Source organism: Trichosurus vulpecula, chromosome 7 (assembly GCF_011100635.1).
Source record: "Trichosurus vulpecula isolate mTriVul1 chromosome 7, mTriVul1.pri, whole genome shotgun sequence".
Taxonomy (NCBI): Eukaryota; Metazoa; Chordata; class Mammalia; order Diprotodontia; family Phalangeridae; genus Trichosurus; species Trichosurus vulpecula.
In genome coordinates this window covers 217782093-217854181 of record NC_050579.1, presented here as the reverse complement: position 1 = coordinate 217854181, position 72089 = coordinate 217782093, and the positions used below count along the sequence as shown (strand labels likewise).

The 72089-nt window shown below is 36.8% G+C and overlaps 1 protein-coding gene across 1 annotated transcript; it reads right to left on the bottom strand.

Moving 5' to 3' along the window:
- Positions 1 to 25148: 25148 nt before the first annotated feature.
- Positions 25149 to 45923, bottom strand: LGSN (lengsin, lens protein with glutamine synthetase domain). The gene is given in 4 exon segments (XM_036768327.1): positions 25149 to 26348; positions 29128 to 29306; positions 35513 to 36413; positions 45918 to 45923. Coding segments are annotated over 4 exon segments (2286 nt in total).
- Between the last annotated feature and the right edge of the window lie 26166 nt (positions 45924 to 72089).

Here is a 72089-nt window from a genome sequence, read left to right as displayed (position 1 = left end):
TATTCACACCGATAACTTAAGGCATTAGCAAATGTTCCTTTCATTCCAACTGCCCCATCACTTTCTCTCTGATTCCCCCAATCCTGACCCAGACCTACCACTCTGCTCTCTAGTCACCTTGGGATCCTGATGGGTGAGAGTTCTTTTGTGTCTAATGGAAGCCTTCTCTATGACAGGGGAAGAGGGGAGGGGAGGGGAGGGAAGAAAAAAAAAGACATTTACATGAAAGCTTGGTTGTATATTTGGAGGGAATAGCAAGTTGTACATGGTGGATTTACAGTTTCATGTGCAACCATCTTTTTATTGGACTATGCTATGGAAATTTTTATTTTGTTCCATGAATTGAAGATAAAATGATTTTGTTTAAAAAAATAAAGTTTGACCCAGACTAAATTCATTACTCCCTGCCCAAAGCATGTCATGCTCCCACATTTTACCTCTCCTCTTTCCACCTCTAGCTCTGGCCACAGAATCAAATCAGCACTATCTTTCTAGGAAAGACAAGGCAATCAATTGCCCTATAGCTCTATTCACTAGTACTACAACATCCTAGCTCAAAACACTCCTCCCTGCCTATCACTATTCAACATTTGTTGTATTCACTTATTAGAATGTAAGCTTCTTTAGTAGGACAGGAAAAGCCTTGCTTTTTATTTTTAATCTGTATCTCCAACGTTTGGCATTGTGTCTGGCACTTAATAAGTGGTGTTAGTTAATTCAATCCTATCCTCACCCCATGGCTAACAGATTCCTCCTTTTAGCTATCCATCCTCTTAATAATGAACTACCCAACTTTGCCTTTTCTTCATACTCCATCATGAATCAATAATCTCATTTTAAAAAATAAAACCCAGTGGCAAATTCTACTCTCTCCATAGTTAGTGGAGGGGGAAAAAGCACACTTTTTCATCAGCACCGTACTGGTATATGATACCAAATGATAACACATTGTCTAGGGACGATTCAGGGAAGGGAAGTTTGGCTCTTTCTATTCACATGACTCCAGTTTCCCCCCCTGTTTAAGAACCTACAATGCTTATTCATGAACTACTCGGTTGAATTTAGCCAAAACTGAAGGTGACAAGAAGGAACGGATTTGTTTAAGCAACATGGCATATGTCACTAGTTTTTGTGGCTGTTGAAAGTCTCCCTAATATTGTGGTAGTGGCAATACTGTAGCGCAAATAAAGGAAGACATTTGATGGACCACAATGAAAAGTCTACGATTTACCATGCAATTCATAAGTGCTAAAGGGGGAATCTTACTGTAGATCTCCATCGATTTAGGATATAGAACAGTAAAGCTTACCATGTAATTCTTTTGTAAAGCTCTATTGATTTACTGTACAATGTACAGAAGCTTATGGGGGTAGCCTGATTGTGAGACTCTTATTCACTGTGCAATGCCATGGAGCCAATTGTATAACTTTATGGTGAAACAGTCTGATTTAGTGGAGAGTCCAGAGGATTTCATTGCGTCATTCCATGGAGAAGTGCTTTAATTTACTATGAAATACTCAACAGAGAGCCCACTGTAGTCTAAGATGAAGCTTTAACAAACCATGCATGATAGCAAGCATATTTCTTGCTACCTGGAAGCCATGACAAAGAAACCTCAGGAGGACACACCTGTTGGCTTAAGCCACATCAGTTACTAATCCTCATAATAAGGAGTTAAGAAAAAAGGTCATTTCTTCAGAAAGGATTAATACTTGAATCCACTTCTAGAAAATTCCAAAATCTTGGTGGTAGAACCAGAACTTTGCTTAATATTTAATTTTCCTAATGTTGCAAGGAATTTCATGTAACTTGGAGTGGTGGTATGTAGACTTGTGATTTAATCTAACTAGCAGATTCCCAGTGTGAAAACTCCCTCCACTGATCTGTATCAGCAACTCAATTACGTTCAGCACACAATTTATCTAGAACTCATATTCTGAGGGCCCCATCTCTTGGAATACTTAGGTCTATTCAAGCCTAAGCTCAAGTGCCAACTCAAACTTAAGGATTTTACTGACCCCCAAGTTATTGGCATTTTCTTCCAGAATTACTTTGTATATCTACCAGTGGAATGAAAGCCACTTGAGGACTGTTTGCATTTTTAGTATCCTCTGGGTTTAGCAATGTTCCAAGCTTATAGTTTAATAAATGCTTGTTAAACTGAATTAAAGACAGTTTCCTGGAACACTAAAAGGCTAATTCATGTGTCCTTGGTCACTCTCTGATGTGGGTCAGACACAGGACTCCCAGATCTTCCTAACTACAATGCCAGCCCTATAAATACAATGTAATATTGCCTCTCATACCACATATGGTCTTAGGTGTCGATCCAATTTGTTGCCAAGGCCTGTCAATTTTACCTTCATACAATCTCATATAGTTCCCCTTCTCTCCTCTGACACTGAACACACTGGTCTAGGCCCTCATGACTTCATACAAACATACCTATCCTATATGCTTTTTAATACTATAATAAGTTTTAATTTTTTTCATTTTAAAAAGTCCATTGCTCATCATTCATTTAGTGTTGCAATTTGAGACCTACTCATGTTAAAAAAATAAAAGGTTATTTACTCAGGTATTATTAAAAAGAAAAGAAGGAAAGTTATAAGAAAAAGTTGTATCTGAGCAGAATATGAGCTCAAGTAGCTCTGCTACTGACTACATTTTGGGCAAGCCCTTAATCTCTCTGGGATTGAATGTCCTTATTAATAAAATAAGGGATGGGTTGACCTAAGTAATCTATAAGGTTTCTTTCATCTCTAAATGACCAACTTCCATTGGGATCTTAGAATCTGAAGAATGTATGGAAGAAATCAGCAAATATTAGAAGTGGTTAGGTTTCCTTGGCTCACATATATATATTAAATACCTTTTATTAACTTAAAATATTTCCTTTAAAAATTAATTATCACTTTCCCTCAGTGGAAAATGAATTATTATAGAAAGGATTAAATAATTAAGTGAAAGTTGCTCTTGAGAATAAACATACTTTTTGTTGAAATCTGAAAATGAACCATTTTCAGGAAATCTATGTCAAGCATCCTCATCTCTTTTTGCACATACTAGATAGGTATCCTTTAAACCAACTATTTGAATTTGCTTCTACTTTACCATTATATCTTCTTCTATCTCATACTAGCAAAGATGCTATTTAATTTTTTTTAAATAATAAATAGAATTAGACATCTGTCATTTCAATCACTATGATGTCTTAAGTTGTCCTCCCCAAAAAGATCATTTCAACCATATGATTTAGTATGAAAAATGAAGTAAAAAGCATTATTAAGCACTTACTATGTGCCAAGCATTGTGCTAAGTGACAGGGTGGCAAATCGAAGAGCAATAAAGTCCCTCCTTTCATATAGCAGAGTAGGTCTACAGGATGGATAGAAGGGATGGGTCTCAGAATGTTGCACCAAAGTGGATGGCAAAGCCTGGAAATCCTTAGTCTCTAGAGTGGAAATCTGTATTACATGAAAGTTTCATCCAGTATTATAGCTTTTAAACTCGTGTATTTGGGACTTGGTAAAAATAAAAAATAATAACTGACATTTTTATAGTACCACAAGATTTGCAAAGTACTTTACATATATTACGTCATTTGATTTGATCATATACACCTATGCAGATGCGAGTTAAGAAACTTAGTTCAAACTGTTGGGCCTCTATCTTTTTCCTCAAGTCAGTAGAGGAAAAACAAGTAATCCATTTTGTTTCTGAATTCTAGTATAAGAAAAAAGTAGCTCTTGAAAAGTCATTCATGCTCATAAAAGTGTAAGATAGCACGGTAGAAATAACACCAGACTTAGCTCCAAAAAGCTATCATTCAAATCCTGTCTCTGATACTTTATAGCTACCTGATCATGAACAAGCTGCATGAGCACTCTCAGACTCATTTTCTTCATCGCTAAAGGAAATTATTATTTGCATTAACTACTTTATGGGATTATCATGGGTATTTCCAGTAGCTAGTGTAACTGATTTGTCAATATTTTGAATTTATCTATATATGTATTATTTCTTCCCAATTAGAATGCAAACTCCTGAAAAAAGGGACAGGTTTTGTTTTTGTTTTCCTGGCACTTGGCACATATGAGTTATTTAATAAATGTTGGTTGAATAAATGGATGGTTCACATGAGGATTAGGCATAGCTCATCTAATTGTAAAGCACTCTAAAAGTGTAAGTTTTTAGGATAATCACTCAATCATTTGAATCTCTTCTACAGTACCATCTTTTCATCAGAAGATTGGGAATAGGAGGAACCCTATGAGCCAAGGAACCAGAAGTTGAGAAGTAGCATAAGAGACACATGTCTCTTGGTCTTTACCTAAATTTCAAAGCTAAGGATATCTTGATTGAGCAGCAATAGAAAAATCTAGAAGAGCCTGGGAAGGCTTTATCTTTAAAAGGCTTTTTGTCCAGATGGCACATGGTTGGAACTTTTTTATTTTTAAAAAATGGAAAATTAACCTTGAAACTTCTTAAAGCTACCTCCTCCATGCAAGGTACCTGAAGTACCTCTAACAATCCCAGAACATGTAGCTTCAGTAACATGGGGAAATCCCCAGAAGTGTGGAGTTGGAATAGAAAGTCTTCTTGAAATGGGAAAGTCAAGTCACTTTGCTCTATCTCAAATTTTCAGGGAGTTCAAACTGGTAAATGATCATGAAGACAGAATTACTAGTCTAATACTTCCCAATCTACTCCACTCTGCCTTCTCTACTTATACTATCATGAAGCCAACTCCTCCCCAGAGTAGTTTCCTCCTTAGAATGTAAGCTCCTTTTGATTTCATGTATTTGTATTGTCAGCATACCTACTATGTAGTAAGCACCCAAGAAATGTTTCCATCTATTGTTCATCTATCTATTATCTATTATCTGGCTATTGATCAGCTTCTAACTGATAGAATTTAGTAGTGTTTTCTAGTGGTGGTGGGTACTCAATAAATATTGCTTAGGGTCATTTATCTCTCCTCTCAGTGACGTAGCAAATTAATAGAGGTTAAAATGGGCTTTATTTATGAGAAATCCAATTTGGGTTGATGTGTATATATCCAACGTATACTATTTATCATTTTGAAAAACATTAGCAGGTTGTTTATTTTACATATACATACTAAAATCATAGCATCATAGATTGATTTAGAGCCATAAGATCATCTAGTCCAGCTCCTTTATTTTAGGGAAAAGAAAGCAAGTCCAAGGGAGATTAAATGACTTGCTCAGGGTCATTCAGGCAAAATACAAAAGAGTTAGGATTTGAATCCACATCCTCTATCTGAACATATTCATTCCACAATACCCTGCCTTCTTTTTTAATCATTTAGCTCTTAGAGCTTGCATTATATTCCTCTGTTTACATAGAAATAATAATAGTATGGATAGCAGTTATAAGATCCTAACACATACTCTAGGTCAGACATAGTATAAAGCGCCTACTTGTAATGTGGATATAAATACTAGCACAAAATGTCTTTAAATGTGTTTTGGAACAAAATTCCTTAACTTAAAAGGAAGTTACTATACAGTTTTATATTTTAAAAGTAAATTGAATCAATTAGTGATCACTAAATATTGTCTCATAACAAACAAGTAATGATATATAACACCTCCCTCCAAAAAAATCACACATGAAATTAGGCAGAAATTAAATGAAAGCACCAGCCATGCTTCAAGTATATGTGTTTAGGTCTTTATTGAATTTCTGAATAGTAATTGATTCATTCTACCTCTAAAAATTTTACAACTACTTACTTTAATCCTTCAGTGGTCCCATTCAACTCATCAGAATAAGTATTTTGATGTATATCAGAGCTTGTTCTGTACCTTCATATTCTTTGTGATTCTTGCTCATAACTTTCCACAAATTCTCCATAAAGGATATATCCAAATCATTGATATGTTCTCTCCAGCCCTTGGGACAGCACCTTGCACTTTGTAGGGAATTAATAAATAGTTGCTGAAGATGGCGGCTGGTAAGCAGGGAATAGTGTGAGCTCCGTACCGAGACCCTCCAAAAACTTATAAAAAATGGCTCTGAACCAATTCTAGAATGGCAGAACCCACAAAACAGCAGAGGGAAGAGGGCTCCAGCCCAGGATAGCCTGGATGGTCTCTGGGGGAGGTCTATCCCATACAGAGCTGGGAGCTGGGAGCTGAGAGCTGGGAGCTGGGAACGGAGTGGAGCAGAGCCCAGCCTGAGCGGCGTGGACCAACAAGACCAGCAACCAGGCAGAGCACGCCCTAGCACCCTGAATCAGTGAGCTGCGGCAGTTACGAGACTTCTCAACCCACAAACACCAAAGACTGCGGAGAAGGTTAGTGGGAAAAGCTGCGGGAGTGGAAGGAGTTCGCAGTTCGGCTTCCAGCCCCGGGGGCAGCAGAGGTGGGGCAGTTACGGCTGTTGCTGCTTCCGGCTCCAGGCCCACCTGGTGGGAGGAATTAAGTGGCGGATCAGAGCAGGGGTGCACAGCCTGCCGAAGATCTAAGCCCAGTTCGGGTTGGGGGTTCTTGGGGAAGGAGCAGTGCTGGTGTGGCAGAGCTGGCACCTCCCCCCCAAACGTGGAACATAGAACTCTGTAGTCTACAAGCAGTCATACCCCACTGAAAAACTCAAGGGTCAAGTTAGTTGGCTAGGAATATGGCCAGGCAGCGAAAACGCACCAAGATTCAGTCTCAGACTTTGCATTCTTTCTTTGCTGACAAAGAAGACCAAAACATACAGACAGAAGAAATTAATAAAGTCAAAGAGCCTACAACAGAAACCTCCAAGAAAAACATGAACTGGTCCCAGGCCATGGAAGAGCTCAAAAAGGATTTGGAAAAGCAAGTTAGGGAAGTAGAGGAAAAATTGGGAAGAGAAATGAGAAGGATGCGAGAAAACCATGAAAAACAAGTCAACGACTTGCTAAAGGAGACCCAAAAAAATACTGAAAAATACACTGAAGAAAACAACATCTTAAAAAACAGACTAACTCAAATGGCAAAAGAGCTCCAAAAAGCCAATGAGGAGAAGAATGCCTTGAAAGGCAGAATTAGCTAAATGGAAAAGGAGGTCCAAAAGACCACTGAAGAAAATACTACTTTAAAAATTAGATTGGAGCAAGTGGAAGCTAGTGACTTTATGAGAAATCAAGATATTATAAAACAGAACCAAAGGAATGAAAAAATGGAAGAGAATGTCAAATATCTCATTGGAAAAACCACTGACCTGGAAAATAGATCCAGGAGAGATAATTTAAAAATTATTGGACTACATGAAAGCCATGATCAAAAAAAGAGCCTAGATATCATCTTTCAAGAAATTATCAAGGAGACCTGCCCTGATATTCTAGAGCCACAGGACAAAATAGAAACTGAAATAATCCATTGATCGCCTCCTCAAATAGATCCCAAAAAGAAATCTCCCAGGAATATTGTCGCCAAATTCCAGAGCTCTCAGATCAAGGAGAAAATACTGCAAGCATCCAGAAAGAAACAATTTGAGTATTGTGGAAACCCAATCAGAATAATCCAAGATCTGGCAGCCTCTACATTAAGAGATCGAAGGGCTTGGAATACGATATTCCAGAGGTCAATGGAGCTAGAATTAAAACCAAGAATCACCTACCCAGCAAAACTGAGTATCATGCTCCAAGGCAAAATATGGATTTTCAATAAAATAGAGGACTTTCAGGCTTTCTCAGTGAAAAGACCAGAACTGAATAGAAAATTTGACTTTCAAACATAAGAATCAAGAGAAGCATGAAAAGGTAATCAAGAAAAAGAACAAGAAAAAGAAATTGCAAGGAACTTACTAAAGTTGAACTGTTTTGTTGACATTCCTACATGGAAAGATGACAAGTATGATTCATGAGACCTCAGTATTAGGGTAGCTGAAGGGAATATGCATATATATATATATATATATATATATATATGTTTATGTATATATATATATGGGTGAATGTGTATGTATGTATATATCTGTGTGTATATACATATATATATATATATATATATATAGAGAGAGAGAGAGAGAGAGAGAGAGAGAGAGCAGACACAGGGTAAGTTGAAGATGAAGGGAAGATATCTAAAAGAAATAAAATCAAATTAAGGGATGAGAGAGGAACATACTGAGAGAGGGAGATGAGGAGAGATAGAATGGGGTGGATTATCTCGCATAAAGGAGGCAAGAGCAAGCAGTTCTGTGAGAGGAGGGGAGAGGGCGGATGAGGGGGGAATGAGTGAACATTGCTCTCATCAGATTTGGCCTAAGGAGGGAATACCATATATACCCAATGGGGAATCTTACCCCACAGGAAAGAAGAGGGAAGAAGATAAAAATAAATGGGGGGGGATGATGGAAGGGAGGGCTGATGGGGGTGGAGGTAGTCAAAAACAAACACTTTCGAAAGGGGACAGGGTCAAGGGAGAAAATTCAATAAAGGGTGATGGGTTGGGAAGGAGCAAAATATAGTTAGTCTTTCACAACATGAGTATTGTGGAAGGGTTATACATAATGATACACATGTGGCCTATGTTGAATTGCTTGACTTCTTAGGGAGTGTGGGTGGGAAGGGAAGAGGGGAGAGAATTTGGAACTCAAAGTTTTAAAAACAGATGTTCAAAAACAAACAAAAATGTTTTTGCATGCAACTAGAAAATAAGATACACAGACAATGGGGTGTAGAAATTTATCTTGCCCTACAAGAAAGGAAGGGAAACGGGGATGGGAGGGGAGTGGGGTGACAGAGGGGAGTGCTGACTGGGGAACAGGGCAACCAGAATATACGCCATCTTGGAGTGGCTGGGAGGGTAGAAATGGGGAGAAAATTTGTAATTCAAACTCGTGTGAAAATCAATGCTGAAAACGAAATATGTTAAATAAAATTAAAAAAAAGAAAAAAAGAAAAAAAATAACCTGCATCAATAACCAATAATAAAAAAAATAAATAGTTGCTAATTGAATTGATTTGTATTACTGTATTCCGGAACAGCACTCAGGTTGTAATAGTAAACAAAGTGGGATTTTTCTCTGTTTTTTTCTTTTGGAGTGCTTCTTAGCACTAAGACAACCAAGTGCCTTTGATTGAGCCTTGCCTTTGTTTGTAGGAAGGTCTAAACCTTTTGCTAATTAGGTCATGAGAGGTGTGAAGCCCTGGATAGGTGTGAAGTCCTGGAGAGGTGTGAAGCCCTTGGACCCTGAAAAAGGGTATATATACCCAGAGATAGCCATTGAACTCAGAATCGAGAATTGAGAATCAAGAACTCCCAGAACTACAGGAGGAGAGGTTTTGCTTGGGAGCTGACTTATTGAAAGAGTGTCATATTGAGACTCTAGGTAGCCATCAAGGAGCCCCCTGACTTTGAAAACCCAGATGTTTGTGCCTCTCTCTCCTGGTAACTATGTATTGTGATTTTGTCAGACAGAAATCTGTCTGTTGATCTGTTTATAATGTATGCTTTTAAGTTCTGTTTGTATTTTCTCTGAAGTCCAGGGTGCTGGTTTTTTCCCCTGAACTAAGTGAATAATATGTGTATGTTTAATTAAGGTGAGATTATAAACCCCTTAAAATTGCTTTTCTTAGAAAAGCAGATCAAAGAACCTATGCTAGTAGCCCTCCTGTGTGCTGATGTTGTTGGTCTTATACCCCCACAGCAGCTGCTAGCAATATTTTTGTTATAGTTGTCCAACTGATAATCCTCATCCTTGCCAAAAAAAAAAATAAAGTCTCACCTTCTTTCATACTCATATGTTCATTCCCTCCACTTTTTCACCTCTTTTCTTGTGCAAGGGACTTGCAATATGCTCCACTCTACTTATACCTACTATGTGTCTTTCCAGTATGCTTTGGATTCTTTGATAATATTTTTGGTCTCCTGAGATGATAGGATTCTATAATTTATCCATACACTATCATGGGGAGGATATAAAAATATGGGCTTTGGTGGCAGGGAGTTGATTGGTATCATCGAAAGTGCTATTGAAGATTCTAAATGCCATTTGGTCTGTTCCTCTTCCCATTCAGTTATGGAACCATTTTACTAACCTTCTATAGTAGCTATTCAAGGCATATGTATTGATTTATTACCTCAAAGGGCTTCTCATCCACCAGCCTGCCATAATCAGAGCAAAGCATATCCATTTAAAAGCTTTTAAGTTTGAGTTGTTAAGCAAATTTCTTTTAAATGACCATGGATTTATTAGTGATGACCTGTAGAATTCCAGGTCTTAATGAAACTAACACATTTTCATTTACATGAAATAACATCTGGGAAAATCTCCCTACCTGTAGGAAATCTTTCTTTCATTCGAATTCTGTGCAGAACATTAACCAATGACACTTACAAACACCTTTGGTAACTACATGTCAGTCAGTCAGTCAGTTAATAAACATGTATTAAGTCCCTACTGTCATTGGCAGTATCATAGTGACAGGCACTATCTGAACCACTGCAGATACAAATACAAAAAGAAAGATAGTCCCTGTTTTCAAGGAGCTTACAATCTAGTCGGGGAATACAACACAAAAAAGCGGCAACTGAAAAGGATAGGAGGAAGGTACCCAGAAAGGGAGCGTAGTGAAGAGTCCAAAGAACCAATGAAGTCCAAAGAAGGAGTGCAGCTGGGCAAGAAATGAAAAGATGGCTGGCCAAGGCCCCTCTCCTTAAATGGAAGTTTTAGAGCTCATAGCTCAACCCTCCAATCAAAAGGCAGGAAAGGGTATTAATCAGATGTGAGTACAAAGTCTGATTTGAGCTTTCAGGATGATACTTCCCAACGATGAGGTTCCTGATGACATGGTGGAAAGACCAAGAGAAGTCCAAGAGAATGGAATTTTTGGAAAAGGAGAATATATCCTCCTATTTTATACTTTTATACTAATAATCAGATTTTTATTAAATGAAGTTATATCTATCCCTGGTTACATTCATCAAGGAATCTCATACGCATGAGCAACATATTGTTGAAACTTCTAAGCCAGTGTTTTTCTCTGAGTCAATTATTCAACTAGCATTTATTAAGCACCTACTATGTGCTGGGCACTGTAGTAGGTACTGGGAACACCAAGAAAAGCAAGAAAAAATCCCTCCTCTCAAGGAGCTCACTACCTAGGGAAAGAAAAGGCAAATAATCATGCACAAACAAGATATATACAGGATAAATTGGAAGTAATCTCAGAGGGAAGGCACAAAATTTTAAAGCTTCCTGTGGAAGGCGGGATTTTATCTGAGAACTAAAGGAAACCAGGAAAGGGAGAAAGTAAAGATAAAGAGGGAAAGTGTTCCAGTATCAGGGACACCCAGTAAAAACATTCAGAATGGAAATGTGGATTATCATGCATGAAGAACAGCCTCACTAGATCACTGAGTACTTGAAGGGGAGTAAGGTATCAGAAGTCTAGAAAGGTAGAAAAAGCATAGGTTACAAAGGGTGTCAAAGGTCAAACAGAGGATTTTGTATCTGATCCTAGATATAATAGGGAGTCACTGGGGTTTACTAAAAGGGGGTGGAGTGACATGATTAGACAATTTAGGAAGATCAATTTGACAGCTGAATGGAGGGTGTGTTGGAGTGAGGAAACTGAAACAGGGTTACCTACTAGAAAACTATTAGAATAGCTTAGTAATCCAGGCAAGCAGTGATGGGGCCCTGCACCAGGGAGGTGGCAGTGTGTCAGATCAGAATAGGGGGCTTATGTGAGAGATGTTACAAAGGTTAAAAACAAAAGAACTAGACAATTAATGTGAGCTTGTAAGCCTTTTTTTTTTGCTGGAGTCAAATCCATTTTTTTCTTTGTAATCAACAAACAATGAATGCGGCAGAACATTGTTTTTCCAACAGCTTGGTACTTCTCAGTTAATTGTGCAATAGTGAAAATGTGGTCTGCTGTAAAAATCATGTAGAAAAACCTGCCTATTCCTTTCTCCTGCTTTTGTTTGTTTGTTTTAAATTTTTATGAAGGATACACTCAATGAATGCACAGACCTTTCTCACAAATTTTATAAAAATGAAAGAGAAAGTGTATGGGTTTTCAATTATTAATGTATGCTAGATATCTTTGTTTTGCACTCATATTCTCCATTATCTTTTCATTCTTTTATAATTTTCCCCTTGGAGAAATCCTGAAAGTCAATCCCTGGGTACCTTTAAAGTTTACACATCTCCAGTACGGATTTCCTACAAATACATTTATTTTGTGAGGTCCTAAAATTTTTCTCCAGAATTTATTTTCTTGAGGGCTATTTCTACTTCTTCATAATATTTAGGTAGTAGAATTCAAACTCAGCTTTTCATGGCTGTTCTATGTTGTTTAATCATTCAAAGAATAGATCCATCTCCCCATAATAGAGGTGTATTTCATGTAGTTGGATTAAAAATGAACACTAGTACACAGGAAGTCCCTGTTTTTGCAGCATAATGCATTTCTGGAAACCATGTCATAAAGCAGTTGGTTATGATAAAGTTGACTGAACAAGAACTATTGTACTCTTGGATCAACCTACTCCCAAAAAGAAGGATGGAGGAGCACCCTTCTCCACTTACCTTCTCCAGGCCTGACTGTGCAGACTCTATCTGGTCTGTTTTGCTACTCACATGACTTGGATTAGATGGAAGTCACAAATTCTATTTCCTCCACTGAGATGGTGGATCACAAGGCCTTACCACATGCCTTGTCTTTGTGCTCTTCAGACTCAAAGCACTGTCATCTGACTTACTCAGGTAACCTAAGGACCCTTTATCCTAACAGTCCACTGCTAATGCACTTAGGATTTGTGGACCTCGCTACCTAAGCTGAACCTGAAGTTCCTTTCATGTGTTGTTAACCGCCATTAGAGTGTGAGCTCCTTGAGAGTGTGGTCTCTCTCACTTTTCTATTTGTATCCCTACCACTTAGCACAGTGCTTGCATAGGAAGCACTTAAGATATGGCCTTCCAGGATCGAATGACCCAAAAAAAACCAATGTAAATTGCTGTAGGGCAGGGTGTGTGCGTGTGTGTGTGTGTGTGTGTGTGTGTGTGTGTGTGTGTGTGTTCCTTATGATTTGGGGGGGGGAGGGATGGAAGGGGGATTCAGGGTGGTGTCCAGAACTCTGACTTCGTAGATATAGGAAACTCTTAAGTAAGGGAATTCTCTCTATCAACATAGATCTGCAATTGTTCTAAAAAACAGAGTATTTGAGAATTGCCTGAGGCACTCAGATTAAGTGACTTGCCCTGGGTCACTTAACTAGCATGTGTCAGAGATCTGACTTGTAGCCAGACCTTCCTAACTCTGAGGCTAGTTCTCCATCTCCTATACCATACTGCCTCATACAGACCAGGTACTTAATAAATGGTGGGTGAAATGTGGAATATCCAAAACAATACAAATCAAAACAAACCTGAAATCTCACCGCGCACACAGCAAATTGGCAAAGATGACAAAACATGGGAAGAGTCAATGTTTGAGAACTGATAGAAAGATGGGCACACTAATGCATTATTTCTAGAGTTATGAATCGTTCCAACTATCCCAGAAAGAAATTTGAAATTATATGAAGAATGTGACTAAAACATCCATATGCCTTGATCCGGAAATTCCCCCAAGAAGGTCAATTTAAAAAAAGGCCCCATATACATAAAAATATTTATAGCATCACTTTTGTGCTAGCAAAGAACTGGAAACAAAGACATGCTCATCGAAAGGAGAAGGGCTAAACAAATTGTGGTGCACAAACATAGTAGAATATTACTGGGCAGTGAGAAATAATGAATAAATGAAACATAGGAAGGCATATGAGCCAACACAAAGTAAAGTAAATAGAACAAGGAAAAGAATATATACAATAACTACAAAAATGTAAATAAAAAGAAAAACAAAACAATCAAAACTGAATGTTGCAAAATTATAATGCTCAATCTTGGATCCAAAGAAGATATCTCCTCCTTCTTCTTTGCAAAGGTAGGAGATAATAGGTATAGAACATTACATGCATACTAAGGTCAGACTTTGTTAATATATTAATTTTGCTGAACTTTTTTTCTCTTTAAAATATTTTCAATTGGAAAATACAATTCTCTAAGAGTGTAGGAGGATGCAATGAGAAATGGTCATATAAAAAAAGAGATATCATTAAAAATTTATTTAAAACAAGAAATGCAAAAGTAGAAATCAAGGATTAACCATTTTTATATCCATATGTCAAAAGTGCCTACAATTCACTTATTGCTTTTTTTTTTAGAGTGGATATATGATTTCCTTGGCTTAAGGAATTCTCAGTAAGGAAACTCCCTCTATCAGAGTAGAAGTTTAATGAGAGTTGTCTGGGGACTGTGAGAGGTTAAGTAACTTGTCCCAGGATCACACAGACAATATGGGTGTGGTAGGCAGGATTTGAACACCAGGTCTTCTCATTGAGCCACTTCTCTATCCACTGTATTGTGCAACCTCTCATTTCTTCGTGCACAGTGGAAATAAGTTATTATTTTAATAGACTATAAAAACATAAAATATTTGAAAAAATTATAAGTGCATAAATATCTCATCATCACTACTCAAATAAAGTTTCACGGCTTACATTGGTCAGCATGACCTCTTCCATGAACGTAATTATCATATTGATATATGTAAGCTTTTTAAAATTGGTCATCTTATGTCTTGTTGCTATTTAAATATATAATCATATGAAATAAAAGCAATTTTTAAAATGTGTGGACTTACTGATTCATTAATATTTATTCATTTATCTTACTAGAACTTAATGGGTTTTTTTTCCCTTCCTTTAAGAGAAATGATTCTGATATGAAGGGTGAGGAAAAGGCTTCTTAAAAAAGTCTCCAAAGATTGATAACATCTCCACTATTCTTGTCACTGAAAGAGAATATTAAATGTCACATACAGGGCACTGAGACAGATTCTGTATTAAGCAAGTTAAACAAACAGTCCCTGTTGCTCTGCCGCATAGTATCAGGATATAGAAAGCGTATGAGAGATCTAATCTACCTTCTCCACACCCCTTGTTTTTCAGGAAGGAAATGAGACTTAGGTGAATTGCCCTGGGTCACAGAGGCAATAAGCAGCAAAGCAAGCCAGGACCTAAACCTAGGGCCTCTGACTCCATCCAGATCCAGAACCCTTTCTACTACACAACATTGCTGGTCCCCAAATCATTTTGTGAACAAGGACCGTTAAATTCCCCCAGAAACTTTCCATTGCAGCGGGTGGTTAGATAGTTAAATCCTTAATCAGGAATAGAAATGTTCAGGTAATCTCTGACTACAGCCCATTCTCCTCACATCCTGCTTAGTTGCTGGAGGGAATTAGTCAAACATTATCAAACAAGCTTGATCATTCTTTTTTTTTTTGAAGGAAATCAGGGATATTGGTTTCCGTAGCTCTTAAAAGGACAAAGCAGAAGTGCTGTATGTTATCTAATTTTTTAAGTGCAGATGTTTTAACTTGGCCTCTTCTTAGTCATCATAGTATCACTCAGTGATTCTCCAGCTATTTTTGCTTTTGACACATTATGATTGCCATAAGAAAACTTGGCACAATGAATGTTTAAATTAACAACTACCAGAGAGACAGGAGACTAGATCACGTACATCTGATTTCAAGTGTAAGTTCCATACAATTTCCAAAATACTTACTGAAATCCTTGCCAGGGAACACCATTTGAGAACTCACTGATGTCATCCTTTCCAGAAATTTATCCAGAAAATGAACTGAATGTATCATCCATTATGATCAAAATTTGGAATTGATTTCTAAAAGACAAAGAATATTTAATTCATGGGCAGTTTGAATATAATACTCATAACATCGTCATTCCAGTGGAACCCCAAAACAAGAAGGAATACTACACTAGTCTTTGATCACTCTTTCTCACAGATTACTCAGTAATAAACTTTTCCCCTTGGGCCCCATGTGTTTCAGATTGATTTAAGATTCATTGCAGTCATCCAAAATTCAGAAAATCTGGGTTAATTTCAGATTACCTCATAATATAAGTAATATTTCTACAATTTCATATTTCCCATGGATCTTGAATATCTCCTTTTAATATCAGTGGCATTCTCTCCTTTCAAAGCTATTCTCCTCAAAGTATTTGCAGTCAAGTTTAAAGTTAAAGTTAAACAAGTTAAATACTTGTTATCCTAAATCACAAGGAAAACAAGTGAAAATATATTCCTGTTTTGACTGTTTCTATTACCTGCTGCCAAAAATTTGTGAGTTTGGGTTGGTTGGGGATGGGGGAAGAGGGAGGCTATTATTTGGTCATTTTAAGAATGATTGTCCTCAGATTAAGTACGGAGGCTTGCCAGGGATAGTAGCAAAACTTCCTGTTTAATGGTACACTGCTGCCCTCTAGCTCATTTTGGAAATTTTGTCTGCCTCTGTTCTAAGACATTTAATAATAATCACTTAAAATACGAGACGAATCAAAATCCATAATTTATCAATGAAACATCATTACCTTCTCTATAAGACTCAATTTGTACCTTGATTAGTTAAGAGGCTGTCTTTCCTTTCCTTAAGAGAGAAATAGATTCTGATTATGATAACTTCATTTATTAAAGTTGTCCTCTGAAATTCGGTCAATGTCACTATCTTTCTATGAAGAAGCTTTGTCTGAACATCTGTCGTTAACATCCCATTTTGTGTCAGGTGTTTAGACAAGGTCCTGATTTTACTTTCTCTCTTACCTTAATCCCTTATTCATGTCGGCTGGCTGGGAATTTCAAAAATCAGTATGTCACCTCACCTTACTCACAAAACAAGCAAACAAAGGAAGTATCAGATCCTTCCTGCGAATATTAGATGCTAGCAGCTCTTTTCTAAGAATATTTCTGAATCCTGAATAAAGTAATCCATAAGTTCCTTTGTACTGGCCATCCCCCATGCCTGGGATGCATCTCCTCTTTACCTGTACCTCATAGAGACTCCCCCTTTCCTTTAAGATGCCATTCCAGCACCATCTTTCCTTATCCCTCCCAACATCTGGTGCCCTTCCTCTCAAGCTACCTTGCATTTAATTACTGAATGTGTATATGTGTGTATTTATTAACTTAATATTTACATTTTGATGGCATGTATTTTCTATATATACTTGCCTCCCCCATTATAATGCAGGCTTCTTGAGAAGTCTTCCGGAGGCAGTTAGGCAGCATAGTGAATAAAGATCTGGGTCTGTAGTTGTATTGGGAATCAAGATGGGCTCTTAGCACTTATTCAACCAAGTGCCCTTGAAGATTTTGGCCTTTGTTTCCTTGATTAAATTGGGAGTCCTTGATGACCTCCTTGCCTCAAGGGAAAGCCTAGTTTACATGGGTTTGAGTGACATGCTTGTGACATCAGAGGCTTTGAGACCACGTGGGTTTAAGTGGCATTTTTGTGATGATTTTAGATCACGTGGGTGAGTCGCATGTGTGACTCACCTTTGACCCTGAACAAGATATATAAACCCAGAGGCTGGCTTTCTCTTTCAGAGCTCTGAGCCGCAGCAGGAGTGGTGTATAATTTTGTCTGACACAAATCTGTCTGTTGATTCGTGTTTATTTGCTCTGTTTGTACTTGCTCTGAAGTTCAGGGTGCTGGCTTTTCCCCCTGAGCTGAGTGAATGACATTTGTATGTTGGATTAAAGTAAGATTGTTAACCCCTTAACATTGTTTTCCTTAGTAAAGCAGATCAAAAGAACTGGGCTTGCGGTGTTCTCATTGCTGGGCTTGTGTTGGTTTTTCACCCCCACAGCAGCTGCTAGCCGAATTGTTGAAACAGCAGTCAGGAAGATATGAGTTCAAATTCAGCTTCAGATAAGTGAATAATAGGGATGTGACCTTGGTCATTTAAACCTCTGCTTGCCTCAGTTTCCTCAGTTGTTAGATGGATGACATAATAGCACCTGCCTCCTCAGGTTGTTATGAGGACCAAAAGATATAGTATTTATAAAAAGCTTAGCACAGCACCTGGCACATAGTGCTTAATAAATGCTTGATCCTTCCCTTCCCCCCTCTTCATATGTAGGAATTTTTTCATTCTTTATCATTGTTTCCATAAGCACCTAACACAGGTCCTGTCATATACTAGTAGCTTAATAAATCCTTGTAGATTGATTGATTAAAATGCGCCTCATTAGACAATTCTCTAAGTACAGGATATAACTATCCATCAGAGTTTTCCATATTCCTAAGACATTAAAGAGTAACTTCTGTTTAAGGTTACTTATGTTTATTCTAGGACCCATGATGAAAAATGTCATCTACCTCCAGAGAGAGATCTGATGAACTCTGATGCAGATTGAAGCATTTTTTTCACTTTCTTTATGTTTCTTGCTTTTTTGTTGAGGTTTTCTTTTTGCAACATAGCTAATACAGAAATATATTTTGCATGACTTCACATGTATAACTGATACCATATTCCTTGCCTTCTCAATGGGTGGGGAGGGAGGGAGGGAGAAAGGAGGGAGAAAATTTGGAAACCAAAAAACTTTTTTAATAAAACATTAAAGGTGAGTGAATAAAAGGGAAAAAAGATTACATATGTTTGATGGGGAAAAATAAAGAGTCCTACCTGATTATATTTTGCAAGAAGAATTCAGTTTGTTTGAACAATGTTGGGATGTGGAAACACTATTCACTAACTTAACAATTGTTTGTGAGAGACTTGCAAATCAGAAACTAAGGCAAAGATAAGTTAAGTGGCCTGCCCAAGGGCACAGAGGTCACATATCTGGAACTGCCTATGGATTAATTCCTCTTTAAAACATTAATATTTAAATTTATACAATATTCAGACATATTTTTTTTAAAAATTCAATTTCTTTAATACCAAACATTTATGTATTGCTTTAACATTTGCAAAGAACTTCACCTACATTATCTCATTCAAACTCCACAAGAATCCTATGGTATAAGTCCTGCAGATATTTTCATTCCCATTTTGCAGAGGAAACTGACATTCAGAGAGGCATTAATCTTAAACATCAGAAGATGAATGTACATCCACGTCTTCCTGACTTCAATGTCAGCACACTATCTAGTATGCCCCTTCCTGATTAGTGGCAGCCCAATATATTGACTGAAACCATAACAAAGCCCATGAAACAAGAAATTGAAGTTCTTAAAGGTGACTAGAAAGACACTTGAACAACCACTGGTGTGTCTTTTCAGTGACTGAATTGTTGTCATGGTCTATACCTAGAGACCTGGAATAGGTTTCATGAGAGAGATGTAAGACCTTAATGTAACTGGTGGCATGATTTGCAGTGTTGTGTTTGGTGAGGACTAAAGCAGGAATGCATTTGCAAAGTTAAACAGGAAACTGCCTAAAGATGGCTATATTTATATCCCATACACTTCTAAGTTTTATTAGAATCAGAATATTAGAGCCAGAAAGAATCCTACAGATTACATAGTCCAACACCCTCATTTCACAGGTGACAAAATCGAGGCTCATTAGTGCTGTAGTTTGATATGCCAAGGTTGACCTTACAGATTTAAAATAAAAAAAATTCAGTCAAGATTAAACTATTAGTATGTTTGCAACCAAGAACTTTCAGAACATAAAGATAAATTCTTTCTATAGGCTTGTCTGTGTAGCTCCTGCTGATTTTAATTTGAACTTAATTTGTACTAAAGAGTTCCATAGGCAGAAAGAAATTTTAATATTAGTAATGTCTATAAATTAGCTAGCCATTCTTAAGGACTCATTATTGCTAATATTCTTGAGATGACTACTGATTCTTCTTTGAGAGAAAACTTTAAATATTTAAAATTATTATATTAAAATTATAACAATATCATATTTTGATAATATGTCGCTTTAATAATATTGACATTATGATAAAATTCTTATTGTTGGTATCAAAGTATGTATTTTAATAGTTCCTTTTCCATAAATGTTTACAGAGCTTTGTGGTCATCTCTAACGCTTACATAACAGGATCTAATTTACACATATTTTATCAGTACATTTCTTAAACAGCTTTAATTTTAAAAATTAAATATTACTTTCATGTTTCTTAGTCACACATAAAATCCCCAATCTTACATGTCTTTGATTTTCTGGAGCATTTTCAGTCACAGTTTTTTTAGATTTACAATTACATTATAGCTCTATAATTTACAAGCAGTGTGATCTCGGGCAAGTCACTTAACTTTTCTTTGTTTCAGTTTCCTCATCTGTAAACCAACCAAACTAGATGGCTGCTAAGGTTCTTTCCATCTGGAATTCTAAAATAAATACCAATATCTGCACTACCTACTTCACAGATTTCTTGAAGGGCTCAAATGAGATAGTGCATCCCAAAGCACTTTGTATACCATGAAGTAGAATTTAAAAACCAGCTATTATTTATTTGAAAATGCATTTTGAAGATCCTCTCAGAATACAGATGATTTTCTTACTATTTCTCCTTAACTTTCTAATGGACCATCACTTCTATTATTGGCTTCACTTTTGCATAGAACATGACTGTGTAGACTCATACTGTTCTTTCTATCCCCCAGTCTTCCTGGTAAAAGCCAATCCAACACTGCCTTCCTTCATTTTCTTCTATTAGAATTTTGCTGATCCTATTTCCTAGTCCCTCATAGCTTTACTCTTTGCTTTCTAAGGTCACATATGAAAAATTAATCTATGTAAATGACTCAGAACTTTTACTCTTCCCAAATGACACTTTTTTTGATAGGAGCCTTCTGGAGACAATTCCTTCAATTTGGAGACTGGCTCTAATCCTAGGGATTTCAGGCTCTGTGGCATGTTGTTTGGGAAGATGTTTGGGGGCAAGATCATTTTTTATAATGATTCTCTTTGTACATACTAATGTTGGATTATATCTCTACCATGTGCATACACATCTTATATAAATAGAAACACAATTTCCAACATTTTTAATAGGCAACCCAAAAGAAAATGTATTCCCTCACTTAATAATTCCACACTACATTGTAAACATCTTTGTAAGTCAGTTTCATCAAACAAGTGACTCGAGAGATGTCAGGGGGTGGGCTGTGCTGCTGATAAGTGCAGACTTCAAAGTGTGCTTTCAATTTGTATTCATATTAAAGTGCTTAAATCTTCCATTTCATTCAAATCATCATTTCAAACTTGGCTGTTATTATATAGCGGTTTCAGACACAGTCAAATGAGATTTGGTATAATAAAATGTCTTTGAAAATAGACACCCCTTACTGTGGTACTAATGTTTTAGTTCCTGGTTTCAAGTCATCATACTTTTTTAATTTACACATAGTATATATACTCATTTAATAAGCAACTCTAAATTCAGTAATCACATTTCCCCTTAAGCTTTGATTAGAACAATTAGAGGAAAGCAAAATAAGAAAGCAATTTCCAAAAAGAGATTCATAAAAGATTATTTTCGAGCCATAAAACAGCCCTCCAAATAGTTTTCAAAAACCAGCAGGCTCACAAAAAACACCCACGGCAGTTAAAATATGCATAGGCCTAGCTTGGCAATTCAGTAGCTGTGGAACCTTGGGCAAGTCACTTTGTTTCTCTAGCACTCAATTGTCATATCTGTTAAATATCAAGGTTGGACCAGCTGACGTCTAAGGTTGCCTTTATTGTTTCCTGGCCATAGCTATCTACTCAACTCTCCAGAAATGACACTGTAATACCTGGCCAAATCAGTAGGGCAAACATTTGAGGTCCCTCTCTAAACTCACTCTCAAGTGCTAAAAGCAAGCCATAATCATCCTTAATATGCCTGATATAGGACTTCAGGTTGCTGGAATCTGTCTAATGCATAATAGCCAATGTTTACTCTTTTCATTTCTTTTACCAGAACGTCTCCGGACCCGTGTTCCTGGAAGGTAAGAAGTTGGTACCAATCTACTAGGCTATCTGGGGAAAGGGCATTACAGTGTTTCTGCGTGGGGATTGAGTCAGGAGAAGGAAACATAGGTCCTTCATGATGAAGCATACTGTCTGCCTCCAGAGAAATAACTGATACTGTCTGAATACAGACTGAAGCATACTATTTTTCACTTTCTTTTTTTTCTTTCTCTCTTCCTCTCTCTTTCCTTCCTACCTTATTCGAGATTTCTTGTACAAAATAACTAATATGGAAATGTTTTGCATGGTTGCACATGTATAAACTATATTGGCTTGCTTGCCATCTCAGGGATGGGGGGAGGAAAGGGAGGGAAAGAAGGATAGAATTTGGAACTCAAAACTAAAAAAATGTTTAAAAATTGCTTTAGCATGTAATTGGGGGGGAAATAAAATATTATATTATAAATGTTATAATGTAATAATATTATAAATAAATATTATATAAAAAGGAAACATAAGTTTCTCATGACATAGGAATGTCTGATACAAGGGTGACATACATCTTCATATGATGGGGAAATTTGCCAATTTGGATAATAACGATAAAGGCTCATATTACTGAGTGCTTTAAAGTTTACAAGCACTTTCCCCAAAACAAAGTTATATGATAGGTAATAGAAATATTATCATGTCCATTTTACAGATGAGAAAGCTGAGCCTCAAAGAGGAGAAGTGACCCGAGGATCCAGGTTCCCACAACTAGTGAGAGTTTGGAGCTGGTAAAGACTTTCATTACCAATGCTCGTTGGAATCCATTGAATCAGAAGGAAAAAAGCCAACTATTTTCTGCCTGAGAAAGTAATTGTGAAATCTTGAAACCTCTTTTATTTATTCATTCATCCATTCATTTATCTATTTATTTGATTTAGACCTCCAACAAAAAAGCTGGTGAAATTAAAAATTGTATTTGATATCAACTCATCTGTCTTAGTCACCTTTAACTATGATATTGAAAAGAGATTGCTATGCCTCAGCTTTGACTTGTAATGAGTGACCCTTGAAACATTAGCAAAGGGTTAGGTGTGGTCCTACAAAAACAGAAACACATGCGTCATTTCTCAGATGCCAGGAGAAGAGGTTTTTATTTCCAGATAGTAACACAGGCACTGAAAATGAACCGTTACAACTTACAGGAGAGTGGAAAATGAAAATAAAGTTTTAGTATAATAAGAACATGATGTACACAATATGCTGTATGTTGTTCTCAGTCTGTGTCCATTTTTATAAAAAAATACAGAAGCTCTCTGGGTTTCAGTTTCCTCATCTCTCTGTCCAGGGTTTGACTAGATTCATCAATTCATTCAACAGATATTCTTTAAGAGCTGACCATAGACAAGGCAGTGAGGATGTGAAGTAAAAAATATTATACAGACACACTGCTTTTCCTCACAGTGTCTGGTGCATAATAAGTCCTTAATAAATGCTTTTTTATTCATTCACCTGCTACGACTGGAGGTGCTCTCCCTTATTTGCCTTCTTCCTTTACCTTCTCTCTTTGCTCCCTGCTAACCTAGAACAAAATCTTAGGGAAGACCCACTACAAGTAGGTGTACCTTTGCCTTCTCATCTTGCTACTTCCCCTGACTAAGGATGCTCGAATGGAGTCACCAACTCTATGCATTTCCATGATGCAAAGAATCACCAAGCATTACCATCTGTCATGCCTCTATATCCTCCAAACCCAGGCACTGTCATTTGACCTAGTGACTAGCCTAAGGACCCCTGGGCCTTGTCATTGGCCCCACTGATATATCATTAGGACTTCCAGGCCTTTCAATCTAGCCTACAGCTATACTTTCTTTGGTGTTAGTTCCCTCGATTAGAGTGTGAGCTCCATGAGAACGAGGGCTGTATCACTTTTTCTTTTTGTATCCTCAGTGCTTAACCCAGTATTTTGGCACATAGTAAGAATTTAACAAATGTTTTTCATTAAGTCATTCATTCATTCATTCACTGTTATATCCATCCATTCAAAGAAGCTTACCTTCTATGCATAATTTCTAAGTTACCTTTAAAGCTCTGTAATTCTATGAATTTAAAATGGATTTTGTTTCAAAGAGTAAGTGATAAACCCAAGATACATTTTTTCTCTTGATTCATTGTGTTTTTGAATTTTGAAAGTTTATGATGTTCTGATAGAGCTGTTATTTGGTAAAAAAAAAAAAATGGGGGTCCAAAACATGAGGCTCTTCTAAGTTTATCTTGGACCTTCTTATTCCTCTCTTCCTCTATGCCAAGCAATTGAGATTATATATGTGTGTGTGTCTGTATATGTGTATGCATCTGTATATAAAATATACACATATGTGTATGCATATATGTTTACACACATATATGATACATTTATTAATTAATGTTTACTTCCTTATGTGTTGTTTATTGAATGTTCTTGTCTTCTCATGTATATGTGTACTATATTTAGACCTTTAAAATATTAAGCTATGCCTCTCAGTTAAGTGTTTAGTACAGAGTTCAATACCTAGGAAACAATCAATAAATGTTTTTGCCTTTCTGACAGCACAAGGAAAGTGTGCAAACTTATCTCCTAGAATTTAATCCTCTTCCCTTTAACTTTATCTTGTATTTTCAGTATGTTTGCTATTAAAGGGGCTTTTTGGCCTTTTTCTTAATCAAACATACCATTCATTTCAGTCTGTATAAAATCAAATAAAGCCATATTTAAGAAGTTACTGATCAGAGAATTATAGACTCCTAGAACTGAGGGGGATATCAGAGGTCATCTTGTTCAGGTTCTCTCTGATGTGTTAATCCCTTCTATAACACACCTCCAACAGCCATAAGGAGGGAAAATGAAAAGTATTTGGATTTCTTTTTTGGTCACCCATTTTTGACCATTGATGTGTGAGAGATTACAGGATGCTATGATCATAGTTTAGAGGTAGAAGAGACCTTGGAGGCCATTTGATCCAGCGCCACTTCCCTCATTTTACAGATGAGAAAACTTGCACCCAGGGAGCTTTAGTAACTTAGCCAGAGTCTCGCAAGGCCTTTTCAGGTCTCCGTCCCTCACCCCAAAGCAAACATTAGTGTTCTCTCCCTCTTGTATCAATTTTTACTTATTTGTCCACATATTGTACCTTCAAAACACCACCCTCTTCCCATTAGGACCTGTATTATTTGAAGACATTACATTTGAAGATTTTTTTTGTTTTTGTCTCTGATTATCTCAGACCTAGTATAGGACCTTATAAATATTAGTTACTTTTAATGAACATTTACTGAATCGAATTATTGAATCTTCTGGTATTTAAGCAGTCATAATATATTTGGAAGAAGGGAGAAGTTAAATGTCTTCTAAATAAAATACTCTAGGAATTTATTTCTTTCTGACTCAGATTCTTCATTTTCCAACTCATACTGCTTCATGGCAACAAAATAATGGATAAAGGCATCTCCCAGAGCCTCCCGCAAACATTGATCTTCTTCGAGTGCCACTAGTGCATCTTCCAGTTTTAGAGGGATTTCCGAAGGTTTTGTTTGAACAAAGTTTTCACTGTCATTTGGACCATCCAAGAAACTATTCCCACTTTGGATTCCATCCAAACCAGCAGCAATGGTTGCAGCAAGTACAAGATAAGGGTTTGCTGTGGCTGAACCCAGTTTATTTTCAATTTGAGTACCTTTCTCACCATGACATTTGATATTATAAGAACAGCTATTATCATTATATCCCCATGTTGGAGCCACGCATTCCTTTGGTTCTTTATAATCCGCAGAATAGCGTTTTCTGCAACTGACAGCAGGTGCCATTAAGCAGCTGAGAGCAGCAGAGTGTTTTAAGAGTCCTGATAACCACTTTTTCCCAATGTCTGTGAGCTGCTGTACCCTGAAACCAGTGGAAAACAAGTTTTTCCTCCCACTGGTGTCCCACAGACTATGAGTCAGAATTCCTGAATTGTAAAATCCTGTCTCAGTGAAAAAGCTGGCTAGATAATTATGCTTCTTTGCCACTTCTTTGCTGCCTGTCCTGAAGGTAAAAGCACTATCTGCTGAAGTAATGCCAAATTCTGGCCAAAAAGTCACTTCCATCTGACCAGGCCCAATGGAAGAAGAGAAGCTCTCAATATTGACACCCATGTGATACATTCCATCAACAAGCTCCTGAATGAAGAGCTGGTCATGACTGCTTAGTAACATTCCCATAGGAAAGGATATTGTCTTTGAATCTATGACTTCAGCAACACCATAAATGCAGAATTCATAGGTGAAGGCAGAATGCAGAGAAAAACCACTGTCCCGCAGATGGCTCAGCTGTCGTTTGGCAATGTGTCTGGGAGAGGTCAACAGAGGGTTGCCCATTACGGTAAAGGGATCGCATATTACTCTTGCTGTTCTCTCAACCCATGGTAGAGGTCTGAAGGTTGATAACTCAGGGATCAGGATGATGTCACTATTAAAACTGGTTACACTTAGATGATCCACTTCACTGTCTTTAGGATTCAGGGTCAGCTCAAGATAACCTCTGGGTATGGAAATACCATGGATTGCTTTTTCCTAAATAAGAGGGAATGTTATGGAGCAGTTGGGATTAGAAACTTGGAAGATGAACAACAAAGACTTACAAAAGAAGTTTGCTAATGTAATATAAAAGCTAACAGAGTTGTACATTATTACATTCTAGATTTTTTAAAAAATATATTACCATGGTTTACACACATACATCACAAAGTTAAAATGAGTCTTTATGGGAATATGTTAATAACGCTCAAGCCTTAGTCCCTATTCTGGTTCATCTGAATGTTACGAAAGCAATTCTAGAATCAAGAAAATTGGCTTCTAGTCCTGAATCTGCCACTTACTACCTGGGACTTTGTACAAGTTATTTCATCTCTCTGAGCATCGGTTTGCTCATCTCTAAAATGATAAAGTTGGATTAGATGGCCTGCAGGTCCCTTTCAGCTCTATACTTATGATCCATGATTTTCATCTTTTCAAAATCATTGGGAATTTTTTTTTGCACTGACTTCACATAAACAAGATTTTTTAAAAATCAATAACATTTCTAGTTAGGGACTATTTCCCATGTCTCTTTTAAGGGCTCAAATGCAAGTCTCAAAGTATGTATATTTCACAAGTACCTTTTAATGGCATGTATGATTATGTTTATTTCATCTCAACATTACAGCCAGGCTGAAATAATGTTGATATATACATAGGATTTGAATTACCCTTAATGTTTCACTAAATTGAATTAGGGCTAATTACCTATTTGCGAGTCTATCTGCTGAGATTTCCATCTATGGATTGTCATACATGAAATATTCTTATCGCTTTGTTAGCACCTCTATACTTAGCCTGCCTTTGATTTGGCACTTTCTGACAAGTATAGGCTAATTGTAAAATAGGCATAGAATTTGGACCTGTAATTTCATAGGCATAATACCTCTTATATCCATCTCCTTATTAGTAGTCTTATTGCCACCATTCTAGGTAAACTTACATTCTTACAACATATTCTTTTTAAAAACCACAGGAGTTCTCTATTAAAATAAAAGGTATTCTTGTGTGTAGGTATTCACTTTATCAAAGCAGATTATATATGACCTCTTCAACTTTTGGTTTTGTTGTTGTTGTTCAGTCATTTGAGTCATGTCTGACTCTATGTGGCCCCATCTGGCAAAGATATTGGAGTGGTTTGCCATTTTGTCCTCAAGCTCATTTTATAGATGAGGAAACTGAGGCAAACATCCTTAAGTGACTTGCCTAGGATCACATAGATAGTAAGTGTCTGAGGTCAGATTTTAACTGAGGAAGTTAAATCTTCCTGACTCCAGACTTGGCACTACAACCACTGTGATACCAAATCTTAGTATTATTCATGAAATGTTGTGGTCCCCCCAGAAAAATCATCCTGTGGCTAGCCTTCTGGAAATATGCCTCTCCCAACTCAGTGAGGCTAGTTCTCAGACAACAGATTATGCAAAAGTCATAAGACATTTCTCAGTAAGTAGGACCTGCCAGAGCTTATCTTCCACTTCAGCAATAAACCAGGGTTTGATGGAGCTAGCCTGGACTAGCTTCCAGTAGATGATTGTTAAATTTCCATTTCGGAAGACAGCAAATACAACAAATGATGGGTTGATTTATTATGTTGTTGACTGTCTTAATTTAGGAATGTGATGGACAAAATGCAGATTAAATAATGCAGATTAAACTTAACAATATATTATGTGAACATCATTTTCAAAGAGGTAGTTGTTAAACAGTTACAAGCACATCCCTGGGAATACACAACAATATGATACTGGGGTAAGGATCATGAGATCATAGAAGCATAGGTTTAGAGCTGGAAAGTACCTTAGATCACCTAGTTCAAACCCTTTATTTTACAAATGAGAAAAGTGAGAACCAAAGAGAGTAAATGATTTGCTTCAAGGATAACACAGGTATTAAGCAGCAGAGCTGGATTTGAATTCAGATCTTCTGACAATAGATGCAGTGTTCTTTCTACTGCACTAAGCTTTATTGAAGATCTTTTATCAACAATTAACAATAAATTGTTTACAATCTGTTTTCCATTTGCCTCATATCAGACTCTTCATGTAAATAACAATTATACATTATAGTGATATCCTACAAAATAAGAATAAAAGACTAATTTGAACTTCAGAAATATTGCTGCATAAGATAATTGAGGGGAGAGAAGGAGGAAGAGGGTTTGCTTTGCAGTCTGATCTTCAGCAAAATCAAAAGGATATGGCAGAAACCATATTCCAACTTAATCTCAACACCATTTGGGGGTCTGAGGGTGCAGGGAATGTACAAATATTTGTTTCTTAGAATCTAATGTCTCCAGATATTGTTAATGTCATCCAGAATCTAATACATTTTCTAATCATAATCAGTAACTATAAGGGGATACTTGTATTTTTCCAAAAGTTTATCTTATCACTCCTGTTTCTTTTGATATTTGCTCTTGGGTCGCCTCTTGTAATTTACTCATGTCAAATAAAATATAATCTTCATGATTGTGGTGAGCTAGGAAAGATAATTCTGTAGAGAGAAATGAGTCAAGGCAAAAGGACTAAAATTCCCATCTTAATTTATGTTGTACTTCTGCCAGGCTGAAGAAGAGGCATTCTAAATCGAGGGGATATATTTAGGTCCTGGGGAAACATTTGTTAGCTTGGGAAAAGGCTGAGAAGAGAAATTGAGTAAATGCTTGACTTCAAGCTTAAATTGCTTTAGAGATTCCAAGAAATAGATATAATTGTGATTTACTTACTAATGGTCATAAAATTACATAAAATTTTAACTTTAATATTAAACTTACTGGAAAAAAACGAGCTGGAATGCTCTTGGACCTGGACACTCCATGTAGGTCTGTTGCTTCAAACCGGACAAAATGTATATTGTCTCTGGCCATCTCTTGTTTAAGGTGCTCTACTCTGGAGACTAAGGGAAATGGGATGTGAAATCTAGGCTTGTTGGTATCATGATCCTTGGTACCACCTATTTAAAAAAAATAGAGTTCAAGTTATTGAGTGATAAAAGATTTTGTCTGTGAATAACTTTACTGTGGAGAATGAGGAACCTGAGAGCAACATAAATGTAGTCATTAGGACCATTATATTCTCAGACATCCAGAAGATAGCTATTGAATGTGGATTCATTATTTCATTTCCCTATGATCAAAGGCCTTCCTTCTTGCCCCCACAGCCCCATACATCTTCCCAACTGTGCTATCTCACAGCAATCTAAGAGGCTTTTTATCACTTTTGCCTAGTTGGGAGTTAACACTATTTGCATAAGTATATACCATTACCATATGTAGGTGCTTACACAAATGCCCTTGTTTATGTAAATGAGAATAAATTTACATAAATACACAACCTTGACACCTTGCATGTCTCTATTATGATGAATATCTTTTAAAAGAGTGTGAGCTTCCTTCAAGACCTGAGAAGAGCATACTAAAAGTTTGTAAGTGCTTAAGAATGGAGTTGGGGTTGTTTCTTTCTCTTTAGTGATATCTCACCCTGCAAAGCCTTCTTCTACCTTCTATACATACGATATCAAAAGTAATTTAAACAGGAAAATGACTTTAAGAAGGAGGAGTATTTATTTACTGGATAATACCTGCCACCACCACAAAAAAAAAACCTCAAAAGAAGGAAATGAACGTCAAATCATATCAATTAAGGCTGAATCCTTAAGATAAGACAGAAATACTACCCCAGGCAAAAGCCCTTGACCAAACATCAGAGAAATCAGAAAAAATCAGAGACCTTATTTAAAGGTCTAACTCACTTTCCACAGCTGAAGTCTAGTCTGTGCACCAGGCATAGCCAGTGCAAACAACCTCACAGTCTTGTTTCTCAGGTTTCTTGCCCTGGGTGTCCTTTGTCCAGTTCCTTCATAGCAATGACTCAATCTGAAGATCTTTCTATCCCATAAGAAGCAGAAAGTATTGATTCTACACAGACTGATGAAGGAAAGGGAGTGTAACTGAGGGAGAGGGAATGAAAGACATAATCGCCCAAAGCTGACTAGAGAGGAAGGAGCTTCTATGATCAACAGAAAGGGGCCTACAAACCTACCTGTATTCATTCCTTACCCATGGTATTTACTCTGGGCAAGGAACCAACTGAATCCCTACGTCATCTAATCTATAAGACTAAGGACACTCAGGCTTGGGGATCTATAAAGAGAAAAAGTGCATGCAAGAGGGGAAGGGATCAAAAATGAAGAGGAAAACTAGAAACAAGCTGCTGAGCGTATAAGAAAAAGACTGAAAATAAAACTCTCAAGAGAAAAAAAGGTCAAATGTAAGCTTGGTATTCAAACAAATTAACAGTAAGGTTTTTTAAGTAAAAAAAAAAACAAAAAAAGAGTAAAAATTCAAAACAGACCTCAACGCATTGAAAAAGTATAATACTGTGATGAAAAATGAACCAAAAACCCTCCACTGAAAAGAGGGATTCTATGGAGGTAAAGGAACATAAGCATGAAACTCCAAATTGTTCCAAAAAATAATACTCTTTAAATATAGTAAGATGCATATTAGACTGGTCATCAGATGTCTCAAAGCTGAATTAAGAAATATAAACAAAGTTAAACAACCTATAAAACATAATTTCAAAGGTCTCCTATGTATCAAAGCCTCTTTAAAAAAAAGGAGAATTGCAGATTTGGAAATTTAAAATATTGAAATGGAAGAAAAATTGGCAAAAGAGAAGCAAAAGACAAATTTTTTTTTAAAAATTCTTTGTCAGTCAAAGGCAGGATGCACAGAACTAAAAGAGAAAAGCATGACAAACTTTAAAATTTAAATATCATACTATAGAAAGCAATACAAGAAAACAGCCTAGGACTTTTTAATACAGATGACAAAGTATTGATTGATTGAATCCACAAATTGCTACTGAAGAAAAGCCTCATGGCTGAAACTCCAAGGTATGGAATGGTTAAATTTAAAAACTAAAATTCCAAAATAGTAAATTTTTCAAGACTTTGGACTGTGAAAGAATTTCATTTCAAACAGCCCAGGATAACTCCACAACACCAGAAGTTGAGAGACTAACAACCTGAGTTGTTAGTAACAACTTGCCTGAGAGACAGATGCTATTATTATGCCCATTTTTCAGTTGAGGAAACAGAGGTAGGCAGAAGTTAAGTACCCTGCCCAGGATCATTCATTGCTGTTGAATTGTTCCAATCATGTCCTACTCTCCATGATCCCATTTGGAATTTTCTTGGCAAAAATACTGGAGTGATTTGCCATTTCCTTCTCTAGCTCTTTTTACAGATGAAGAACTGAGGCAAACGAGGTTAAGTGAATTGCCCAGGTTCATACAGCTAGTAAATGTCTGAGGCCAGATTTTAACTCAAGTCCTCCTGATTCCAAGACCAGTGCTCTATCCACTGAACCACCTAGCTGCCAAGCATCATATATCTAGTAAGTGTCTAAGGGAGGATTTGAACTGTAGTCATTCTGACTCCTGGTTCAGCACTCTAGCCACCGTATTACCTAGCTGATAGTATATTTTACATTGCTTTGTACATACAATTCATCATTTGTAATGTGCTGTAATAGGCGTGCTATTTATGCCCATTATTCACCCAATGTAGTAAATACTGATGGGCTGTAATAGGCATGCTATTTATGCCCATTATTCAGTCAATACAGTAAATACTGATTAAACCTAAGGAACCGTACCAGTGATACAGAGACAAAAATAAAACAGTATTTGTTCCCAAGGAGTATATTCTCCTAGAAAGATAAAACATGTACAAATAAGTAAGGTACATAGAAAATAATTTCAAGAGGAAGAGAGTCATAATAACTGGGGACTGTGGGGGTGGAGGGGGAGAGGCAGTGTACAAATCAAGAAAAGCCTTATTTAGGAGGATGAGACTGAGCTGTGCTTGGAAGGAAATTAGGGACAAAAGAAAGAGCATCATGTATGAAGAAGAGCTAGTTGGCCAGTATGGTTAGACTATAGAGACTAGGGAGAATAACAATGTGTAACTACAGCTGTCTCTTCCACATCATGACTTTCCCCATCATGGTTGCAATATATCACTGGTGACAATAAATTAAATAGGGATTTTTGGTAGTTTTTGTAGAAGTTGCAGACTCACACGAAGGCCAGCAAGCAACACAGAAAAAGTTTAGAAACTTTAGAAACTCAAAAATGCATAAAATATATGTATAGTATTGTATAATATCAACACATTTTATCTTTTAATATAGCAATTCAGACTAATAATTCAGAAGGAAGAGCCAAAACATTTCATGTGGATTCTCCAGATCACAGGGACACCACAGCCCTAACCCCAGTAATGTGGAAGGGATAACTGTACTGGAAAAGTAGGAAGGGATCAAATTTTGAAGGTTAGTAAATGCCAAACAAAGGAATCTGTACTTGATTCTTGAGGCAATAGGGAGCAAGAGTAGTTTATTGAGTGGAGGAGGTAACAATGTCAGACCTATGCTTCAGAGAAATAATTTTTTTAGCTATGTAGAGGATGAATTAGCAAGGGAGACTTGAAAAAGATAGAATAAGTAAGAGTCCATCGCAGTTATTTAGGCAAGAGGTGATAAGGGCCTGAACTAAGGTGGTGGCTAAAGAAGGTAAATTGTCTGAGAGATGTTGAGGAGATAGAAATTACAAGATTAGATTTATGGTGTGTGGAAAATTGGATAAACGAAGGTGACTGGAAGAATGGTACTGACCTCAAAACAAATAGGAAAGTTCAAGAGAAGGGTGGGAATAGGAGGTGAGTTAGAAAATGAGTTCTGTTTTGAGTATGTTGAATTAGACATGCCTATAGAACATTAAGTCTGAAATGTCTAAAACGGTTCATGATATAGAATTGGAGCTTAGGAGAGCAGCTATGACTGTATAGATCTGGGAGTCATCTTTATAGAGATAATTAAACTCATAGGAGTAAGTGAGGTTGCCAAGTGACAGAGTATAGAGGTAAAGAAAAAGAGAAGGCCCAGAACAGTGCCTTCAGGTATACTCAAAGTTACTGGGCTCAAGATGAATGAATTTAAAAATAGGATCAGACAGGCAGAAGGAAAACTAGGAGAGAGCAGTGTCATGAAAACCTAGAGGGGTGATAGTATCTAGGGAAGCCTGGTCAACGACTTCAAATGCTACAGAGAGGTCAAGAAGGTTAAGTACTAAGAAGAGGCCAATAGATTTGGCATCTAGAGAGTAGTTTCAGTTGAGTGATAAGGTTGGAGGTCACATTGATGACTGTTAAGAGAGTGACAGACAAGAAAGAGGAGACTCTAAGTATAAATGGCCTCAAAAAGTTTTAGGCTGAGAAAGGAGGAACCCCAGCTAGCAGGGAGGGTGAGATCTAGGGGTTTTAAGGATCAGGGAGACTTGGTCATATTTGTAAGAAGCTAGGAATGAGCCAGTAGATAGGTAGAGACTAAAAATGAGAGGAGGCAAGAGAGAGAACGAGAGAGAGGGGGAGAGAAAGGATGATAGTAGGGGCAATCTATTGAAAAAAGTTGGGAGGGGATAGTATCAATTTTTCTGATATCCATAAAATAGTTTTAATTGTTAAATTTCATTTTCAGATAACCAGATTCCAAAATATCTTAAAACAGCAATATATATATACACACACACACATATACATATATATATATATATTTATATATAAAAAGGTATATTTTGTTGGGGTTTTCTGAAGGTATTGCTTAGTGTCATATACTAAAGTACAATTTCAATGCTTCACCATGACATGAAGGAAATTTTGGATTCACAAAGAAGAAAAGTATGATGGTTTCACCAAGCTGTCAGGGCTTCAAGTATAGAACTGACAACTATCTATAGAGTATACAATGTATACTATGGAAATAGACTGTTAAATGCTTATGGACTGACTGGTGAATTAGTCATGGGTGGAGATGGGAGGAAGGACTTCACCTAAAGAATAATGGAGACCACATACAGCATGGGAATTACAATGAGTCAGTATGGCGTAATAGGTAGAGTAATGAACCTAAAGTCATGAAGATCTGGGTACAAACCCTGCCTCAGACTCCTACTAGCTGTAGGACCCAAAGCAAATCACTTATCTCTCTATGTCTATGCAATCTACAACAGGGGAAGGAGTACTCACATGAATGAAATCACAGCTCTTTGAAGTTTAATTTCTCCTAAATTATTTTCTAAACTGTGGATACTGTGTAAGATCTTACACATGCAAGATCACGACTGTTTGTATTATGAGCTACCATTGATGGAGTACATCTTGTCCTGTGTGCACTGGCCTTGTCTAACTAACAAGTAAGAATCACCATTAGATGGTCTGGAATATATCTTAACAAATAAGATAGTGCTCTGGTCTGAAGCTTTTTCATCAAATATAAGAACCCTAGCCAATCTATTTACATTTTTATAGCATCAACTGATTGGGCTGCATCCTTGTTTAAATTCCTTTGTTTCAAATAAATCATACCTGTTAGTAACAATTAAGCCCTTTGGTCAACACTTCCCAAATGGACATGATGAATAGCATGAAGGTAATTGCAAGCTCTGTGGTTCATTTGTTTTCTTTACAATGCTGTTCATATTCAATGTTCTTGCATTCCAACCACCTCATAGGACTAATAAATTAAATCAATGTGCCTTCATGGGAGTAGTTTTACTGCTAGAAATGTTTAAGGGGAAGAAAAGGAAATATAAAAAAAATCACAAAGCTTTATAGCAACTGGAAGACCTCAGAGACATGTTGCCTTTGTTCAGTTAAAATGAGGAAATATTTCAGTTATAGTGAACAAGACGTGACCACTTGTAAATGGCTATTTGGGGGACAGGTGGTTGGACTTCATAATCACCTGCTGCCACAAAAAGAGAACAAGTACAGTTTTGAGAGTTCAACAGACCCTGTAATCAAACGTAATTATACCACTGTCAATTAGAATCACAGAATATTAGACATGGACAGGACCTTAGAGATCAACTAGGCCAACCACCTCACTTTGCAGGTCAGAAAACTGAGATCTAGCATAGGTTATTTAATATGAAAAAGGTTCTATAAGTGGTTAACAACAGAACCAAGTTCAGCATGAAGGTTTCTTGACTCCTAGAAGTACTCCGCACCACACCATACCACCTCCAAATTAAGGAGACATAACTTTCACAAGGACCATGAAAGGCATACCAAAATTGAAAATCTTGTATTCTTACCAATATGACTAGTGTTGGGGTCATATTCAAGATCTGGTTTACCCCCAGTTGTCTCGGGAGGTGTTGTTTTTATTCCACTGGGCTGCTCTTCTGGGCCACCTGTTTGCTGTTCCTCAGATTCCACAGAAATGGGTCTCAGGATTGGCTTGTTTGGCATTCCTGTTATATCTTTATGTACATGGTTTAGCTTTGGGTCTTCTCTATGATGAGGGCAAAATGTCTTGAATGTCTGCCATTGTTTTGGCTTTATCATTGTTTGCTTGCAAAGTTTGGGCAGGAATACTCGGGAAGATAGCGTGTCCCTGGCCTTGCTTCCATTTCTATTTAGATTAATGCCTAGTGAACACTCTGGAAGTAGGGTTTCAAGCTCTTGCAGACTTGATCTGGGCATTCCAAGGCACAAAGTAAAAGCTTGTTTTACACTTTTATCATGGTTTCGCAAATGCTCAGTTGCTGTCTCTGTCTCCATTCTCTGAGAAGCATCCTTGTTGTCAGTTCTGACTCCCTCAGGCTCATCCTCTCTCGCTGCTGCTCCTTCTTTATCCCCTTTGAGACTAGTCTCCATCTGCTTTAGTTGATTGTTTTCATGTATTTCTTTAATAACTCGGTATTTGCTATTTTTTAGACTTGCTACTTGGGAATAATTTTTATTTCTTTCTTCCTCTGGCTCCTGCTGTTCAGAAGGAATGCAAGCTGTTTTCTGAAGAGGAGGACTAACTTGGGTCTGTAAATGACCACATGCTATTGGGAGATCATAGTTGTCTAAGATATCTTCTGAGAAAGATATATCCATTTCTCCTAATTCTGATGAGGAAATGAACTTTTTACTAACTTTAATTTCTTATCCTCTTATTTTAGAAATCCAGCTGCCATCAGCTTCTTCCTCTTCACCTCTTGTGTCCTGTAATCAACAGAGACAACACATTGCATGGAAAATAGACATAGATGCAGAAACAAGGTAGAGATTGAAAAGTCAGATTCTAAAATACGTATTACTTTTCCTCAAAAATAATTAGTGAAATATTAGGCTATTTTATATATTCACAGCCCTTTTCCTCCCCTTTCTTTGTACCCCTATCATTTAGCACAACATGGCTTACAATAAATGCTTGATAAATGTTTGTTATCTAACTGACTGTTCTTTTTTTTTGTGGAGATTGAAAAAATGATACTAAGAAAATTAAGCCTATCTGTTATCTGGACACTCATATTTAAACTTTCCACTATAGTTACACCCTGATTCCTCATTGTATTGCAAAGATGATTCTGCATTTTAATGAGCTTTGAAGATAAGAATATAAGCTCTGGCTGGCCATAATGAGTTGAAAAGGCTTTGAATATGAACCAAGTAACCAAACCTATGTGTGACCACTGAGGACCAGCCAAAGTAGGTTCTGTAGTTCATCACCAAGTCAGACTTAATGTGATAAATTGTTTAGTCATGGCTTTCTAGTTACTAAGTTGCAGCCAGGCTGTAATGTGATCTGGTAAAACGAGTACCTACACTGACAAAATCATAGATTGCTAAAGCATTAAAATGTATAGTTAAATCATAACACAAACATTAGTATGGCTATAAAGCCTTGAAAGTGTGATTGCTTATCATGACAATTAGATGGTATCTAAAGTCCTTTCAAAATAGACATCTTTGATCCTTTGGAATGCCAATGTTGATTATAATATATAAATTAACTATCAGCTTTTGAATTTATTTGGACTGTGAAAAATTTTATGAATGGTTATACATCACTGATGTGGAAATATGTTTAATATGATTGTAGAATCCTTGGGGAGGAGGGAAAGGAGGCAAGTAGGGAGAAAAAAGTTTGGAACTCAAAATGTTATAAAAGTGAATGTTGAAAACTTTCTTTACCTGTAATTGAAAAGAAACAAAATTCTATAAAAACTTAAAATTTAAAAATTTTTAAAAATAATGGCTATAAACTGATGTTCTGATATCAAAGAATAATAGAAGTTTAGAGTGGGAAGGTATGTGATAGCCATCTTCTTCCATTCCAGAACAAGAATCCCTACTACAGCATTCCTACTGAATCCAACCTCTTCTTTACTTAAAACTTGCAATGAGGAAGAACTTCCGTCTCTGAAGGAATCCCATTCCACCTCTGGATAGCTCTCATTTTTAGAAAGTTTTCCTGATATCAAGCCTAAATTTGGTTCTTCCATTAATTGCTGCTGGTTCTGTCCTCTGGGGCCAAACCGAGAAAGTCTCATCCCTGTTCTATAAGACTGTCCTTTAAATACTGGAAGAGAGTTATCATATTACCTTTGAGTCTTGTCTAAGCTAAACATCTTCATTTTATTCAACTGTTCCTTAAGAGATCCAAAATGTGGTTCTTATGGTTTTAGATCTGGCCTCAATTGCACTGATACAGAGAATTCCTAATGGGAAAATTCACTCTGCCCACAAAAAGCAGGACCTGCTCTGCAATTTATAGTCTTAGAAAGTCTTCCGGGGCACTAAGAAGTTACGTGACCTTTGTGTAACCCAGGGTCACATGTCCAACATGTGACAGGCAGGATTTGAACTGATTCCAAGGCTGGCTCATTATCCAATATAGAACACTGCCTCTCAAGCTTTCAAAAGAAAAATAGAAAATGAGAATATTTAGAATAAAGTGGCACTTTAAAGTTTGCAAACTGCTTTATCCACATGCTCAGAAGAACTCCCCAAAATAGATACTATTAAGAATAAGCACTCCCTTATTTTAGTTTGACAAATGGAGAAACTGAGGCTCAGAGAGTTTAAATGAACTTGCCTAGTGTTACAAAACTGGTAAGTATTTGAGATAAGATTCAAAGCCAGGTCTCCCTAACCCCAGTTCCAGCACTTCTAGCACTACATAGCACTCTTCTAACATGGTGGCTTGTACATAGGAATGGGGAAGGAGAGAGACTCCTCCTTATTTTCATGTTAACATATCTCTGTATTTGTCCTCCCCTCTTCGAAATAACACCTAGTCTTTTGACAAGTTCATGATAACTGTAAAATTAGGATGGGGACTGGACTGGTGATTTCATTTGCATAGAGAACTCCTAAATAAGGAAAAGAAACACCTTCTGCCAGTACAAATCTTCAACTGCTCTGTAACTTATTAGAAAGTTGCAGAAAGTCACCTAGGGCACTGAGATACTAAGTGACTTGCTCACAAATAATGAGAAAACACATGTGAAAGTGTTCTGGAAATTGTAAATTGGCTAGAATTCACTTCAAGTAAGAACTCCTTAATAATTACAGCCTTTCAACAATGGAATGGTAGAAAGCAAGGGAAAGCGAGGGATTAATTAAGTAGTAATTCATGTACATCAGAGTCTAAAGCCTCCACCACTCCTTTCTTGTGCTAACCTCTCTTATGCATAGACCTAGAACAATGGTGTCAAAATCAAATAAATATGAGGACCACTAATCCATGTATAAGGATTCGTGGGGGGCCACATACTGATGTAGTTTTTTTAAATGTAATGTTTTCTATGTTTTAATGTATTTTTATTTATTTATCAAATACTTCTTAATTACATTTTAATCTGGTTCAGTAAACATTTGGCTGCCCATGGGCCCTGTGTTTAATACCTCTGCCACAGAAGACAGACCTGGGTTCTCTCTGCATAGTTCTAAAGGCCAAAAAGGACTTTGAATTGTGAAGTAATAACTGAAAGGTCATGGCCTCTTTGGAGAAGCAGAGTAGATTGCTTGAAGAATGAAATGAGTAGGAAAGTTTGGGAAAATATGACAAAAACTACTTTAAATCTCTGTTTATAGAAATTGAAATATCAATCACCAAGCTCCAACTTTATAATTAAAAAAGCTAAAGGTTGAAGGGACCCATTCATACCTTTATTAATAAGGCTTTTCATACCTTTAAGAATTTCTTTTGTTTGAAAATTGAAGTCTTTATTTTTGAGGACTTATGCTTAGAGTAATATGGCACTTCAAAAAGATGGAATAAAAGGACTCTTGCTTAACAGTGAGGAAAGGGTTATTTTTTTCTGCTGCTTTTTCAATTTTAATATTCATTCAACAAATTAATTCTTTGTAAGTCGTCTGAGGTTACATAAAATGAGCCAATGTGTATATTTGCTTGACACCCCTGGACCCATCCCTCTACCCTCACCATTTTCCAATAAGTCCTTGGAGTTGGAGTTTTATTAACATGACACTAGAGGGATATCTTTTCCACAAATCCTATTACAAAGGTTGGATTTGTAAGGAGGCATTTATTTCAGTCCTCCTTAACCTAAGCTGTTTTATTTTCTTAACCTATGGTGATTAGCCATAGGGTATTTAGGTACTTTTTGTGACAATCTCTCTGCTGGCCGAAACAGCAGTCTATGTGTCTATTATGTAGGACACTGTTCTCTTCAGTGCCATGTATTGCATTCACCTTAACCTTTCATTTACATTTAGTCACATCATGAAGAAATTAGATACAGTTCAGTGGAAGGAGTAGCTACAGGGGGGAAAAAGAAACACATAAAATGCCTTGAAGGATTGAAGACGTTTGTTTAAATCTTGTCCCAAACTTCGGTATGGCTATAACACTCTTGGAGTTTTGTCCTTTCAACATTGTTTTAGAGTGGTAGACAAACTATGCTGCCTGAAATAACTTAGTGGTGTAGTGGATAAAGCTCTGGGGTTAGAGTCAAGAAGATTGAAAGTTAAATCATAAAATTACTAGATATGTGACTCTAGGCAAGTCACGCAGCCTCAGTTTCCTTATCTGTAAACTGAGCATTTTGGACTCAATGGCCTCTAATGTCAGCACTTAGGACAATGCCTGGCAAAAAGTAGGTGCTTAATAAATGCTTATTGACTAACTAATGGACTCTAAGATCTCTTTCAACTCCAAACTTCTGATCCAATGATTCTACAAGGAAATAGCCAGAAATAGAAAGAAATGTACTTTGTTCAACCGTGTGTATATAACTCACAATGGCAGAGCTGAGGAAAGGGACCCAGAAGCATGCATAAGCCCAGGTTGCTAATTCCTACAACAATTCTCGTGTGTTCTTCGAGTTGTTCTTTAACATTTGCATCACTCTATATGAATTAAAATCTTTTGACTAATTTGTGTTATCATCACTTTAAACTTGATACAATGAAATTGTATTTAGGTTGCATAAGTCGAATATTCAAGCTAACATTTAGACTTTCTAATTCAGTTTCTTACCATGGATGTTATGCATTAGACCTCACTATCATTCTAAAATCCACAACATTAAAATTCTCTTTGCTGAACAAATCTCTAGGCTCGTACACTTTCTATTTCTCTCATACTTCTTTTTGTTCCTCATCATGACTGGAGGGCTTTTAGTTTTTCCTTGTTTTTCCCCATCTTTTAGCGCTGTTGTGGGATTTAGCACTGTTAGCATTGTTATGGCATTAATTGTATTCCTCACTAGATATAGCCTATGGTTATATAAGGAATATCTATAGAGCACACAAATGAGTATTCAAAGCACATATAGAGCAGGCCGTAATGGTTTGACCTCCTTGGAAACTACATTCCCCATAAGTCTGTGTGATAGGTCCTTACCATGAGGACACTTACCTTGCTACGGTAGCTTCACAAGTGGATACTGCTGGTACACAGGCAGCTTCAAACAGCAAAAATAGGAGAGCTATGGGGGTAAAATGGAAAGCAAGAAGTAAAATGGGCATGGAGGCAGGAGGCATTCCCTGGGTGGCATCTCACTCTTGGCTCTACTAATAATCAGTTGCCTCCTTGCTCCTAAGAGAAAGCCATGAGGCCTTTATTGCCTTTCAGGTACCTGATGTTTAAAGGGTATTTCCAAGGCAATTGGGACTTCAGCAATTCCTATATAGCAACTCCCAGATTACAAGGTAAGTAACTGTGGAAAACCAGTTTGCAGACACCAATCTAACAACACTGCTGTGAGTAAATGGGGCAGAGGGGGAAAAAAAGAGGGAGAGAGAGCTACCACCAGGCAGATGGAGAGACTGTCATGAGTAAGCAGAATAATATTATCTACTCAGCCACACTGATAGTAAGGGGAGATTACACGATGGATCTATTCATAAATGCTAAATCACATAGCTAGTAAGCGTTTGAAACTAGATTTGAATTCAGTCTTCCTAAGTCCAGGTTCCAGCAGTCTATCCTCTGCACCACCTGGCTGCCTCAAGTGGTGAGAATGCGAGCTATTTGATTCAGCCTTTTCTTGGTTACCTTGACTTTTATTTTGCCTTACTGTGATATTACAATGCTTCATTCTGGCTGGTTGGGGGAGATTCAGAGGAACAAGGAAATGGGCAAGCAGTGGAGATAGCCAAGAATGCTTCCAGGAATTTATGTTTGGGTTGGGGTGCTATAATTAGTCACTTGAATAATGAATGTCTTCTGCCTGCAATTTAATATTCTATTCTCTAAAGATCTTCTTCAATATAATTCTGTCATCCAGTATGTTAGCTATGCCTTTTTGTTTTGTGTTACCTAAAATAATACTTGTGGGGTATGATGAAGTGGGGAATGTTTTGAATATGGGGCAGCTAGGTGATACAGTGGATGAGAATGACAGGCCTGCAGTCAGGAAGACCTGAATTCAAGTCCAGTCTAAGATATTTACTCACTGTGCAACCCTGGGCAAGTCACTTAACCTCTGTTTGCCTCAGTTTCCTCAACTCTAAAATGAGAATAATAAAGGTACCTACTTCCCAGGGCTGCTATGAAGATTAAATGAGATAATAACTTTAGAGTACTTAGCACAGTACTTGGCACATAGTAAGTACTATGTAAATGTTAGCTATCACTATTATTATTATTATTATTAAGTATGGGCATGGCCTCTAAGGTCCTTTCCAGTTTTAATATTCTGGTCCTGATTTTCTCAGTAAATTTGGAGGTGAGATAATGTATTTAGAATGAAGACAGGAGCAGGACTGAATACAGGAGGAGTAGGATAGGTTTTAAGCAGCTGATATGTGAACTGTGAAAGGGAGTCAGCTCAAGAGAGTCACTGGATATCAGGAAAGGATTGCTGGACGTCAATGATAACATATATTTAACAATGGAGTGAGTCTTGCAGCAGACTTGACCTGGCTAAGGGCAAGAGAGTTCATCCTTATTAACTCATATGATTCCTAGGACTCTATTGACCATTGCTTTGACTATTGGGCAAGACTCAAGACTGAACATGCTGCTCTACTACCTACCACACAGGTTGCTCTCCCTTTTTCAATTTTATTTTAGGGACTAATAATAAAGTCAATAATAGTTTTGCAATTATAAAGGAGATGGCAATCAACTGTCCTATGGATTTACCATAATTCATAGTTATAGGCTGTCTAGGTCAAAATTCCCTTCTGTAACCATCACTTCCTGCACATTCGTATCTTTCCATATCAGCTCCATCTCCTCCTTTGTCTCTATCCTTCTCTTCTCTACTATTCCATTGTGCCCTCTACAAACTCTACATCTTAGTCCTGTTCCTTCCCCTTAAAATCACCTTATGTATATTTTGCATTTATTTATGTCACATGTTGTCTCCACCACTCTAGAATGTAATACCTTCAAAATAAAGTGCTGTAAGCAAACTGGGAGAAAAAAGTATACTACTTTTCCTTTCCTTTTGTTTTGTCTTTGAATCCCTAGCACAATGACTTGCATATAATAGGTAAATACTAAGTAAATATTCATTGAACTGTCTCCTGGTTATTAAACTAAGCAAGATAACATATGTTTATAGTGATGCCGAGCACTAGAGCTTCATTACATTCTCCAGCAGCCGAGGAGGGGAAGTTGGAACAGCAGACAGTTATATTCATCTCAGGCTGGGGACTGCCAAGAAGAGGACAATTTAAGATCAGTCAAGCAAAGAAGTAGGGACTACTCACAAAATATTATGCAAATGGCCAACCATGGGGTTCCAGGATGGCTAGGTAAGCAGATCTAGCCATATGTGGGGTGATAGTCTGAAAGACACAGAGAGATCAAAGAAAAGAAATAAAGATAGAGAAGCAAATGGTAGGAGTGATAGAGGTGGAAAGGTGTAAGCTTATGAGCTTGTTAAAGAGGGGTCTATCATAGTTTGAGATCTAAAAAGCAGATTAAATAAAATATCTGAATTTAATTAATGTGAAAGCCACAGAATATCTTAAAATTCAGCAGTAACATATTGGTTCTCATTTCTTGTGACAACCATTTCTACCCCAGAGACATATTCAGCTCTTTAGAATGATTTTGCATCAATTCCATTAGATGACTCCTTTGTCTCACAACAGAACAGTTCTCAAAGAAAGACTTCCTTATAGCTCGAGAAATTTTCATAATTCATGAATTTTTTCTCATTACATCTTTTCTTTTGAAATCTACTTACACAGCTTGCATATGTGTGCCTTCTTTATCCTTATCTCATTTACTCTATCAAATTAAATACAAATGGCTTCCACTAAAGGAGTTCTCTCAAGCGTAAAATTTGAACCTAGCTTTGGCCGATTTAATTTTCTGTAGCATGGTGGGTAGTGTTATTTAGATCCTAAATATCACTGACTTTATTCATTTTGATGTTCGTTTTCTTTAATAGCGGAGTTTTTAAGAACAAGATCAAAAAAAAAACCAACCATTTCTTTGACCTATTGAATAAATATTACAAGAGATCAAGGCTACAGCCACAGTTAGGATTGTTATATTCATTTCCCCAAGCTTTCTTGGTATTATTAATGATGTTGGTGCCTAAGTAAGAAAGTAAACCAAAAAGCCATAGCAATTCTAATCTCTCATAGAAATTCCAAGAGAAAATGTTTACCAAATTTGGAAGAACAAATCGATAAAGAAAGAAATGTGACTTTAGATTTCTTTAAAGGGAAAATGGGAAAAAAACCAAAGTGATATCAAACTATTTGCTGAATAGTTGTTCAAAAGAACAAGCTATAACAAAAAATGTTACCTTTTAGAAATTCGCTGGCAGAAATTTCTAATATGAAAATTAATTGCTTTAAAACTGATTAAGGAAACATACCTCCCTTTTCTCAGTAGAGAGGTAGGAAACTCCAGTTGTATGATATGATATACACTGACAGATAGTCTCTGTTATCAGGTGATTTTTCTTAAATGTTTTTTTCTTTATAACAAGGTAGAATTCAATTTTTAGGAGGGAAGAAAGAAAGAAACATTTAATGTAAAATTACTGTGACAAAATAACAAAAGGCAACAATTAAACTTTTTAATGAACTTTAATTTTGGAATTATTTGGAAGCTAGAAACTAACTTATAACATCGATTTCATGTGTGCTTTTTTATGTGTTATGACAATAGAATTTTGATGCTACTTTTCTTGTCCTCAGAGGCCCAAGCAGCAGCAGAGTAAGCAAAGATGGGGGACCTAATTGGCTCAAGAGACTACAAAGTCTTGGGTCCCTGATGTAGCTTCCTTGTTTCCTAAGTACAAAAGGACCAAGTATGAGGAGCTCCTCCTGGCAAACACATGAGCAGCATGACCAACACTGGCACAGGGAAACTACACTCAACTGAATCAATACCATCTCTTCACTGAATGTCCATCTTCTTCTGATGGATTTGGAATGACATGCTTTCTCAAACTGGCATATCCTTATCATCATAATCAACAACAATTAACTTACCAGGTGATAGGCACTATACTAAGATCTGGAAACACAAAGAAAGGCAAAAATAAAGTTCCTGTTTTCAAGGAACTCACAACCTGTGAAAATTCTCCGCTCAGACATCAAATTCATGTTCATACTCTAGGATCCAGGGGCACTGGCTTCCTTGCTGCTCCTCAAACACAACCCTCCATCTCCCAACTCTGAGATAGTATTCGTAAAGTTCTTAGCACAGTGTCTGACACATAGTAGGTGCTTGAGTTTTTCCTTCCTTCCTTTCTTTTTTCCTTCCTCTCTGTCTTCCTTCCTTCCTTCCTTCCTCCCTTCCTCTAGACTCCATTTGCAGCCTTATCACATATTGTCCTCTATACACTTTGTTGTTGTTCAGTTGTTTTCAGTCATGTCTGACTCTTTGTGGCCCCATATGAGGTTTTCTTGGCAAAGATGTTGGAGTGATTTGCCTTTTTTTTTCCTCCAGTTCATTTTACAAATGAGGAAACTGAGGCAAACAGGATTAAGTGACTTGAACCCAGGATCACACAGCTCGTAAGAGTCCGAGGCCAGATTTGAACTCAAAGATGAGTCTTCTTGCCTCTGGGCCCACTACTCTATCTATTGTGCCACCTAGCTGCGCACTTTTAGGTTCTAACAAAGCTAATGCTATTCTTCATCCCCCATTCTACTCCAGCCCTCTCCCATCCCCACTCCTTTTCTCATTCTGTTCCCACATCTGGAATAACTGACAATTTCCATCTGTTGAAGTCCCTCCAACTTGGGTGTCACCTCCTCAGAAAAGCCTTCCCTTACCGCCATCCTTGCTAGTGAAAGGGTTTTTTTTTCCCTGCTACTTTGTTTTTCTAATGACACTGCTTAAACCTGTCCTTTTGTACTTATCAGATTCTCCTTGTATCATAGCTTTTTGTGTATCTATCTTCCATACATCCCTTATATCAGCAACAGATAATAAAACCATAGGATTTGGAACATAAAGGGACTTTAGAGATGATCTAAGGCCTATATTTCACTCTGTGATTGAGGAAATCAAGGGAAATTTGTGACTTTCATAAATCATTCAGGTGGTAATAGAGTTGGCCTTTCAAAATCAAGTGATCTGACTCCGAATCCAGTGCTCTTTCTGCTTATTAGCTCCTTGAGTGCTGAGCCTTTGTCCTAACTACTTTTATGTCCCTGGTACCTAGAATGGTAGTTGGTCCTTAATATATATTTATAGCAGTGAATACAATCAAAGTATTAGAAAAGGATTTGCTTAAGTTCCCACACAGAAACTATACTTAATCACTGATACTATTGGGTAATCAATGGCAGTGCCTAAAGCTGTCTGCCTTTGACAGTTTCCTACCCTTATTGCTAAAAATGGGTTTTACATTGGATATTGGTAAATTGACTATGTGCTGTGGTCCATGGGGTCACAAAGAGTTCATACAACTGAATGACTGGACAACAACAAAAATGTCCAGGAATGAGCAAGACCTTCACATGATTACTCAAAGGCTATATACAAACACTTGGGACTAAAACCATTTTAAAAAAGAGAAAACTCAAAAAGGGTGTGTTGACCCTCAATGATAGTACTCTGTGGCATACATGCTTTCTCTGATTAAAGTACCTTACTCTGATGGAGAGTAATTGATCATAGATTTAAAGCTAGAAGAAACCTAGTAAGTCATCTGATCAACCCTTTCATTCAATGAGGAAGGAGAGGCCCAGATGGGTAAAATTACTTGCCCAAGGCCATATGGTTACTAAATGACATTGGTGGTGTTTGAACCAAAGTCTTCTGACTCTAAAAAATAATAATAGCATTTGTAGAATAATAAAGCATTTATACAATGCTTTAAGGTTTATGAAATGCTTTACATGTTACCTCATATGATCTTTACAATAACTTTGGAAATTAGTTAGTATTATTATTCCATTTTGACAGATGAAGAAACTGAGTCTTAGAGAAGTTAAGTGACTTACCCAAGGTCACACAACTAAGGCCTGTCTGAGGCTGGATTTGAATTTATGCATTCTTGACTCTAGGCCTAATGTTTTGTTGACTACAACCACTTAGCTAAAATCCAATGGCTGGAAAAAACTTTATAAAAGCTAGCTTACAAAGCAAAATTATCCAGATAAATTACAGATTAGGGTAGGTGAAGGCAAGAAAAACAAGGCTGCACAGTATCAACCTCATTATATCATTTCATACATACATATATAATTTATAGACTATAGAAACTATATCATATTTATGTATAATTACGTAAAACTTAGTATGGGAAATTGCATTGACTAATTCCTTAACATTATAATATGAGAGCAAAGATGTATAGCCACTACCCAAGAAGACCTGGTAGAATTTGGGCACACTCTGTCTAATTTCTGAAACAGCAAAAGACTTTAGTTAAGAACCCACTATCTAAATTTATATCACTGATACAGGTTTTAAATTTGTCCCCATTAATCTTCCACTGCTATATCTATTAGTGGATCTTTGAGTGGAAAAAAGTGATACTCTGGAGTTCTGCAGACCTAGACAGACTATATAAAAGACATTATTGAATATTTAGAGTAAAGGATCATTGCTTTTGTGGAATTACTTCAATTTTACAAGACAGTGATTTTAAGGTGAACTATAGCTTGCCAACCAAGCTTAAAAACAACATAAAACAAAATAGTTAAATGAAAATCACTTTGCCCATTATTTTAGCCCAGGCATTCTATTTCTATGCAACATCAAATATATTTGTTTTCAACAACTGATTCAAGGTATTGATGATGTTCCCAACCAATACGGAAACACAAATCATCATATTCAGTAACGATGAAATTATTTTTAATGACTTTAACTTATGTTTGTCATTTTCAATTACTTGGGCACTATAGATTTTGTTCAGATGTTTTCTAATTTCCATAAAGCTTAATAGTCAATATCATATTTAATTTGAAACACTCCAAAAAGTCTGCATAGTGACTTGTAATTCTTGATGGAAAAAGTAATACTTCACTACAAAATTATTTTTACAGACTTGATGTCCGATAAAATACTGGAAACAAGAGATATTACTTTGAGGAGATATATTAAATGATAAAAATAAAATCTAGGGTTGGAAGAGACTTTAGTCCAACCTCTTTATTTTACAGATGACAGATTTAAGGGTCAAAAAGAATAAGTGAGTGGTTTTCCAAAAGTTGCATGAGAAGTAAGCAGCAGGGGCAGGATTTGGACCCAAGTCCTCTGCCTCCCTCCAAAGTCAGTGCTCTTTCTATTAAGCCATGCTGCCTTCTGAATGTTATTATATGAAAAATTCAATTAAAATACAAGTGCTATCTAATTTCCTTGAAACTGTATTATACGACTTTTGTCCTTGCTGACATCTGCCCTTGTGTGTAAAGTCCAGTTTAGTTTAATTCAATTCACATTCATTATCTAACAATCAGTCAATAAACACATTATTGGTAAGTCTCTACTATGTACTAGCTCCTATGCTAGGTGCTTAGAATACACAAACAAAAATGAAATACCACCTGCCTTCAAGAAGCTTATATTCTATTGGGGGGTGGAGGAAGAAAGAAGGCAGACAACATATACATACGTAAACACACAAAACAATTTGATGGGAAAACATACCAGTAGTTGAGGAGGTAAGGATCAAGAAAAGTTTTAGGCAGAAGATGGTTTTTGAAGTAAGTTTTGAAAGAAACAAGGAATTCTAAGATGTGGTAGACAGAGGAAGGAAGGTTCCAGCCTGTGGGACAACCAGCACAAGGGCTTTTGCTTCTTGGCGTTTTCTTCCAAACTTATAAGCCACCTTTGAGATTTACAATCTTCCATCAAAAATACAAATGGCAGAAGATTAGAGGACAATCTATAGCTTTGTTGAGCAGGAACATGAAGAAGGAGGTAAGTTTAATTTGTGGTCAACAGTATGTCTGAGGCAGTACTTGCTATTCTGTACTATAAAATTTTTATCTTTCTCTATCCGGTTTGTTGCCCTATCCATTAATTCACTGGACTACTCACCAAAACTTATTTCAGCGCCTATGTAGTCCTGCATCAACAAGGGCGGGAGGCGGGGGTGAAAGTAAGTGTATGTAGCCCTGAATTCTGAGGTGTCCCCATGCTAAAGATGAGTAGGGTTCCCAGAACTAAGTTTGTTACATCTATCACTCAGGGTTCATGGAGTGATTCTCTAATTTCATAATTTCGAGCCCTCACCAGTACACTCTCTCCAAAGATATCAACTGAGAATCAATTAGTCAGTCAATCTTAAGGAGCTTTTAGAAAGGGATATTGACTAAGGAACATTGAACAATTGAAATGAGATCATTTGGAGCAAAATCCTCACTCAAAAATCTACCACACACTGAATTCAAGGGAAATTGAGCTCAAGCGTCATGTGGTATTCTAGGTGGTTCAATGAATAGACCACTGATCCTCAAGTCAGGAGGATCTGAGTTTAAATCCAGACTCAGACTCTTACTAGCTTTGTGACCCTGAGCAAGTCACCTAACCCTGATTGTCCCCTAAAAAACAAAAGCTTCAGATAGACACTGGTGGGAAGATAAGGAATCTAAGACCAAAGTGGGGAGGGACAAAAGGGGAAAAAAGGGTCAAGGCCAAAATCAAGGCTTCTCCTCCCCCAAGTGGTTCCTTCTGAGGAAGTTGAGCTAGGAAGTTATTATTAATCAAATTTCTGAAATGAATCCCTTTTCAATTTGCTTAATAATTTATAAATATTCCCTGAGGCACCTGAAGTTTCCTGAGCCTATCTGAAAAGTTATTCCAGTTCAAAGACCTTTTAGCATATAATCTAAAGCTTATTGATTGACTGAGACAGGTTCTCACCTAGTTAAAATATTAAGGCTAAAACAGGGTGGGGTGGTTTTGAGCCACATATTTATGCAATTTTCCCAGAGGAAGGAGAGCCTAAAGTATCCTGAGAGGTTAAAGGAAGGCAAATAAGCACACAGGAACTTTGGAACCTTAGGGGTGGTGGACTCAGCAGCAATCAGATTACAAATAACTAGGCATGTCTACCCTGAACTGAGTATAATAATGAGCAGTTGGAGCCTTGTCTGAATAACTGGCCATTAGGTATTGCCAGGATAGACTGCTGGGCTTGAATTTAGGAAGATTCACATTCCTGAGTTCAAATATGGCCTCAGACACTTACTAGCTGTGTGACCCTGGACAAGTCACTTTAACCCTCTTTGCCTCAGTTTCCTAATCAGTAAAATGAAGGAAATAGCAAACCACTCCAGTATCCTCACCAAGAAAACCTTAAATAGGGTCAAGAAGACTTGTATGTAACTAAGAAATGACTGAATACACTGACTCACTCACCCATTTAAGGAAGACTTGCCTGGATAGAATTTACTACCAAACTAGGGCCCTCTCCACTTTCTCCCCCTCCACTGGCATCACCTAACCTAAGGATCTTCCTGTTCTCTTTAATCTTATTTATATAATTTGTATGCTTTTGTAGTAATTTTTTTTAGATGAAGATAAAGTGATTTTATTGCATTCTCGAGCTCTCTCATTTTCTAACTCTCACTCCATCTCTATTCTATTTGTTTCTATCTTATCTGATTTTCTCTTTCTCTCTCTCTCTCTCTCTCTCTCTCTCTCTCTCTCTCTCTCTCTGTCTTATCTCTCTGACTCTGTCTCTGCCTCTTTCTATCTCACTCTTTGTCTCTCTTTCCCTTCCTCTGTCTCTCCCTTTCTTTTTTTTCACTGCCACCCCAGAAAGAGAGGCACCACGTGGAGCTCATAAACATAAGATATTGAAAATAGTTTGATATCTGACCTCACTAAAATTGATGCTGACATATTTTTTTCTTTTTTATGTTTTTAATCCTCCTCTCTTGTATTCCCAGTGTGCAGCACAATATCTGGCATACAGATGCTTAATAAATATTTGTTAGTCAAATGATTGATCCAAGTTGTCAAGTCCTGTTGCTTCTACCTTCAAAACACCTCTTGTCCCTCTTTTCTCCTCTGATTCTGCCATCACCCTGGTGCAGGTCCTCAGCACCTCACACCTGAACTACTGCAACATGGCCTTCTGGTAGGTCTTAATTTTTTCTGCTCTCTAGTACATGCTCTACTTAACCACCTAACTGATCTTTCTAAATCACAGATCTAACTGTCACACGCCCCACTTCAATAAACTCCAGTGGCTCCCTATTACTGCCAGAAGCAAATATAAAATTTTCTGTTTGGCTTTTAAAGCCCTTTATAAGCTTCTACTTTTCCAGTCTTCCTATACCTTACTCTCCTCTATGTACTTCACAATACAATGACACCAGTATCCATTACAGTGAAACTGGTCTCCTCGATGTCCTTCATACAAAACATTCCATCTCCCAGCTCTGGGCATTTTAACTGGCTGTCTGACACTCTTGACTGAAACACTCTCTCTCTTCATCTCTCCCTCCTAGCTTCCCTGGTTGACTTTAAGTCTTAGATAAAGCCCCACTCTCCTCAAGAAGCCTTTCCTAGTTCTCTTCAATCTTAGTGTCTTTTTTCTGAGAAGGCACCCCAATTCATATGTGTATGTATAAATATATATACACACATACATATATACTCACATATATGTACATGTGTGTATATATACATGTTATTTATACATAGATGTTTGCATGTTGCTTCCCCACTAAACTGTGAACTCTTTGACAGAAAGGACTGCTTTTTCTTCTGTTTTGTTTTGTCTTATTTTCTGCTTTTCTTTGTTATCTTCAGGGTTTAGCACAGTGCCTGGCACTTAGTAGGTACTTAACAAATGCTAGTCAATGTACTGACTGATTTGATTGACATCCCCAGCTTTTTGGTGTTCCATTATGCAGGCAATTCTGCCAGACTACCAGACTGTACAAACCACTGGTCTGGATCAGCATGGCATTTCTTCTGCATCATTATGTTTGGTTATATATTTATAAAAATCTCAGGTCTGGACAAAAAATATATACTTTATGTCTATATAAGTTAATGTTTCTGTCTTGGTTTCTTAACTTGTCAAGAGCCTGGAATGTTTCTTCTTGTGTAACTTGCACTGTAGGGCACCTAGCATAATTTCCTATGCAGTTCAGGACATGAAAAATAGATTTTGAGGATGATTATGTATCATCACTTTCCCCTATTTCATAGTCTCTGATACCTTTAGGGTCTACTTATGGGAATCTGAATGTGTCTTTCCATCTTTTTTTCTTGGCACCAGTCTGAAGAAGTTGACTGAAAACATTGCTTTATGTCATTGTTTTGATTAAAGATCTCAATAGCATATCCTTAGGGAAGCTATTAAATCCAAGATTAATAAGTGTTCATTTTTTAGCTGAAGACTCGGTCAAAGAAATTGTTAGACTTGAGAAAGTCATTGTCCTGTTTTTCTCATCCAAACAATCTGCCCCCTTGTATGAGCACACCCTTTTTTATGCTGCATTTTCTCTGCAGTTAACCCCCATGCCATTCACATTCCCAGAACATCTGGTGCAAAGCAGCAGCTTTTTAATCATTCTTCCTAACATTTGTTGTTGTTGTTGTATCATTTCAGTTGTGTCCAACTCTTCCCGAGTCCATTTGGGGTTTTCTTGGCAGAGATACTAAATTGGTTTGCCATTTCCTTCAGCTCATTTTACAGATGAGAAACTGAGGCAAACAAGGTTAAGGGACTTGCCCAGGATCATCTAGCTAGTAAGTGTTTGAGGCCAGATTTGATCTCAGAAAGATGGGTCTTCTTGACTTCAGACCCAGCACTCTAGTCACTACTCCATCTAATTGGAAAAAACCACATTGTACATGTTCCCTCCAGTTAATACATCACCCTTCTTTTCAGTTGTGTCCAACTCTTTGTGACCCCTATGACAACAGCTAATAAATGTCAGAGGCGAGATTTGAAGCTGGGTCTGAGTACAGTGCTTTTTTGATTATACCATGCTGCCTCTCCTGACCCTCAGTCACTGCTCACCACAAACATGCCTGTGTCTTTACTACTTGTGTGATGAGTCGCTTCACCTCTCTGAGACTCAGTTTCTCCATGTACAAAATGTGAGGGGTTGAACTAAATAATCTAGCACTGGATCCGGACTTAAGAGAATCTAGATTCACACCACAGCTCTACTACTTATAAACTTTGTGACCTTAGATAAGTTAAGATAGACCTTAGTTATGATAGACTTAACTTCTCTGGGCCTCAGCTTCCACATTTTTTAAATGGGAAGAGTTGCACTAGATGACCTCTGAGTGCCCTTCTACCTCTCAATCTATGATCCTACAAATTTCTTCTAGCTTGATTCCTCCCTTTTCATAATTATGTCAATGGCTCAGTGGTATTGTCATGGTCAACAGACTTGATTGAATAAGTCAGTAGTGCAGTCAATATGTCCATATATTCTATTTCTGGGAAAAACAAAACAACTCCCCTGAATTTCCATTAGGTATAATGCCTGTACAAATATACCTGCTGGCATTACGGCCTGTACTTTGGACTAGAGGGGGATTGTTAGAGATGTCAATGTATAAGCTGAACATGGAAACCATATGAACTCTTCAGGAACAAAACATGAATCAGATTAACCACACCTGGTCAATCCGGTGACTTAATAGGGTATGGAGTACATTTGCAGCTGTCACTGTTTGAGGACTATATTGAGTCACCAAGTTCCCAAAGAGCCATGACAATGCCACCCATGTCAAACTGAATGGAAGTACATTATGAACTCAGAACAGAAAGAGTCATTTCTCAATAAAAAGATATTTAAAAACTAGAAGCACAAAGTAACTTCAAGGGCCTATCCTATATATTAAGCAATATTTATTTAACTCCATGATATTATTTTACTGATGATAATAATAATAACATATTTATAGAGCACCTGCTATGTGCCAAGTACTATGCTAAGCACTTTATGTCACTTGATCCCTACAACAACCCTGGAAGTGTGTGCCAAAAACTTGGAGGGGGGAAAGTGGCCCTTGAGCTGAGCCTTGAATGAAGCTAGAGGTTCCTATCGGCAGAGTCAAGCAGGAAAACAATAGCCAATAATGACAGCTAACATTTATATATGCCTACTATGTGCCAGGCACTGTGCTGGGTACTTTACAATTATCTCATTTGATCTTTGAAACAAATCTGGGAGATAGTTGCTATTATTATCTCCAGATGAGAAAATTGAGGCCAAGCAAGGTTAAATGACTTGCCCAAGGACACCCAGCTAGAAAGTGCTTGAGGCTGGATTTGAACTCAGGTGTTCCTGACTTCAGACCTAGCACTCTATCCCCATCAGCAGGAGTGGGAAAAAGCCACTGCAAAGGTTTGGGAGCGAGAGTAGCAAGAGTTGGGATGTCATGAAGGGGGAACCATTTTAGTGAATTTCCCTAGTTACATAAAAGGTACTTGTACAAGGAAACACAGCTAGTATGTGCCAAAGCAACTCCAGTGTCTACCCTCTATCCACCATGCCATCTCTAATGGGTCCAGACCTACAGTAATTACAAACCTTTAACAAATGCAGAGAGTGAAACAAGTAACAAACCCCACCTTTACTTCCACAACCACCACCACCACCCAAAAAAATTGTACAAAAGTCTTTTTATTTTCTTCTTTAATCTCAAGGCTATTATTCTATAATTCAATAAAGTTATTATTTAAATTTTGACAACATCAATCCTCACTCAATGAAAAGCTTTTTGTTTATTTTCAATATTGTTGAAAAGCAGTGCTGTGCTATGAAAAGAGCACATTGACTTTGGAGTCAGAGGAACTGAGTTTAAATCCCAACTCAGCCCCTTATTATCCACACTACCTTAGACATGTCATTTGACTTCTCTAGGCCTTAATTTCTTCATTTTTAAAGTGATGAGGTTGAACTAGACGGCCCTTTCAGCTCTAGATTCCCAAATCTCTGAATATTGCTTTGTTTTGTTTTTTTTTTTAAATGACTGAATTATCATAATGTTAGTGGAGAGAATGTTCACAAACTTTCCCAATGGAGACACACAAGGAATAGGATAGTTCTACTTTTATTCATACTGGCACTCAAATACCATGTTGACTCAGGATACCAAAGAGACCATTCTTAGTCTTGTAGTAAATAGCATTATTAATAATTAACATCTTACCTTCTACAGAGGCTCTCCTTCATCATTCATCTCAGCACATTCTGTTTTAAGTCAGCCCCAGAAATCACAAAGGCTGTGGTCAAATGGGCACAATATTTATATCTGTCCAGACAACAAAGATTGTTAGGGAATTCAATGGTGGCTCTCACCAGAAGGTCCTGGCAGGTAATAAAAGATAAATCCCACAGTCTGATGTGTCATGTCCACAGCACAGTGTGCTAGAATAATTCTAGAAGAGTTCAATGGCAAATACTCATTTCTGCCTGGCTGCCTGTAAACAAAGAGCTCAGAAAGCCTAAAACTGGTTTGACTGGCTTCCCCCTATCCAACCCACCCCCAACACAAAGAGGTGGACTTTTTTGTTTGTTTATTTTTTTTCATAACAAACACTCTTATTGTGGAATAAAATCTATTGTTAGCCTCCCAGAAGCTGAAACCTTTATTAGACAATCACATTACCCACACTCAGACAAAATCCAAAAGGGAAAATACAATACCAGGGCCCACTGTAGGACTAAACGACCTACTTTTTCTTTTAAAAGATGGGAGATAATTAGTGGGGGAGGAGAGTTTCAGATATTCTCCCAGTAACCTTTTTGGCACTTGACTCAATATTTCCTATTTTCCATTTCTTTGTCTCGAAATAACCCCAAGTATTCTTTTTCCCATGCCATCTCTATAAATATTTTTTGTTAACTGCTTTTCTTCCTGCAAAATAACATCTTCAGTCTGTGAAACAAATATTATATGAAAAATGTCTTTTTTAAAGTATAATGGAATACTATATACACACACAATACATTATGGATAATGACTGGACCTGTTATTTTAATGGGAGAGGTAGGTCCCTGGATGAAGAAATGCCCTCTGCCAATACAAGGCAGCACTTTATCTGTAATTTATAGTTTCAAAGCACTGTGCAGCATTAAGAGGTTAAGTGAATATACACGTATGTGTGTGTATTTGTATATACATATATATGTGGGGTGGGGTATGCACATATACACATGTGCATATTACATGTGTAATACTGCACATATACTTGTACACAAATGTGCATATATTTCTTCAGAAAAATGTACATAACAATTCACAGTTTCTTATACAATCCTCTTGTTGTTTGTCGAAGTGTTTGTTGCTGATTAGTAAGTTCATAATAAAAAATGAAAAAAAAATCGAAAAACATACACAATGGGATTTTAAAAGTAGAAGGAATATTTGTTGTTCAGTTGTTTCTTCATTATCCCTTTTGGAGTTTTCTTGGCAAAGATACTGGAGTGGTTTGCCATTTCCTTCTCCAGCTCATTTTACAGACGAGGAAACTGAGGTGCCCAAGGTCACATAGCTAATAAGTGTCTGAGGCTGGATTTGAATTCAACTCTTCCTGCCTCTATGCCTGGTGCCCTATCCACTGTAAGACCTAGAAGGGATATTGGAGGTTATCTAGTTAAACATTCCACCCAATTCAAGAATTCATTTTGATGCATCTTTAACAGATGGTGATACAAATTCTGCTTGAAACCATCTAGTGACAGGCAGCTCACTGCTTTACAAGGCAACCTCTTCCACTGTTTGACAGTTCTAACTGTGAGAACATTCTTCTTTGTATTGAGTTAAAATCTGCCTTTCTGTCATTCCCAACTATTTACTGTAGTTCTTCTCTCTGGAACTCCATGTAGGAAGTCTTCCAAATGACATGGTTCCAATATTTGAAGATTGCTATCATGTGCCCAAGTCTTTTCTTCTCCCTCAGGTCCTTCAACTTTCAACCACTCTGTCAGTGCTCTGGCACTCGGAAACACTGTACCACGCATGGCAGACAAGTCCACGGGTCAAAAAGCTGACAGAAGACCATTTCATTCAATGTCACTCTGCTCTCCTCACCCTCTTACACAAACCCACATACATATCACCACCACCACCATGCATTTCCCAGTCTTGTATTGTCTTTTATCTTGGAATTCTGGGTTCCCCCAGAGATGGCATGGTAGAAAGAATACTATTCTTAGACAAAAGACCCAAATTTTAGTCCCACTTCCAGCATTTATTAGCTGTGTGAACCTGAGCAAATAATCTAGTATCTGTGTCTTGGTTTTCTAATTTGTTCTATTACTAATTTCTGAATTTATTAAAATAAAATTCCTCTGTAAGTTGCTATGTAATTACAAATTAATAATATTTCCAAACTGTGTCCTTTTTTTCCTTGATAAACAATCAGGGTTAAGTGACTTGCCCAGGGTCCCACGGCTTGTAAGTGTCAAGTATCTGAGATAAGATTTGAACTCAAATCCTCTTGACTCCAGGGCCAGTGCTCTATCCACTGCACCCCTTAGCTGCCCCAACTGTGTTCTTCCTTATCCCACTTGGTTCTGTTTGCTTTGGTTCCTGGAATACTTCAATAAGATGGCAAATCCCAAGCTGATATCCCATGGTGCTTCCCCTCCTGAGTTTATATCCGCATTCTCCCCATCTTCCTGCCTCTGTCAGCCTCCAACACATTTCACAAACATAAGAGTTTCTGCCATGACAAGAACTTTGCCACTATGGGCAATTACCTAGTCTACTGAATTCCCAAGTTACAGGTAACCCATCCTGGCTACTTTTTTGTCACATGTTTTATTTTTTTTTCAAAAAGCAACTCTTTTATATCAATTCAATTGTTCCTTTCTTTTTTGCTTTTCTCTTTTTATTTGAAAATTTTCCATCCTTGTGCTTCCTTCTTCATCTCCATCTCTTAGAATCCCTAGTGTCCTACAAAGCTCAGTCAAGTATCATAAATTATCTAATGACCAACAAGCATTTAATGCGGCTACTGTGTCCCAAGGTGATGGGGAACACAAATACAAAGAATGAAACAATTCCTATTTGGAAGGAACTTACCATCCTTTTCTCCTATCAGTATATACAAAGCATTCAGGTAAATACTACTTTGACTGCATCCCATGCATTTTTGCTTTTTTTTAAGTCATTTTCAGTCACGTCTGACTCTTTGTGACCTCATTTGGAGTTTTCTTGGCAGAAATACTGAAGTGGGTTCAGCTCATTTTTACAGATGAGGAAAGTGAGGCAATAGGGTTTAAGTGACTTGCTCAGCATCACATAGGTTGTAAGTGTGCGAGGCCAGATTTGAACCTAGAAAGAAGACTCTCCTTGACTCCAGTCCCAGTACTCTATCCACAATGCCACCTATCTGACCCACATAATAATTATTATACTATCAGGGTTAATGTGAAGGTCTATGTAGAATCTGTATCAGACTGCATGCCGTCTTGGGGGGCAGCGGGGAGGGGAGGGAAGGGAAGAAAATTTGAAAGTCAAGAACATGAAAAACTAAGTGTTGCAAACTAGAAATAAAAACTCTAATTGAAAAAAAAACAAAAGAGAGAAAAAATAATTGTTATATTATCTTTAACCTAGTCTGATATTTCTATAATTTGTTACATCAGGAATTTTGTTCTCTACATAGACTTTCATCTTGTGAACATTTTTTGTTGTATACTGTTTCATTGTTTACCATCTTTAAGTCTGGTTTTAAAATGTCTGGCTAAACTTATGCCACAGAACATGATCAATTTTTGTAAATGTTCCAGATTGTACTTGAAAAACAAAAGTGTATTTCTATTTTTTCCATTGACATCTTTTCATATAGCTATCAAGCCCAGCTTCATCAGCATACTACTGAAGTCAGCAACTTCTTTCTTATTTATCTTTGTGTTTGATTTGTCATATTCCCTTGGTAGGCTGTTTACATTTCCTTCTACTGATTTTCCTCCAATCTTTTTTTTTGCAACTTTGTTGTATTTTCGTTTAGAAATTTAGCAGCCAGGAGCAGCAAGGTGCCACAATTCACTGAATCTGGAGTCAGGAAGACATGAGTTCAAATCTAGTCTCGGACAATTACTAGCTGTGTGATCCTGGATAATTCACTTAACCTTTGCTTGCCTCAATTTCTTCACCTATAAAATGGGGATAATGATAGCACTCCATCTCCCAGGGCTGCTGCGGATCAAATGAGACAATAATTGTAAAGCATTTAGCACAGCACCTCACAAATAGTAAGCACTAAATGTTACCTATCATTACTTAGTTGCTTTCACCTAGGTACCTATGTATTAAATATTGATACCCTCTAGTTGTCAGTTGTACCTTCAAGCATGATATAATTTGCTTAGTCTCATTTACATTCAGTTTAATTGGAATCATTGAAACTCTGGATTTGGAGAATGCATGATAAAGTATCCATCTTATCATCTAAAAACCCATGTCCATGTCTAGGCATTTACTGTGACTCCTGTAGGTAATGTGATATTGCATTGAGTCTTTTAATACATTTCCTTTTGTATAATTTTAAGATTTACCATTTAGGATTCAGAAGGGTCTTAGAGGTCACCTAGTCAAACTCCTTTATTTTAAAAATGAGGAAGCTGAGGACAATTCAAACCAAGATTCTTCTCCAGTTTTCTGGTACCTCTCCTGTTCCCCATTATGCCTTAAGTATTACTGATAGTTCTGTAGAGATTGAAGTGGTAAATTCTTTTAGTAGCCTGAGATATATTCAATCTGGGCTAGAGAATTTAAACTAAGCTAGAGAATCTAAATACTCACATGACATCTTCCACTCTATTGGGTTTGGGTGATACACTACTGCTATAGTTCCTTGACACTATTCCAGAAAAAAGTAGCCAAATTAGAGAAATATGTTCTTGTACTTTGAAAGTATCTTCAAGACCATCCAGGATAAAACCTGGATGGGAAACTGAGGTCCAGAGCAGTTGTGTGTTGACTTAGGTCCCGTAGCAATTTAGTGGCAAAATTGGAACAAGAACCCAGACTCTTTATACTTTATCACTGTATCTCCTCTTCCTTTTTCAAAAACTGTCGAAGATTTCTACTGGGAAATTTTACCACCATCTTTCTATCAAACTAACTGAATTAACCATTCTTTTCTTCTCCCTTTAATTTCACTTTCTCATTTCACTCTCTGGACTGTTCTACCTCCTTACCAGCTGCCTTGTGGCGAGCCGCGTTCTCCTCCGCTCTACCATTTTCTAGTTCCCCCTTTATGTTCTGACTTGATATAAGTTTCTTTGGGAACAGGGACCTCGATCCTAAAAATGTTTTCTTGTATTTCTGTCTCCAGCACTTAGCACAGTGCCTAGCACACAGTATTCACCTTGTAATAAATGTTCTATCTAGGTTGACATTTTTTCAAAAATACCTTTTCCATCTTCCCAACATTTTTCCTTGCATGAAATCCTTTCATCAGATGTGGAGAGCCTCCAGTCTTGCTGCTTTTCACATATAGCACTCCATCTTCCTTCCTTGCACCTTTGTACATAATGTTCTCTATGTGTAGAATGCATTCCCTTATCATGTACTTAGAATTTCTAGTTTCTCTCAAAGTTCATCTGAAGTGTCACTATCTTAGTGGCTTTTCCTGATCCCAAAGCTGTTAATGTTAAAATAATAATAAATAAAAACAAAAACACTCTACCTGGTATAACATTCTATCCTTTTTGTGTGTGAAGAGTTTAGTTGCTAAACAAGATTGACAATGAACACTTGCACAAACAAAATTGATACAATTAATTTATGGAAAGACGAAGTCTCTCAAATAGCCAGAATGTTGAGTCAAATTAATCCTTCCTTGTGTAATTTAAGTACAGTCAGGTAAATATAAAGTCAAGTCAGTCACAGACAACCTCGAAGGGCCTTTGAGCTTGAAATGCAGTTAGCCCAGAAGATAGATGCTGACCTGTATGTCAAGTCTTAAAGAAAACCCTTTCTGAAGATAGCAGGCTGGCTTAGATGAATACTTCTTAGCTCTTTCTACCTTTGTCTTTCTGTAAGAAAACTCTCAAGGACCCAAATTACTGACAAAGGTTATTTCATACTTATATATTAAGGTTCTAAATGAAAATGATTTAAATTTCATTTCTTCTTTAAGACATTATTTTGGTAAGAAACGATGAATGTGGAAGCATGGGGAAACCTGGATAATTGATGCAAAGTTAAGTAAGGATAACGAGGTACAATATTCACAACAATGGTAACAATGTAAAAAGAACAACAGTAAAAAAACTTCGTACTGTGCAATTTCAAAGGCATCAAAATTTGACATCAAAGAAAAGATATAAAGATATACCTTCTCTTCTTTGCAAAGGTGGGAACCATGAATATGAAAGTCCATTTACTATTTGACTCGATTGATATGTCAAGTACTTTGCTGAGCACCCTACTGCCACAAGTCCAGCCATCGTTTTCATCTATCCCACACTACAACCCTGAACATGGATCCTCAGTCTCTCGGCTTGGATAGGTGAGCTTTCGCCTTAACTCTGCTAGGAGCCAGGCCTTTGAACTTGGCCATCTCCACGCCATGCCACCAAATTAGACTCCTCCCTTCCAACTCTTATTCATGTGTTCTATTTTCCTATTAGAATGTAAGATCTCTGAAGCCAGAACCTGTCTTAATTACTTGCATTTGTATTCCCATGCTCAACATAAAGTCTGGCACATCGTAAACACTTAAGCAATACTCTATTTATCTCTTTATCTTTTGAATTCTTTGTTACTAAGCAGAAGGTCTTCTCTTGTTTTGCATCATGGATGCCTTGCCAGTCTGGTGAAGCCTACAAACCCCTTCTCAGAACAATATTTTTAAATGTATAAAGTAAAATACTGTTGCAACAATGCTGCATACAGCTTCCGTGGAGGTGTAAGGCCAATAACACCAGCACACAGGAGGGCTGCTAACACCTTGAAGTTCAGAGAAAGCACAAACAAAAATTACAAGCAGAAATTATATAAAGAGAGCAAATAACACAAATCAGAAGACAGAGCTTCTGACTGTCTGACCATAGCAATACATACATAGTTACCAGAGAGAGAAGCACCACAACATCTAGGTTTTCAAAGCTAGGGGGCTCTTTCACAGCTACCGAGAGTCTCGTCTGGCCAAATCACACAAACACTCTTCCAGTGAGTGAGCTGCCCAGCAAAATGCTAACCTCAAAGTACATACGCACTTCTTCAGGGTTAGAGGGCGTCACAACCTTGTGACTCAAATTCATGGGACTTAGGCTTTCTTGTGACTTAAACAGGCCATCAATGACTCTTGATTCAAAGACTCAATCAAAGGCACATAATTGCCTTAGTGCTGAGAAGCACTCCTAAAGAAAAAAGAGCAAAAAGTCCCACTTTGCTTGCCTTTACAAATACATAAGATTACAAAGAAAACCAATTACATTGAAGTACAGTTTAAAACCAAGCTCATGGACTCCAGGTGAAGAACCTCTGTGTCATGTAAAGGACAGCTCACTGGTGGGGATGAGAGAGAAAGATATGAAAAAATGAAGGTGATGTTTAAAAAAATCAACAAACATTTCTTTCAAATAAAAGGAGATGATATTTTGACAGGTTCCAGATAAGTTTTAAAATTAGTTGTCAATCTTTCCCTAAAAGTGGTTCAGACATACAGTATGGATTATATTCATCCTTGTAAATATTGTATTTTTCTTGACTTTCTCTTTCTTAATGAGAGAAATAGATTTTGTTACCTGGGCAAATGAAGAGAGGGTGTGCATTGCCTGAGAATGAACAGTCTTTCAAGTAATTTTGAATAGAATGCTTCTGATGATTTGATTGTGAGATGCCCTCTACTAGAGTCAATCAATATAGCTCCTGAGATAGAATGACTAACTCTTTTCTATTTTTTAAAGAACTACTGATATTTATGACTAGACATCTTTACCTATAAGTTGCTTTTTGATTTATGCTACTTTGATTTTCTTAGGTAAAATCACAGTTCTTTGTGCAGCTTTTTCATCATGCAAGCATGTTATGGTTTGATGGCTGTTTTCAGATAGCAATTTCTATTACCTGTTCCCAAAATCTAATTTGCTAGGAATTATCTTAGAGATATCCACTGAAGGTTACCTCATAAGCCAAATGTCATTTCAACATTTCCACCACACAAGCTGCCTGAAATACTGGGTCAAAAGTGGACATGAACTGATTAATGTATTTTTAACTAGATCATATCAATAAATCTCACCAAAAAAAAAGTCAAATGGGAAAAGAATCTGGAAAAAATGACCAAAATATTTTTAAGTTGATCGTGAAACAAAAATTGTTTACTAAAATAAATTAAATCCCACTATGTATTCTGACCATACTAGAGGCCAGCTCCTTGCATAAATTTACATAAATTATGCTATATTTTTCACATACCAACCTTTAAAATTTTTAGCTCCAGATCCCCATGGGGCCCATGCTATCCTATTTGGTGAGTGCTTCACTGGCATCATTATGTCTAGTCTGGCTTTAGCCAACATGCCCTCCCTGCTTCCTCCATCAGCTTTCCAGTTCTGGAACTATAATCAAATGAGTACTGTCTGGAAACAAATATGTCAATCTACTCCTCTATGCCCCATTCACCATCTCTGTAACTTCCCAAAACAAACTATCCTTCCCTGGCAAAAATTCCCTTCTCTGTCTCATCTCTGCAAATTAGTATATAAATTCCTTGAGGGCAGAGAATGTCTGAATTTGTATTTGAATCTGCAGAGCCTAGCACAGTGCTTGAAACATAGTTAGTGTTTAATAAATGCTTATTTATTAATTCATTCAAATATGTAGATTTATAGCTAAAAGGCTTCTGGCTGCATTTTAAGCTCGAAAATTGTGTTTTTCAATTAAATATCTTATTAGGAGCTTAACATTGAATGCCATACAACTGAACTTACTTAATGCCTATTTACATTTAAATTAATTTTAACTCAGAAGTATCATAGCATAGTCTTTAGCTCTAAGGCCTAATCAGGACATTTCTTCACATGATAATAGTTCAAGTTTATTCCATTCTTATCACTGTTCTTTTTTTCACATTGTCATTTCATAAAGATCTTTTTTTAAAAGTCCAAATAGGTGGCTTTTAATTGCGTTATACTGTAAAGGTATGATCGAACTAATCAATCACCCCACCCTATGTAAGTAACCCTGTAACCTCTATAGAGCAAGAATACGAAGGATTGAACCAACCTGAATTACATGTGAACAAAGCCAAGACATCTTTCTAGTGGAACTGCAAACTGGAAGAAACTTCAGATTGGTTAGGCCACTTGCTCATGTCCTGTGGGGCTTACATAAGTATATCATACATTGGGCAGGAGAGAATATTTTGTACCAGCTGTTCTTATTATAGAACCTTAGCAAATATCCCTTTCTAAAGCTAATTAAGTCTATCTAACTAATGAATAAAAACTGACAGCCATGAAAGATAAGCACGCTGGTGGAGGCTTATGAGCTACAGTATTAGACAAAGACATCTCCTTCTCTATCTTTCAAGGTTATCCTTAGAATACAAAGAGGAAGATCAGTAGCTTTGCTCCAGGGAGTTGACCGTCAGTAAGAGAGTACTCTTAAGAGCATGTATTGCAATGGTTTTCCATTGCATTAATGTATAAAATTGACTTAATCCCTCTTCTATTTTTGAACATTTAAGTTGCTTCCAGTTTTTTAAAATCTCATATAATTCTGCTATAAAAATATTTTAACAAATCACTCTTTTTCTTTTATTTTGTCTTGATTACTCTATCTGGGTATATTTCCAACAATGGAATTATTGGGAATTGTTATTTTAGATAGCTAGGTGGTGTGATACATCCAGGACCAGACAGGGAGTCAGGAAGAAATGAGTTCAAATTCCACATCAGACATGTACTAACTGTGTGACCTTGGGCAAGTCACTCATCCTCTGTTTTCCTCAGTTTCCTCATCTACAAAATGGGAAGCAATTGTTCTGTTTGTGTAGAGGGAAAAAATGCTCTTTCTATCAGATTTTCTGAGGTCCTCATTATACAAGTATTCTTGAAGATTTTGGAGAGTCAATTGACCTTAAGTTACTGAAAAAGCTATTCTGAATGCTAATTTCCCAGGTTACATAAACCTAGTTCTTGGATAGTCTTTTCCACTTAGTCTTTTCCACTCTCATGATTGGTTGACAAGACAACTCAGAATTTATATATATATATATATATATATATATATATATATATATATATATGCATATATGTATATATATGTATATATATGTATATATGTATGTATAATGTATATATCATATACATATATAATATGTAAAGTATTTTTATGTGTGTAGTATATGTACATATATACATGCATATATACATGTATGTGTATACATATATTTGTATATATAAAAACCCCAATGACATTAGTGTAGGCACTTGTAGTCTAAGGAGAAACCAATGATGAACTAGTTCCATAGTTGGCCTAAAAATAACACATGGTAATGGCATTGGAAAGTGGTGGGTTTTTTCAAAATGGACAGTCTTCTCAGCTTAATAGCTAATAAAATATCCTGAGAATGACCTAGACAGAAGATACTGTTAACTTAGTTTGCCAGATTTTTTTGTAGAAGTTATAGGGAGGAAATAATCTACTGAATTTTTTGTGTGCAAATTTATGAGGCTACAAGACGCAGTGCTTCAAAGGAAACTTAAAAAAAAAACCAGGAAGGATTACAATAAACCATATTTAACACAAAAATTTCTGCTACTTCGGAAGAGGATTTCCCAAAATGGAGGTGGCACTGAGGGTTTAGTAGTCAATAAGTACAGCAAGAACAATAACATGTAACACTCAGCCTCATTTCTACAGTTAGAAGTTCAAACTGTGGGGGAGGGCACTGCCATCAAAATGAGGTTCTAGTTGATGAAAAAAAAATGTTACTCGGGGCTCACGGAAAAAGTTTATTGCAGACAGAAGCATGACAATATAATAGAGTATTAGATCTGTCAACTCCAAAAGCAAATGACCAAAGAGTCACAGAGGTTTCCCAACTGCTAATTCTTAAAATACCAAAGAGCGCACATAGGTTATCACAACCACAGTTAACTCTGAAAAATAACATGTAATTAAATAAATAAAACCAAAGAGCTAACAATGGTCATAAGCAAAAAGCTTTCTTTATTCCATCGGAGGAGGGAAACTAGACACATGTGCCAGGGCCTCCTCTGGTAGAGAACACTCACTTTAGTGCAGGCAAATCTCACTACATATATTAGCGGCTACACAGTGGGCTGTAGCTCTGACAATGAGAGGTAATAGCAACAATGAGACAAGTTTGATTCATAGCAGGGGTTCAAGACCAGAACATGGATACTGCAGGTGCTTGTCTGAGCTCAGAGACCACATGGCACTGATGTGAAACAATTGAGTCCATCCAGAGGGTAAGTGCAAAGGATTGTTGTTATGCCAAGCTCAGGGGGTGCTTGAGGGGCCTTAGCTCTGGGAAACAGTGTCTCCTAATAGGATTAAAAAGAGAGAGGTGGTCTTAACATGGGGATCAGGAGACAGGGAAGACAATGGCTTTATTGGCTGAGCAAAAGCCCTGAAAACAGTTATGAGATGTGATATTAAAGAACCGCAATTTCTGCCTTAAAGCCATCTTTTAAGCTGTGGGCAGTAGTCTGTGAGTAGACCAACAATACTATCCCTGCTATATAGGCTTGGTAAAAAGGAATAGCTACAGATTTTTGAGCAGAAGAGTAATAAATGTTTTAGGGAAATTCAGCATATGAATCAATATTCTGCAGCCCTGTGTATCATCATGAAGGCGAAGTTCTTCACAATGAAGAGAGGATAAATGGAGGAAATATCCCAGCAGCACTGTTACAAAATCATGGCATCTTGAATTTGGAAGGGACCTTAAGTCATTGTCTCTCATCTCTAAAATTCTGTCTACTGTATATAAATGCTGCACACAGTTGGTACATTTGGAGGTCATCATTCTCCTAAACCCTGCCCACCCCACCCCCAAGTTTGGCATTATTCCTCTTCTGTGTCCTTTTAAATTCTACTGTATTCTACTGCCCAAGATGGTGGAGTAGAAGGAAATGGTACAAATTCATTCTCCCCCACCAATAAACAACCCAATTGCCACACAACTCACCTCTCCTCCTGCTTTAACAAGCAATAGATCTGATCTTGATCCTTTGAGATATGAAAGGGAAAGGGAAAGGCTTGAACAATGAAAGTGAAAGTGTAAGACTTCGAAACAAAGGGGTAAAGTGTCAACACAAAGAAAAAAGTCTCAACTCTAGAGGTTGCTTTTGTTTTTTGAGGGGGCCTCCAGGAGGAGGAGTAGCTTTTTGGGAAAGAAAAAAACCACAATAATGAGATAATATTGCCTTATTAATGACCTCAGTAATAAGGTAAGTTAAAAAGTCCCTTCCTTAGTCCCCCCAAGAAAAGGCCTCAACTAGGTCCATTCCACCAGATGAGGTTACTACTCAAACATAGCCATGGATTAAAGAAGAGAGTCAAAAAAGACAGTAGGTATGTGGTTGTGGGAGTGGTTGTGTTTTGTTTTGAGGATACTGAATGAAGAAAAAAGGGAAGAAGGATATACTTGGTGGGAAATTGTAAGAAGATTGGGGGAACTCATAATTAGGGTATACAAGTATATACCAACATGAAAGGAGTAGAGGGACTGAGTTTCATTTAAATTTCACTTTCATGTAAACTGTTCAAGAGAGTGAAGGAGAGAGAGAGAGAAAGAGAGAGAGACAGAGAGAGAGATTGTTATATGAATATATTCAAATTGAGAGGAATAAAACAATGAAAAGGAAGGAAGGAAGGAAAGAAGGAGTATAATAAGAAGGGTAGATTTAATAGGGCTTAGTCATAAGGTAAACAATTCTAATTTCAGAGAGGGGATGGGGGTGTAGTTAAAGGGAAAGAGAGAATAAGAACTTTAATAGAGAGGGTACAGGGAGCAAGAAGAAAAAGTATATGAAAATAGGATGGAGAGAAATATACAATTAACTAACATAACTATGAAAATGGGATGAACTCCCTCATAAAATGGAAGAGGATACCAGAATGAATTAGAAAGCAGTATCTAACAATATGTTGCTTACAAGAAACATAATTGAAACATAAAGACTCACTCAGAATTAAAAATAAAGATTTGGAGCAAAATCTATTATGCATGGGCTGAACTCAGAAAAGTCAGACTAGCAATTATGGAATTCATATACGGTAACAGCAAAGATAGACTTAATTAAAAGAGATAAAAAGATAAACTATATTATACTGAGAGATACCATAGACAAAGAAGTAATTTCAATGTTTAACATATATGCACCACATGACCAAGCATCTAAATTACAAAGAGAAATAATAATACTATAATACTGGTGGAAGAGGGGAGGAAGAAGTGAGTGCTCAATGTAATCCCTTTTAGCCTTAGATAAATCTAACAACAGCAAAAGAACAAAGTTAAGAACCCTAACAGAATTTTAGAAAAGTTAGGTATGATAGAAATCTGACAATTATTGAATAGGAATACAAAGGACCATGTTCATGATGTTCATGGAACCTTTACCGAAACTTATGACAGAGGTTGGGGGGGTGAGGGGGGGAGGGGGAGAGAGGGAGAGGGAGAGAGAGAGACAGAGAGAGACAGAGAGAGAGAGAGAGAGAGAGAGAGAGAGAGAGAGCGCAGATCAACAAATTGAGCATAAGATTTTTTAAAAAATAGAAAAACAAAAAAATATATAAATCTTTTAAACTCCAAAAGAGAATTCCAGAAAATTAAAGAAGAGATTAAGAAAACTGAAAAGAAACAACAACAAAAGAAGCAGTAAATAAAACAAGTTGTTTTCATTAAATAGATAAACCATTAACTACTTTAATTTTTAAAAAGAAGAGAAAATACAAACTACCAGTATCAAAAAATGAAAAAATATTTATAGTAAATGAAAACATGAAAGATATTGTTAAAAATTATTTTGCCCAACTATATGCCCCAAAACCCAACAACTCATGTCAAATAATCAAGATTAACAAAAATATAAAATATACAGATTAATGGAACACAAAATAGAGCATTTCTTAAAATCCAATGTCATAAAAAGCAATTAATTCCAATATTTCATAAACAATTTGCAAAAATAATAAAAGAATGGAGCCTATCAATTTCCTTGTATAAAACAAATATGATCTTGATATCAAAAAGGAGAGTAAAAAAATACTATAGCCCAATTTCCCTAATGAACATTGAAGACTATATACTATGACCAGGTTAGATTTCTAACTGGATTGTTTTGATATTAGGAAAATTATAAATTTAATCAATCATATTAATAACAAAAACAAAAATTTATGTGATTATATCAATAAGTGAAGGAAAAGTGTCTAACAAAATACAACACTCATTTCTGCTTTTCAAAAAATATTAAAAATAGGAATAAATGGATGTTTTCTTAACATATATTATGTTATCAAGCCAAGAGTATTATGTGTAACAGGGATAAACTATAATCTTTCCCAAAAAGATCGGGGAAAAACCATTGTCACCACTTTTATTTGATATAGTACTAGCTATAGGAACATACCAAGAATAAGAAAATGAAGGAATAAGCGTAAGTAAATAAAAAACAAAATTATAACTTTTATGTCTTACATGGATAACCCTAGAGTCACTAAAATTAGTTGAAAACCTTTAATAATTTCAGCAAAAGTGCAGGATACAAAATAAATCTAAACAAATCATCAATATTTCTATGTAATACCAATAATACCCTACAGGAAGAGATAAAGTACATTTAATATAACTACAGAATTACTTGAGTCTGCCAAGATACATACAAGAACTACAAAACACTGATTCACAGAAATAGACATAAATAATATATATATATATATATATGTATATATATATAATATGAAATAAGTGCTCAGTAGGTAGCCTGAACAAATATGATAATTCTGGCAATGCTATCTAAATCAACTTACTTTTTTAGTGCTATACCAATCAAACTATCAAAATATTATGTTGTAGAACTAGAAAAAATAATAACATAATTCATAAGTAATCACACAAGGTTAAGAATATCCAGATATAGGTATATATAGATAATAAATAAGAACAAAGTGTTCTTAAATAAGAGCAAAGCACCAGATCTCAAACTACGCTACAAAGCAGTAATTCTCAATTAGTGTTGGTTAAGAAACAGAGATATTAAACAGTGGAACAAATGAGATAAACAACATACAGAAATAAGTGAACCTAATAGCCTTTGTTCTATTTGCTGTATTCTGTAAATATAAACAGAAATAACCTGTGTTCTAGAAATACAAAACTCTCCATTTAATTTTTTTTAATTACTGCTTAGAGAACTAGACAACAGTTTATGGATACAGGGGTGGGGAACCTGCAGCCTTGAGACCACATGTGGCCCTCTAGGTCCTCAAGTGCAGCCCTTAGAGGACAACATGTGGCCTTGAGGCTGCAAGTTCCCCACCCCTGGTAGAAGTTAATTTTAGACCAGCAAAATACTTTACACCAAGATAAGTTTCAAATGGATACAGAATAAACAAATTAGAGAAATGAGTAAGAAATTGTCTTTCAGCTTTATGGATAAAGGAAAAATTCATAACCAAACAAATCAGAGAGGCTCACAGAGTATAAAGTGCACTAAAATCATTACACAGTACATGCCCTTTGACCCAGTTATACTATTGCTAGGCCTATATCCCAAAGAATTCAATTAAAGTGGAAAAGATGCTAAATGTAAAAAAAAAAACATAGCAGTTTGTTTTGTGATGGAAAAAACTGGAAACAAAGTGGGTACTCATCAGTTGGGGAGTGGCTTACAAATTATGAATATAACAGAATTCTATTGTGCTGTAAAAAAGGAGGGAAAAGATTTCAGAGTTATGGAAAGACTTGTATGAACTGGTGCAGAGTGAAAAGAGCAGAACAGAACCATTTATGCTCTAACATCAATATTGCAAAAATTAACTATTCTGAAAGAGTTTTGATCGATTGAATGATCAACCATCATTCCAGAGGACTGACAAAGATGAATACTGCCTACCTCATGACAGAGAGATGATGGAATAATATTCAGAGTAAGAAAAGAATTTTTGGACATGACCAATGTGGGAAAATGTTTATGTGATACATGAATTCTGAATTTCTTTCTTTCTATCATTTTTCCAATGGATGGGAAAAGTGAGAGGGAGAAAAAGATAATGCTTAATGATTGAAAACAATAAAATAATTTAAAAAGAAAATACTCTGCTATGGCATTCATTTAGTATAGTATTTAAAGACCACAACAAAACCTTTGAATAACCTATATATGTACTTTTTAATTATATCAAACATAACTTTTCTATCTTGATAAAATTTCTACAAAATCCTATCATTTCTAGATTTTTTTATATTGCATTTGTCAGGTTGTTCCCTCACAGCAGAAGGCATTACAGAAGTGCGAGATATGTGCTTAAACACCAACAAGGTGAGGAGAGAAGCCACAATAAGCCAAGGTGTAGAAAGGACAATGTGGTCCCAAAGTCCCTCGGAAACTTTTCTACTCAAGTCATACGTGCATTTTCCCTACCCACCTAGGAAATCTAAGCCTCTAGCTCAAATCTACCAAACTCTTCCTTTGAGAGAGATCACGGTATAGTATCAGGAATCTCAGAAGAGGTGTCTTAAGATATGTACTAGCCTTGGCTTTGGCCTTTACTAGTTATGTCCCTGTTGCTGGCAAATTCCTGGAAGAAACTGGCTTCATCTAATGATTATATTTCTTCACTGTCCACTGTTACTCAACTGCCTGCAATCTATCTTCTCCCAATACTGCTAAAATTGCTTTCTTAAAGATCACCAGTAACTTCCCAATGCCAAATCCAATAGCCATTTTTTGTTTTGTTTTGTTGCCCAGTATTCCCATTCTCTGCAGCATTTGGCAGTATTGACTATCCCCATCTGAATATATTCTCAAATGGTGAATAAGATAGCCAATTTT